This window comes from Camellia sinensis, chromosome 6, assembly GCF_055761805.1.
Source record: "Camellia sinensis isolate YWXY chromosome 6, ASM5576180v1, whole genome shotgun sequence".
Taxonomy (NCBI): domain Eukaryota; kingdom Viridiplantae; phylum Streptophyta; class Magnoliopsida; order Ericales; family Theaceae; genus Camellia; species Camellia sinensis.
Window position 1 is genome coordinate 173,440,985 of NC_138966.1, and position 72,089 is coordinate 173,513,073.

Below are 72,089 nucleotides of genomic sequence, written 5' to 3' on the forward strand. Positions count from 1 at the left end.
GTTGGTTCGGTTCGGTCGGTTTGGGCAGATCGGTATATCCGCTGCTCACCCTTTACTACACATTCATTTATGCATTCTCATCTCACCTATACTAATTTTATGAACATGTTATTTCTTGGTTGTCTAATATTCTGTCCCGTGAAGGATATGTTGTTCTACTAATGAATTAGTTAAATGTACGAATGTATTTCTTATAGTGCTTTAAATTGTTACATGCTAAGAAGTGGTATGTTTCATAAATCTAATTAAACATTACTTTTTAATGCATACTAAAAGTGATAAGATTCATGTAGCCGATCTCATTTGATGGGACTTAAGGCTAGGCTTGGTTTGGTTTGGCATACTAAAAGTGTTATTTTTAAAAGTAAAATTGGTATATTTTATAAAGACTAATAAAATAGTTAATAAGTAACTAAATACATTTGGGAATGTTGTTTTTTATTTATTTTTAAAGAGACTTATAAATTCAAAACTACTAATAATATATAAATTTATAGTGATAAAATCGAAATGGTATGTCGGAATATACCGGTACGTCCTGTACTGATGGCAAAAACAGGTACGTTTGTCGGGATGAGATTGATAACTATGCTTATAACACTAGTTCCCTTCTATGTTTTGATTCGACTGCTGTTAGTAATTTGATATGAGGCTTTACATGGTAACAAGCTAGAATGAGGACTCTCTTCAAGGCAAATCTCAATGATGTGATAGAAAAATAATTATTTCTGAGCATTTATTTTTAGATTTTAAATGAACTTTTGTAGAAAATTTCAATTTACAGACTTCATTTGGATATCATCAGGGTGTATGCCGTATTCTTTTTGCAACATGTCTTCCTAGTCATACACGAGAATCTAAATATCTTTCTAATAATTCTATTTAGGTAGGTCACATAGTTTCCTGGACCCATTTGTTCATCTGTAAAGTATGCGTGATAGTGCTGCTATTGTTCAACATCTCTCTTTTGGTTAAGGTTCAAGGCATTTGGTTTGTTAAATTGGGTGTTTGGATAGGCAAATAATTCAATGGAAATTTTGGATAAATCTACTTTTTTGGGGGTCATTTTTTATTTCCTCTTTATGATTACTTGTAACTGTAGCAAATTGAGCAATTCAAAAATGGATTCCAAGGTAGAAATTGAACTAGTATTTGAAGTTTTGTTGACTTTCTATTAGTGGGGGTACGAAGGTCTTATTGCACGTGAAGGCATGTTGAACTTGGTATACTTATGCTTTGTTCTATTGGATATGTGGTTCATTATTATGCTTATCTCACAAGGAAGAGTAGGTATGTTATCTTTCCCTAAATAATAGTTCACATTCCTTTTTCTTGAATGTCATAAGACTATCATCTAGTGTTAAGGCAATGAGTAGTTTTCTCTATATTTCCTGCCATACACTTTGTTTAATGTTAAATACAAATTTCTCACCTTTTGAATAATCAACAATATTTAATGGCATTATGGCACTTCTCGAAACTATTTGCATTTCTGAAGTTGATCATTTTATGCACGCGTGTGTGCATTGGCTGTCTCCTACATTCCATTTGATGGTTGCTGTGATTTATGCATGGTGTTAATGTTGGTCAGGCTGTTGGTTGTCTCACCTTGTGACATATGTTTTTATCTATGTGATATGTTTCTATTCACTAGCTGCTTATTCTTTGCCTCTGTTGCTGAATAGGATGATTACCTAGATGTATGAACTTTGTAACTAGGCCAAGAAGGAGGGTTGAGTGAGGTGCTTAGCATAGTGCTGATTGGAGTTTCAAGAATAATCCAACTTGAAGGAGCCATGAAAGGTCCAGGGGATCAGTAAAGGTTTGTTAAGTGGAAGTTCTTGAAAATTGGAGTCTTTTTAAATCCCTTTCTTGATTAATCGATGTTTGGCATCCCCTTCTTTTTACCACCACAATGGTTTGTGTATGGCTTTTCTTTTCCCCTGTTTTCTGGACCATTGATCTGGCCTCTTTAAAGATGTGCTCCCTCAAGTCGCTGTTCTTTACATTTTGGTTCTAGAGAAGTTAATTATACTACTTTGCCAAGCTGAGCTGTGATTTTACTGTGATCAGAATTTAGTCCATCTCAGTAAACTTCATATAGAAGTGAATTAGCTATGAAAGTTCTGCAGCCTGACTCCTGAGTACTATGATGACTGTGTTATGTTTATTTCTGTGGTTCTTAAGATATGGTGAGATAGTTTTGTTTGTCTATTTGGAGCAGTAAAAGCACCTTTCTATTGATAATTGTATTTTCTAGGCACATAATAGTGCTAATCTCTTATTGGATTGCAAGAATCTGTTACGATTGATCTTTCTATGGAATTTTGACTAACAGTGTTCTTTGGAAAGCTTAATTGAGTTTATTAATGTCAATGTTATTATGTGGTGAAACTATGATCTAGTTGCTTCTACAATATTTTGTTTAGATGTCTTTCTTTCCTTTTACATAGGAACAAAGCATACGAAGCAAGGTGAAATCAAAATGGAATGTATTAGCACTATTCATCTCTCATTAGAAATTAGTATTTAATGACATTCCATTCAGTGCAGCTATATTTTGACATTCGTGTAGATGTTGGCTAAGGATTCCTAGTTCTCAACATTGCCATTTGCAGATGGGAATGGGACAATCCTTTGTTGGCAGCTGTTGCAACCCAGTCATTGCCAACCAAGTTTTACTTTTCCTGTATGCTGCTATGGCTTTATCTTCTATTTTCCGGTCTTTTCCATGTGTTGGATTAAGAGGGGAAACAAAATGATCGGAACTGAAAGAGCTTCCTCAGTTAAGTTGTTGCAGCAGTGATTTTTCCGGATGTAATCTCTTACCATGCTTCGGAAGGAAACTCTGCACCAACAAATCTCACCAGCTACCTATGAGGTTTTTGAGCTTGTTTGAATGACTTTATGAACTCTTTGTACTTCTAGTTTTGTATATATGAAATCCATCCTGTTTGGATGAAGTATGTACAGGAATTGAATCATCTGAATGCAATCTGGTTCTTCTAATGCTTGCTATTCGTCTTTTATTTGGATAAACTGAGGCAGGTTCGTAGTTGATCCAGAGGTGTCCTGTGGTTCTATTTTTTCATTTTGAATTTATGAGTCAATTGTGGAGAGGAGAAGATGGAGGGAGATTCAATTTTCTGATCCTATGTGGATTATGAGGCTGTTAATCCTGTTATTACATTAAGGTATATGAGACCAAGTAGAAAGGAGATTTTTTTTTTTTTTTGAGTGTGGTTAGTTAGTGCTAGACCTTGTCACTCTTTCTCTGTATTAGTGTCCAAAGTTCCTTGTTTGGATTTGAAACAGCCTAATACATATCTCAAGTTTCAGTCTTCTCCTTTGTCCTTACAATGGTGTTTCCTCTTCTTTTTTGCTGCTTCTAAAGAATAGTTTCTTGCTTGTTTGTTTATTCATGATGTTGATGTTCCTTTGAGGGTATTTTTTTTTTTAACAAAAAATAAATAAATAAATAAACCTGGGTGGTTCAAAAAATTAAAATCTTATTTATTAGTTGTTTTCAACTTATTTCCTCATTGAATTACTTGTGTTTTCAAAAAGATGCTTCAATCAGTTGAGAGTCTTGAGATAGACTTTGGGATATAGATATAAAGCCATGGGATTTCATGATTTAATCTGGTAAACACAAGACTACTTGAACTGTTATAAAAAAGATCAGTTATGATCTCTCTTGTTTGCAGTGATAGTTTCTTTCTGAAATATATAAAAATTTGGCACAATAAAATAAAAAAATAAAAAAGTTTGACAAATAGCAACACAAATAAAATTCTCTGAATTTTTTTTCACATTTTTCACAAAGGGTTGGTTTGAGAAATAGGTTGGCTTTTTGGCTTTTTGATTTTTTTGGCTATTTTAGCCTGCGCTAAAAAGTTTGGTTTGAGAAGGGTTTTTTGACTTTTTAGCTTTTTTTTGTGAGAGAAGAGTGTAATGATTATGGGTTGGATGTGATGTTTTGTTTTTTGTGGCTAAAATAGTTTATTTTGTCTTTTGTGACTAAAATAGCCAAAAAAAACTCAATCTAGCTCTTCCCAAATGGAGCCAAAATATGTTTATGTGAGTAGTTTTCTGAAAACTACTCCAAACAGGGCCAATTTCCAATCTGATTTGATAAAACAATAGGCTAAATCCCCATTCATCAAACCAAACCATTTTTGTTGTGTTGCATTGGCAAGCAGAGCATTCATGAAACAAATTTTCTCTTCCTGACGTAAACAAGAAACTCTTTTTAAATTTTACAAGGTGAACAAAAACTGGTAACCTATTTCAATTTTTCATAACAAAAGTTTAAGCTGTAATCCCTTAAACATACCCTATACTTACAATTAATGAAATTTAATGTTAGAAAAACTAAATACAAATTAAGAGGGATAAACTTTTTTGGCTGTTGAATCATTGTATCTTAAGGCTGCCATTGAACCGAATTAGTAGGGACAACCCAAAAAGGTGGTGGTTGAAATTTCTGCAAATCTTCAATTCCAGTAATCTGTTTGACACAATCATCTTTCAAGTTGAAGATTCCCATATCATGACCCCCATACTCGTAATGCTCATCCATTCGATCCCAAGAGTCATCTGTGAAGTATATTGAATTCTCCTCATACTCAGAAAAGTTTTGAGTTGACAGTGATATAGACTGATTTCCACCTAAAAATAACATCCGATCACGCAACGATCCCATTTTCTCCCATTTTTTCTTTTTGAAATCCAATTTGTAAACATGAAAAAACTTTGTCATGTATGGATAAATCAACCCATCATCAAAATCAGCCTCGCCAACAACTTCACCGTCATACCCAACAAACTCACCAATATACCTTATAACAAGCAAGAGCTCACCTAGTGACTCCACCAAGTAAAATTGGCTAGAATAAAGATCATTCAGAGACTTCTCAAATTCAACCCTTTCTTCAGGAAAATAAGCTTCAATGTCCATAATTTTTCTAGGGATAGAACAATTAAAATCCCAAGCTTCAACAGAACCTACATCGGCTAATGCATATACATAATCTCTGCAGCATATGATATCACAGTAGGTCTCATGTGAACCAGCGAGTTCAAACCAATTAGAATCTCCACACTTAGAATAAGCAAGCTTTGATTGGAAATTAAAGCCATAGATAGCCACAATGCCATAGTTATTGTCACTGACAATTGGGTCTTTCCAGAGAACAGCTTTGGTAATGAAAGAAAGCATGTGATGAAAATAGGGTCGAACACTAACATCCAAGAAGGGATTGAAGATACGGGGTGTATTGTTTTCATCCAAAAACAGCAACCACCCTTGTGATGATCCAACACATCGACTCTGGCTCAAAGCTTTCGGCATATTGTTGAGCTCGATGAACGTTTTGTCAGCAAGATTGAAGAAGCAACGGCTGTGATCAAGGCCATCTTGGTCATCATCATCAACATAGCCTTGAGGAAGCAGGAGATATGGAGGTTGAAGGTTTGAAGAGTAGAGTGGTAATGAAGAAGATGAGATATGGGTTTTGGCAATCGATCGCCAAGAAGTACAAACAGCTCTGAAACGAAGCATGTCAATGAAACACAATCGATCTAGGATCAAATCCAACATATCACTGTGAAGATTAGGCCAATTGGGTCGTGAAATTTCTCTTCTGGTTTTCTTGGAATGCTTGGCCATTGACAACAAAATTGAAATTGACAAGCTTCAAAGATGGCTTGAATTGAAGGCTTACCAACATATATATATATATATATATATAAGGTTATGAAAGCGTGTGTATGGGAATCCAAGTTCATAATGGAATAGGAAACTAAGACTGAATTCCAATTAGGAAACATGAAGCTTCAGGAATCAGGTAGTTACTTTACCCTACAACTTGTACATGCAACAAACTAGTACACTTTTATGCGATCTCTTCTACCCTCATTTTTATATTTATTATTATTATTATTTCAATTTTAAGACTTTTTATTTTATTCTTTTCAACTGTCAGAATATTTAATCTTGCCCAAAAAAAAAAAAATCAATAAAGGGGAGGAGAGGAAAATGAGAAGTTAATTATGTCCTTGGTGAACCGAGACTATCCATCGATTAATTTTTTCTTTAGGGTTTTGTTAAAGAAAAAATTGTTATGCAAATTAATAAATTTTAGAATTTTTTTCTTACTATTGCAATAATAAATTTTTTGGTTTTTTTTTTTTTACTAAAATTATTTTTTTAATGGACTTTTAAAATTTTAATCTAATTTTTTTTTTTATTTATGAGTAGTTAAGAAGTGAAAGAGCATTCATGAAAAAAAAAATTACTGTCCTAATGAGTTTGTTGTTAAAAATTGTAACAAGTTACAAATTTTTATCGAAATTTGATTTGGACAATTGTGGAAGGCAAGAAATTTTAGACATTTACCCAAAATCTCGGAAAAAATCTTTTGAAATCTTCTCTATACCAAATGGGGCAAAAAATCTGGTTTTTTTCCAACAAAAGATTTTTTTCCAAGAAAAGATCTGTTTGCCCCATTTGTATGGGTTTGCCTGCAGCATTGCCAGTTTTTCCGAGCAATATCTATACTATTACGTGAGGTTACAAATTGTTACATGAAATTGTTTTCAAAAAATAAAAATTATGTGTCAATTTACATCAATTCAGATATAGACTTTATATAATAGTATAGATATTGTTTGCCGCCGCAAGTGTAAAAAATTTGAGGTGAAAGTCATAATAGTAGATACTTTTTATGTTTTATTTAAATAAAGGGCAAATTACATATACACCCCTCGAGATTTGGCTAAATTACAGATACCCCCTGAGGTTTCGGAAATTACATCCCGCCCCCTGAGGTTTGTATTTTCATAACAATTTGCCCCCTGAGGTTTATATTTCATAACAAATTACCCCCTAATTTCTTATGCAAATATAGCATTCAGGGGGGAATTCGTAATTTCTCAAACCTCAGGGGGGCATCTGTAATTTAGCCAAACCTCGAGGGGTGTATATGTAATTTGCCCTTAAATTAAATTATTATATAAAATTTATAAAATGGTAATGCATTTTTTTCAAATCTTATTATTAGTGTAATTTACAATTTTTTTATTTTTTATTTTTGTTTTGGTCTAGGTGGAGATTTGATGCGATGCTAATTGGTTGCACCCACATCCAAAGTGGGTGTATAGAGTGATATCGTGGGTGCATTTAGCCGCACCCCTCTTATCTCTCCACTCGCTCGTGTGTTTGCTGCTAAAACCATCCAACAAAATCAGTAATCCCCTCCTCAGTCCCCTCTCTCTCTCTCTCTGTAGTTTGGATGATACTCATTGAATTTTCGAGGTCTGGAAACAAGATAAATTCTGGGTACATCATCAATTTTAGCTCAATATGATAGTTCTTTGTATGCTTTTCTATTTCTGATGATAGTTTCTTGCATAAATATTCTCACTTTTATTGCTTGCAAGTACTCTTTTGATTCTCAACAGGCACTCCCTTTCCATTTCTTGATTTTCAAATTGGACTGAATACCCAGTAAGATGGCTTTGTCATTCTTTAGAGGGATTCAATCTCGCCCTTTTTTGCTTTACCCATCTGGATTTTTTCCAAGAAAACATGCTCTATTTTATTGCACAATGAAAAGCACACAAACCCAAATTGCAACACATGAAAAGCAAGAACCCCAATTGAAAGTTTCAACACAATCCAAAAGACTGGATAAAATTTCAAAAGATTTTGAGGCAGTCATTGGTATAGAGACTCATGTACAGCTCTCTACTATCACCAAGGCCTTTTGTAGTTGCGCTTACAATTATGGGTCTCAACCAAACACCACTGTTTGCCCCATTTGTATGGGTTTGCCTGGAGCATTGCCAGTTTTGAATTCGAAGGTTATCGAGTTCGCGGTTAAACTGGGTCTTGCACTTAATTGTAAATTGTCTTTGAATTCAAAGTTTGATAGGAAACAATACTTTTACCCGGACCTTCCCAAAGGCTACCAAATATCTCAGTTTGATGTCCCAATTGCAACTGGGGGTTTCATTGATTTGGATCTTCCAGTTGAGTATGGAGGTGGGCATAGGAGGTTTGGCATTACTAGGGTTCATATGGAAGAGGATGCCGGAAAGCTACTTCACACTGGAAATGGGAGTTACTCCGAGGTAATTACCTCTCCTTTACTTTCATGTCATTTTAATTGTTCAATGCTCTCTTCTTGATCCTGAACATATACCATGGATAAGTTTGTCTTTAATGTATTGTTTTCTTCTTGTCATTAGTTAATGGTGTTGGGATGCTTCATGATTTCATTGTGTGTTCAATTACCAGGAATTTGGTTTATGGGTTTATTTGATGTTAGCTAAGAAACGCTGACATGGACTTGCCAGCATGATAGTTTTCAAGAATGGATGACACAACACATTGGGGACACTTGCAAAATATATGGTTCTTATATTATATCATATATATGAATATTGCATTCACGGTTAATAAAAATATATAGCATAACACAAAATTTGAAAGGTAAAGGAGTATGGATTAATAGGTATAATTCTAAGCTGTTTTCCTTTTATCATTAGATCTTAAGTTATTTTGTTTAAACTTATGATATGTTTCATATGTGACTAAGTGATGGACTCGTGTATCCCCGAAGTGCCCGTCCAACTCCAATTTTTTTTTTAAAAAAAATAATAATAACATGTTTGGACATGTGTTTGGTGAGTGTTAGAAGTGTCGGTGTACAGTAAGTGTTGAACATGGGCACACCACCTTTTTAGAAGTGGGTGTGTTTCTTGGGATGATAGAGAATACTAGGTTTGCAGTTGATGGGTTTGATTTCAATATGAACTTCCATGACTATTATTTTTGTATTCATTTATTGGTAACTTGTTTTACCTCTTCTCCTGGAACTGTCAGTTGGTTTTGGTAGACAATTGTAATGAAATTTGTAGGGTTTGTTGAATCTGTGGGTTCCTCTGTGCAGGTTGATTTGAATAGGGCTGGGGTACCTTTGCTTGAGATTGTTTCGGAACCTGATATGAGAACTGGTATTGAAGCTGCAGAGTATGCAGCAGAATTGCAGAGGTTGGTTCGGTTTTTAGGAGTGAGCAATGGCAATATGCAAGAAGGTTCACTTCGTTGTGATGTCAATGTCTCCGTCCGACCCATTGGGCAATTAGAGTTTGGTACTAAGGTAACTGGGTGCTAGTTCCTCAACTTTTTCCCATTGAACTTTAAGATGATATCAACCCTTTCTTTTAGGTTGGAACTTAAACAACAGTAAATTATTGCCCCTCAACTTTCTTACTTTATGCAAGTCACTCTTAGTTTCTGTTCTTGTTGTCAGTTTGTCAAAATGGGGTTGAGCATGGTTTGATGGAAATACTAAATAGAGCAGTTTTTAAATAGTCACTGGCTACTAGGTATACTACTCAAACTGTAAATTAAATCATAAAAAAAAGAAGTAAGGGCCATAAGACAGTATTTGAAATTATATTTGAGTGGAGGTGAAGCAGTAAAATGTCAATGCAAAGAAAAATATGCTCTCATCTTCAAATAGTCATACAAATTTTTTGAGCCACTGAAAGACAATAGAATGAACCTTTGCACGTCTATGAAAAGACCAAGTATAAGCTTTGTGGCTAGTAGAAGTTAAGAGAATTTTACTGCAACTCTAAGAAGGAAAGCTCCCGATAAGGAATTTCAAAAGAAAGACTGTAATCTCTTTTATGTTCATGCTTGTTTCAAGTCTTGGAATCAAACATTGATGTTACTCTTCCAGTCTTCCATATTGATTATTGATCAACTACTAATGCAATCATGTACTTGTTACCAGAATGATAGACTAGAATAAGATAATGCAATTGAAAATTTTGCATCATCGTAGGGAGATACCTAAATGGTTTTTATCAAAATGGGTTAAATATCTCTACTGAGTCTTTGAGTCGTCTCTTGAGTACTATGCTGAATTTACTATGCCATTCTAGTTCTTTCCGATGAGCTCAATCTCTTACTATTAACCTTGATTCCTTTCTTGTTATCATGTGTGTGTGTGTGTGTGTCTGATTTGTGTGTGAGTTTACCGTTTCTAGCAGTTCTTTATTTCATCCCACTTTGCATCAACAGGTTGAGGTCAAGAACTTGAACTCTTTTTCAGCAATAAGTAGGGCCATTGATTTTGAGATCTCGAGGCAGGTGCTTCTCCACAATGAAGGCGAGAGCAATCAGATTGTACAGGAGACTCGTCTTTGGGATGAGGGTGCTCAGGTTACTGCTAGATCTTACTTTTATGCTAGTATTACAAAGTAATGAGGCCTTAACTACATTTCTCCTTGGCTACTTATATGCTTCATTAACCTTTTCATATTGTTAGAAAACAGTTACAATGAGAAAGAAGGAAGGACTAGCTGATTATCGTTATTTTCCTGAGCCTGACCTTCCAGAAGTTCTTCTTGGTAATGAGTACATCGATGGAATTCGTGATTCTTTACCCGAGCTTCCAGAAATGAAGCGTCGGAGGTATGAGCAAATGGGTCTAAGCATGCAAGATGTTATTTTCCTTGCCAATGACATAAATGTAAGTGGTGGTATGCATACCTGTTTCTTGTGTTGGTACTGACTCTATATTGTGACTATTGGTATCTGAGTTTCTAGCTTTTATTTGAGTGCTCAAGATTAAAAAAAGGCTTGAATTAACTATCAATTTATGCATCGCCTCTGCTTCTGACTAGCCTTTTCTTTTGTAGCTTTGTAGCATTGCTTAACACAAGTTCACAATTGGATGATCTAAGGTGGTTCTTGCCCTTTCATTGAATGAATGTCTCAGGTTGCAGATTTTTTTGATGCAACTATTGCCAAGGGCGCTGATGTAAAGCTTGCAGCCAATTGGATAATGGGGGATATTGCTGCCTATATGAAAAATGAAAAGTTGTCTGTAAATGATATTAAACTTACCCCACAAGAGCTGGCTGAGCTGATAGCCTCAATAAAAGGTGGTACAATTAGTGGAAAGATTGGTAAAGAGGTTTGTATATGTACCCGGTAGTAATGTTTTGCATATAGTTTGTTTTTTATTTCATCATCCAAACACAATTTTCTTTAGCTTAAAGTCTCTAGTGCCCTTGTGGGGACTGGAATGGTACCATATAGTAATGTTCGTTGGTAGTACTAGTTCTCAAGTGCCCTTGTGGGGACTGGAATGGTAGTGTGAACTGTTGCATTAATTTTCTTGAGAAATACTTTCAGACAGTTCTGCATGAATTATATTTTTTTTGAGCATATATAATTGGTATTCTGTTTATTTCATTTATTCGTGAACTTTTCCTACATAAAATTTTGCAGATACTGTTTGAGTTGATGGCCAAAGGTGGAACTGTCAAGGGATTGATCACAGAAAAGGATTTGGTTCAGGTAAGCTCTATTAGAAATTTCTAGATCAATGCTTAAATTCATGACATAAAATGCCCTAGAATGTTAGATCCAGCAGTCTAATCTTATTTGAAATACCTGGGAAATTATTCAATACTCCCGGAGCACCACGTGTCCATATTCCAAACCAATCACCAATTAATTAGCCCCATGTTGTCCCCCCATCTCCAACATAAATCGTGGGCCCTTGTGTCTCTCCACCAATCAAAACATTATGGAGCACCACGTGTCCATACTCCGGGAGTACTGAATAATCACCCGAAATACCTTTCCTTCGATTATTGAGGTGGATCCTCGCCAACTCATCTACCCAGTGGGGTCAATGTAAATAACCTAGGGTTAGTTACACTTCACCCCTCCAGGGCTGGCCCTGAGATTTGTGGGGCCTAAGGCGGACTATGAAAATGGGGCTCTTCTAATATATTTTTTTTAATAAAAAATTTATGATTAAAATGATAAGTATTCACAAATTTTTTATTTAAGTATACTTGCACATATAATTATTAAAATTATAAATTAAAATTTACTTTCATATATTAAGTGAACAATGTTGTATATTGTATGTATGGTTTGGGTTGGGCCCAAACACTTTATTTGTTTTTTTTTTGTTTTTTTATATATTTTCATTTTAATAAATATGGGCCAAACCACATAAATATGGACTAAACCAAACATGGGCCCAATAAAACATTTTGGGCCCTTTAAATTGATCCTAAAACAAAACAAAAAAAAAAGGTTGGGCCTATAACAATTTATTAAATTTGGGGGCCCTTTTTTTGGGCCAAAATTATGGGGCCTAAGGCACAAGCCTTATTGGCCTTAGGCCAGGGCCAGCCCTGCACCCCTCCTCAACTATAACTGAACATCACCTTCCCCTCAACTATCAAAATTGCTTCATTGCTGCATTGTTGGATTTATAAATGTTCAAGTATGTCACAGAATATGTGTGACTACATATTCAAGAAGCTTTAAGATTCTCATCATAACTTCTGGTCCTGTGGTATTTGTTGACTTTTTTTGAAGTGTGTTTAAGTAACTTTCTGTGGAATTGTTATGTCATTAGAGCTGTTTAGCACTTGCAGCTACAGGGTTTTTTTGCAAGTCTGAGGAGTCAAGCCTGAGTTCTTGGGCTAAAAAGTAATGAAGCTTGAAACTTAAAGTTTTGTTTGGATTGTAGGGTTGGTGCATGAGGCAAAATGAGCTCGTTTAACTATTAGACCCGAGTTATGCACAAGCAATTTCGTTCACTTAGTGACCTAGTTCATTTAACAGTTACAGACATAGGATACTTGTAAAAAAGTTATAAATGAAGGATTATCTTGTTGTCCCCAGATGCCGCTTTAACAAAAGCCTTGTGCACTAGGTTGCTCTTTATTTTATATTTTATAAGATATAAATTCAGTACGTGACAGGCTCATTTATCCATACAAACAACCCTAGGTAATCAGGATTAGATGCTTGGTGACACTTCTTGTTTTATGATTTCAGATAGTAGACCCAGTTGAAATTCAGAAAATGGTGGATAAAGTGATTGCAGAGAATCCAAAGCAGCTGGAACAGTATCGTGGCGGAAAAACTAAGTTACAAGGTTACTTTGCTGGCCAGGTATGAAACTGTGCAAAGTTTGACACGCATTTGGTTCCCTGGTGATAGTCTTTAGACTCTTTTGGCTATTTGAACTTGATGATTCTTAACATTATAACAAACTACTCAGGTAATGAAACTATCGAAAGGTAAGGCAAACCCGGGGCTTCTGAACAAGATCCTTTTGGAGAAATTGAATGCCAAGAGCTGATAATGTTATAGGTGGGTCACTTCTAACTGTTTCTGTTTTTCTAAATTCTGAATCTTCTTTTCATCATTTCACCGTAACATTTTGTTTTTGCCTTTTGGCTTCCAGCCTGACTAGAGATATTTTGCTTCACCAACTGCAAACTACTGCTATCAGTGATTTGGTTCTGAAGATTTGGTGTTCATCAACCTTACCTTCTTCATGAATTGAGTTAGAACAAGTCCAAATTGGATGGTCCATATGAGATTGCCCTTGTAAACTTATTTGTCAAACAGGAAAACCTATAGTTTTTCTTCTTCTATACACGGGGAATAAACTCTCCGCTGACTGGTATGTGTTCATTAACTTGACATTTTTCCCTCGTGTAAACCGTATTTGTTACAAATCCGATGTTAGCTGTTGACTGGATCGTAATTTTCTTGTGACCTCTTCTTGATGATATGGGGCTAAATTCAACAATTAGCTGTTCACAATGAACAATTCTTTTCTTCTGGAGATAGCAATAATGTGAATTTCCATGTTTTTATGGATGACTTTGGCTTTTATTTATTTATTTATTTTTGTGGCTAGTATTGATTTGATGAATATTATTGTTCAGTTTGGACAAAACAATAACCACACCAGAGATTCAAGGCAAAGCACAAAGATTGGACGAGACTAGTTTTGTCTGGTATCATTTTTGTTTTCTTTGTTTTTGGTTTTTGGAAACAAAAAACAATGAAAATTTTTAACACAATCATTGTTTTGTGTGAAAACATTTTCCCGGTATTTCTTAAAAAGTGAGTTGTTTTAAGAATTGTTTTTTCAATGACAATTTTCAGAAACAGTAAGCCAAACAAGTTTTATGTTGCTTTTTCTCGAAAAACCAAAGCAAAATATACCAAGCAATTGGGATAAAATGTTTTTTAAGCAATATGATGCATTATTTTCTCTTTTCCTTATTTTATTATTTATAAATATATATTCCGAATTGTTGTACTCTAAAAACAGCATATCTAGGATGGCATTGACCTGGTCATCTTATTGTCCTCCCAAAAATTATACGTAGCCGCAAATTTAGCACAAAAACACAACAATCAAAACTTGTGAATCACAACCCTTTTTGATAAACACACAACAAAAAGACAAGCCTCTTTTCCTATTCATTTCCACCCTTCCAATTCTACTTCCATCTCCATAACCAACAAAAGGGTGGTGTTAACGGGCAGCGGCAGCGGGGGCAGCGGCAGCGGTGGCAGCTGCACTAGCAGCACCTTGATGGTAGGAACAACAGCAAGATGGCACCGGCACGTAAGGTGATGGTGGTAGCGGACCCTACCCGTGAATCGGCTGCTGCGTTGCAATATGCACTCTCTCATGTAGTGGTTGAGCACGATACAATAATTCTTCTCCATGTTGGAAACCCTAATTCATGGAAAAATTCATTTTTATTTTTTAAACGTCCGTCACCTTCCACCTCTGCCGCTGCCTCTTCAACCACCACCTTAGGTAGTGGTGGAGAAATGGATTTTCTTGAAGCAATGAAGCATGCTTGTGAAATTTCACAACCAAAGCTCCATGTGATTGTGGAGAAGGTGGCAATGGACGGCAAAGAAAAGGCGGCGGTAGTTCTTCATTGGAGCATTGTGTACTCAGTTGATCTCCTTGTTTTAGGGCAAAGGCGGAGCCTATCAAATGTAATATTAGGGTAAGTTTTAGCAAAAAAATTTCTATTCATGCATATTTTTTGATCCACTGAAACAATGATGGGTTATATGAGGAATTTAAAAAAAAAAATTTCATATTGAAATTCCATCAATAGTGCCTATGTCTAACATTAGGGTGAAACAATATAAAACTTGTTTAGGCAATCCATATTTCACTACTAGTGCAATAAGAAAAGGTTTCATATACCTGAAGAAATTTCTTGAGAAAAATGAATTAAAAGAAAGAAAAATAAAAAAACAAATATTTTACTTTTTCTTTAATCATCCAATTTACAAGAAGATTTATGTGCAATACAATTTCAACCTTCAAATGATGCATAATTGTATACTTTTTATTTATTTTTTTTATTTTTTGTGAGAAGAGATTTGACGAAAAATATTTCCTACAAGAAAACAATTAGAGTGGACCCACATTTTCTTGCAACATCGAATACATGCTGCAAATGAAAATGAATTTTATTTTGCCTTTGCTTTTGCTTTTCTTTCCTGTTTATTGAACATAATTATAAAAAAAAATATTCATATATGAAAACTTTTCATAAAATATTTTCTCCCATGAATATGTATGTAAGAGTATGTTTGGATGGATGAATTTCAAATTAAGAAATTCCAAGTTAAATTTTATAAAAGTATTGGAGAAATAGTTATGATAGGCTGATAGTAAAGCTAAAGAAGAAGGTAAGTCAATTTAAAAAAGATGTATAAAGTAGGACTCTTATAGTTTTTTTTATTTTTTTATTTTTAATAAACACTTATCCTTAGTATGATTTCAAATATAATTACTTTTATATATTTATTTCAAGAAAAAATTTAAAACATATAAACCGATCACATAACTAGACACTACCCTCTCACATGAAGTGGGTCCCACACCTATGTGAAAACGTTGTGTCCAATTCTGTAGTTAATTTTCTGCACAAATAATACAGTTAATTCAAATCCATCATAATTGAAATCTATAACTAAACTATCAAATTTAAATTTACCCTTTTTCATTGATCGATTAATGCCAAATCTATGTACTTCAAATCCATAAATACAAACGGAACCCAAATATAAACTAAGGTCTCGTTTGGGAACATGCTTTTTTAATAACTTTTTGACTTTTTAGCTAAAATGTGATGTAAAAAAAATTAGTATATTTGAGATTACTTTTTGACTTTTTACGAAAAGATGTGCAAAAAGTAGAGAGAAAAGAGAATCTTTGACTTTTTGGTATAAGTTGTTAGTTTTTTGATTTTTTTAGTAACTTTTTGACTTTTTTGGCTAAACTGGTTGCTTCCCAAACGAGGCCTAATTATCTAGCATTATTTTTCTAATTCTAATTCTATTTGTATATGTATATATATATATATATACATGTATATTTGAACAGGCATAGGAGGAATGGGGCTTTGAGAGGACTAGACACAGCAGAGTATTTGATTGAGCACAGCAAGTGCACCTGTGTTGCAGTTCAGAAGAAGGGCCAAAATGCAGGCTATCTCCTCAATACAAAAACCCAGAAAAACTTTTGGCTCTTGGCATAACAAAGCATGCATATCAATTCAATCAGAAAAAGAAGTCTGTTTGCACAGGAAAAAAGTACACCGAAAATGTACAGACCTCTGACACATGGGCCCTACCAATCTGTGAGAGGTCAGTGCACTTTCAGTTTTTTCTCCGGTGACCACTCAATCATGTGTTCTATCAGAGAATCACCTGCACCTCATCGGAGTTACCTCTTTTGCCATCGTCTGCTTACTACATTCAGATTTCGGGTTCATGATTCAATTTTTGTTGTGACAGAAGAACTAGATCAATTTGACTTGCTGTTGTCTTTACTACAAACTTTTTTAAACTGATACTTCTTTAGAGGGAAAAAAAATGAAAAAATGCTCTTACATGTTTGGTACATGAGGATTGTAAATATTTGGACAAAGGGAATAATGTGGGATGAATTATACCAAGCATAAACTGACCTCATTAACTCCATGAACTAAAACAAAAAATTTCTATTCATTTTCCTTTTGTTTGGGGAGTTTGGGAGGGCACCATGTACGTGGCTTCTCTCCCATTTATGGAGAGGTCGGTTTTGGTGACTCAAACCTACCCTACCAAGATACTAACGACAAGCCTTTATTGTTAGCCAAGTCGCACTTAGTGGGAGCCTCCCCTTTTTTCCTTTTTGTTTGGGGATTGAAACAAAAGGGAATGGAAAAAAAAAAAAAAAACTATATAGACAGAAATAGAACATGATATAAAATGAGTTCTAGGGAACTAACTAGGACTATTTCAGTTGGTCAACACTCCTACTGCAAGTACACCACCTTGACATGTAAGTACAATCTTGACATGCGCACATTGTGGTTCTGACCAACGAGGCAGCTCAAAAGTTGATGCATGGAGCTGACCTTGTCTCCCACTCAATTTTTTTTTTTAACTAGACCACATATCAATTAATAACTAACTTATATAAATAGCAACAAAAAGCTTAAAGATGCCATTAATCAACAACAAAACACCCTCTTTTTTCGATTGGGTGATTTAGAAAGGAATATTGCAGTGTAGCAACTACGATGAAGACCAAAAATTGCTGCAGCCACTGCAAGTTCAATGTCAGACCTCCTCATGTTATATTCCCTAATTTACAATGTCAATTCATAATCTAAATACTACATTGGTGAGATATTTCACACTGTAGCTTTGTACCATGTACATAATGGTTATCAAGAAATGTGGATTCATCTATGCAAGGGAACACTTTCTAAAGAGAGATTAGAAGTGCCAAAATTTCGATGCTTACCATCTGCCAAATTGGAGAGTTGGAAACCTTGATTAGGAAGCTGGTTGATGAGAAGAGTTTCCAGTTGGCATGCCATGCTCTTGCCAGATACCAAGAAATAAAGGAATGAAGCATTGTGCATTCCCTCCTTCGAACGATGAGCACGAATTCGGCCCTCAAGATCATCGGTCTGGTAGAAGTATAGCAACCAAGTTAAGCACATCAGACGAAAAATATTAAAATACCAGCAATAACATCAGCAAATACTTGCAAGAAGATCTATATTATTTACTTGCTAGATTCGCAACTTAACAATAATGTTCGGATCTTGGATTTGTGTAATTTTATTTCCCTTGCATTTTTGTTTTCCTGGATAAATCCCAGATCCGAACATAGCCATAAAGAAATCAATAATATTCAAAGATGAGTACCTCTCCAACATATAACTTTTTGTCAGGTCTAAGCATGATATAAACACTTGAAGCACCTATTGTCGATGGAGGAGGCTGTTCCCTAGCAGCAATAGCAACACAATTTACTTCCGCAAGATCTGGTGTATTTTTCTTCTTGTAGAGCTCAATTAACTTTTTCTGACAAATAACAGTGACTGCACTCTCGACTTCCTTCCGCAAAATCTCCATTCGGTTAGTTGACTCAACCTTGTGGTAGATTGCTCTTTTACCGATACTGCTAACTTGATCATAGCCTTCATTGTACCCATTGACATTTATATCCGAAGTAAACTGTTCTAGTTTTGTGTCGTTCCTTTCCAAAAGCACATCTTTTGCGTAAACCGAAAAATATAGCTCTTCCGCTCTTCGGATAATTGTTTCAGGAATTCCTTCCCTTTGAGCTGTTTCAAATGCAAGGCTTTCTTTGCAGATCCCATCTATCAGCTTCCATGTTGGTTTTGTTAACCCATCAACATATTCTGTTGCCATTGCTTTATACGCAGTGTTCTTTGTAGTTAATGGTAAATTAAAAATTCCATGCAAATGGGTAGATATAATACCAAGACAACCAATTCCTTCAAGAGTTTCTGCAATGCTACCAGCAATACATGTCCCCTTCGCTGTTTCTGTTCCTCTGCATATTTCATCTATGAGAACGAGACTCCTTGAAGTGGCTCCAGTTATTATAGAACGAATCTCTGACATTTCAATCTGAGACATAAATATGCAGTTAGTTACTATTTTCCGTCGTGTTGCATGGATGTGCAAATATCGAATATAGTACAAATGACATTGGTAGAAATGAGAGACAGAAGTAGAATCAGTTTGACAACCAAAGACCAAAAATCTGAATGATATTAATCAACCTCAACCCCAACTTCTTGAACCCTTCACAATGCTACCACATTAATCGCAAAACCAAGCTCTAGGCTCTGTTTGAAGAAACTCTTAAGAGTTTATCAAACCACCATTACATTTGAACAGTATCCTAGAGGCCCTAATCATTGCCATATTCATAATGAAGCACCAACCCAATTCAGTGATTTTTCGAAGTAGTGATGATTTTGATTATAACATTTGGATCCAAATAAGCAATCACCAGAATAGGAATGATATCAGTATAAAGCAGCCCAACAACAACCAATTATCATTGTTGACACTGTACCATGGAAAACATCATTTTTCCCATCTCCCAGTGCAAGTCGGACATTTCCCCCAAAAAGTAAAGGAATAAGTAAAAAAATTAACAATTAAATCTGCAATATAGGACACATAATGCACCTGAAATGAACTTTTCCCATCAGCGGGGCTATCATAAGATTTCATGTGCAGCATAATGGAGTCAAAATAAGGAATCAAAGCCGATTCTGCAGGCACCATTAATCCACATATTCCAAGTAATGCAGCTGCACAAATTGATCGAAGCAAGCTTGATTTGCCACCACCGTTTGGCCCTGTCAGCAGAAACAATGATTGCATATCAACTGTATTTTGCACTGCACTGCCTTGCACCACATCCAACCAATATGGTGATAAACCAGTTATCTTCATCCCATCAGCTACATCTGGAGATTCTATATCCTGCATCAAAGATGTTAATATATGAGACTCCATACATGTATCATAGATGGAATGATTGTTAATGATCCAAAGATGACCCAGGCTCCTACAGAAGAACCATGCAGACATTATGACATCTATAACTATTAAGCATCACATCTCTTAATAGCTAAAACCAAAAAGAATGCACAATTTGCAAATGTGTCAACTATCTACTGAGTAAATGCATCCACAAGTTAAGATTTCCATATCAACAAGATTACATTGAAAAAATCAATTGCATAGAAGAATGCCGAAAGTAATAGTAGCTTCAACCAGTATATAAATCAAGATTTAGTGAAGAATTGTGAATCATAGTTTTTTGGCAAATTAGATATGAAATGTTAAAATTGTAACAAAATGAATCAACTAATACAAGCAATATGCCCAGGTGTATTGTGTAGTAGATGCAGAAAAGCCACATTAAATTGTTTCTACTCATAATTTTTCAGCAAAGCCAAACTCATCCAAGTTGACATCTCATGGCCTAAGCTGGCTCTTGAAGTATGGAGCTTAAATCCTATAAAGTCTTAGCATCTAAAGAAGACAAGTCAAAACAATGGATAGAGACAACAATATAGCTTTGTTCCCAGTTTTATTTCAACCATCAATTACCCAAATAAGGTTCTCAGTTTTTATGTTTTCCATCAGTTGCTCAATTAACGGGCCACCGCTTCATGCAGCGGTAAAAGCTAGTCACAAAAATTATTTAGAATGTATGGATCAATTGGATCCATAAAGCTACCATAACTAATGGGGGATTAATTTAAGGCACGGCTAATGTACCATTTCAAATAGATAATTTTCAGCACAGGATGAATCATGTGATAATAACCGATAATTTGGGTAGATGAATACTACCTTCAACCGATGGAATGGTGCAAGAGTAGGAAAAACCCATTTTCTTCTTCTCCCTTCACTGTAAAATATATATAAAGTCAAGATTACAATCAAGAAGGAAGCAGTAAATATTCAAATGTGATAACACATGTCCAGTAAATTTTGCAACATGGATAACTCAAAGTAGTAGTGGTGGTGGTGAAGAAGTCTAAAAGAAAGGACACTGCAGACTAAATGCCTCCATATAGTTTCAATGGTTTGTAATAATCATTGTGATTAACAAATTCAGTTCTATGCAGAAGTTTCCACATTTAGTTGTGGATGTCCCAGGTCAAAGGGCCCAAGTAGTAGTGGTGGTGGTGAAGAAGTCAAAAAGAAAGGATACTTCTTCTTTTTACATAACGTTCCACGCATGGTAAAAAAAACTATGGAAACATTACAGACAAGGTAATAAAATCATTTTGAATAATAAACAATGTTTCAATTCCAAAACAGAAATTTAAAGAAGAAACCACATAAAATGAAACTCAAAAAATTTGACCATCCCACCTCACATGAGCAAATAATGCCTTTGCAATGACAAGCAACATGGATGCGAAGACAAGGATATTAATTTTAGCTTGTAACTCGGCAGAAAGTGCCCTCAACAATTCTAAGACCCTTGCTTTAGCCTTGGCACCTGCTTCATGATACCTGAAACGGAAACCAGAATATTCAATTGTTCTGAGAACAAAAGGAAGTAAATAATTGTGACGGACCAATGAGAAACACTTCCATAACTAAGTACAGAAAACACACCTGGTTAGTGCATCCTCTACCTTCAAAGTGGTAAACCATTCCTCTCCAACCTTTCGACCCTTTGAATCTACAGCATGTCTAAGCTGTTTAATTTGTTCTTCTCCTGGAGTACCAGCCCATACAGATGGAGTGAACCGTTTTCCCTTGAACCAAACAGCTTCATGCTCTCGAGCATATAATATTTCTCCCTTTGATCCTCCAAATGGAGCTGTGGAAGCTTTTATTCTTGAAATAATAGGGAGGAAATCTTCAGTAACCTAAAATAATGTCAAAACAATAGATTTTTATGTATAGATTATTTTAAGGTACATGATATGAGATCAGATCAGATCACAAAGTTGTTAAAATGGATAGTGCAAAAGCAAAATAAGATTACAAACATATCATATCTATACAATTATCCTTAACAAGGAATTTTTTTATGTTTGTTTTCTCACAAGATTCCAACATCCTCTGGCCTTATCATCAGTTTTGTGTTGGTACATGGGAAACGAGTTCCCAAAGTGGAAGGGAGAGACCCCCATATGGGGGAGAAATCTTGCCTGCAGTAAGACTCAAACCCTTGACCACTTAATGAGGTGCAAGGACTCTGACCAATTGTTCTTATCATCAGCTTTTTGAAATAATAAAAGTGCTAGTAATAGACCCTCCTTGCTAGCATCATCAAACTGTGTTAGTAATTCTCCAAAGATCAAGACTCAAACATTAATTGAGTACGAACTTAAGAGAATATTAGTGGTCATGATAGGGAGGAAGTGAACAAGCATTGTTAGAATTTCCCATCTTTACCTTCACCTACTCCACTACACACTCCACTTCACCTACCTCCACTTCACCACACACTCCACTTCACCTAACCCACTATCACCTCCACTACATCTTTACCTTCACCTACTCCACTACACACTCCACTTCACCTACCTCCACTTCACCACACACTCCACTTCACCTAACCCACTATCACCTCCACTACACCTACTACCACATTTTCTTCTATATATAGATTGTATAGGAATTGTAATTAATCAATCTTGTAATACATCAAAGCATCAATCAATAATAATACATCAGTTATTTTTACATGGTATCAGAGCAAGGTTAAGAACCTATTCATTCAGCTTCACCGGCGGGCGGCAGCCTCGCCTTGGCCGTCCGCCGGACCTCTACACATACCAGACTATAACTTCATCTTCCTCTCTCTTACCTCTCTCTTACCTCTCGGCTCTCATCAGTGCCCCTATGACATCCAAGAATTTCTTCCTATCAGGAGCGAGTTTCATGGCAACCGTAAAACTTGAGCTGGCTAGCCAGCCATGCCATTTCGTCAGTGTCTTTCCGTAAGAATCACTGCAAGCTTGTGACATAGTCCAGTCCTGATGCTCCAGTAAGTTGCGGAACAATTCCACAAGAAAGTCCATGGCCCTTGTTAACCAAAGAAGACCATTGGTGCAGCTCGATGAAGCTTTTGCTGTCTTTGCTTCAATCTCTGCTTGGACCATGCTGTACAAGTGATTGAATTCTGATGGGTTGGACAAATACTTGTTTCAGCATCATCAGGAGCAGCAATACATCTCTCCCGCCGATGGAGTTGTTCTGGTGCAGGTCATCAACAACCTCCTTCATTGGTGGAAGGTCTACCTTGCTACGACGTAGACTACTTTGGATCTAAGCCTTTTCTGTACAATTTCAACTCTCATCAGTCTCTCAGCCATCTACAGATCCACATCCGCAACTAAACCTCCACCACCAACTTTCGTATGCATTCCAGGCTTTCTAGAGAAAATTAAGTTCCCTCTCGGTTGCTGAACAATTTCCATACACCTCACGTGGTGAACAATTTCCCAACACACCATTCACACACACACTGTTTAGAGAGAGAGCCCACTTAACTTTCTTTTTCTTTTTGTTTTATTATTTTACTCTATCTTTTGAAAACCCACTTAACTTTCTTTTTCTTTTTTTTTATTATTTTACTTCCTCTTTTTGACATGCAACCGAAACACCATTGATTTGCACTTGTCTCTCCTCTCTCTCTCTCTCACTTTACACTCACACCCACGTTACACTTTACTTTTATTTTAATATCTATATATTTTTTTAAACCAAAAAAAAAAAAAAAAAAAAAAAAAAAGAAAAAAAAGAATAATCTCTATATCTACCATTATTCGTGAGCATCATTTTCTTTCCCTTTCTCTTCTTTTTATTTTTTTATTTGTTTTATATTCCACCTCTCAAAATGTTTTTCCTATCACCCATCCGGCGCACATGGTTCTGCGTTCCAAACAAAAAAAAAAAACACAAAAAAAAAAAAAAAAAAACAAACAGACGAAGATGACCTGTACACCAAACTCCTTTTATTCATGTCGGGGCTCACCCCGTTCACCATTTTACATCAAAAAAAAAAATAAATAAATAAAAAAAAAAAAAAAAACACCAACACAAACAAAACAACACACCCACAGTGGGATTTTTCTTCTCTACTCTACTGCAGGTCTCTTCTTCTTGCCTCCGTCCTGAGCCGCCCTTGACGGTGCTGCCTCCGTGTTTTCCACGCCGCCGAGCCCGTTCACTCCCCCATACTCCTCCACTGGCGCATATGGAGGCCCTCCAAATCGGAACATCACGGTGGCCTTCCGCTTCAGCTCCTTGTTTTCTGCCCTTAGCACGCTTATCTCTGCTCGCGCATCCTTATACATGCGTTGGAGCAGAGCCAGCTGGGCATTTAAATGCTGAACCTCATTTGTCCTACTCTGCAGCCGGTTCGACAAATTTGTGACCGCCGTCATGGTTTCCACACATGACTTCAAGGTGTATTGATTGGCCTCCACATCTGACTGCACTGCCATTCTTTGCTCCACCGACCGCATCGGAAAGTTCAACGGAGCAAACTCCGGGGCGCTTGGTTGAGTTTCCAGTGCCACCGCACCAGTTCTCTCTCTCGTTGACTCGTTGAGGTCGGGAAAGAGGGTGAGCAGCCCGCGGGAAGACGAAGCCATTTTTCTGGGCAACAGAGTGTTACAGAGTATTACAGAATATCTCTCTCAGAAATCTCTCTCAGACAACAGAGTGTTACAGACTATCTCTCTCAGCAAAATGAAGAAGAGTTTTTTTTTTCAGAGGTTTTTCGCAGCTTTTCTCTGCCTCAGCCTCAGCATCAACCTTGGTTAAATAGCCAAGGCAGCCACGCGCATCGCGCGCCTCTTGCCACCAGCCGACAAACGGGCACGCAAGCCAAGGCGCCCACGTGTCTCGCCATCATGTCCGGCACACCTTTTGATGAATTGGGCACGCCTTTTGATGGCACGCCTTTTTATGGATTGGGCACGCCTTTTGATGGCACGCCTTTTGAAAAATTGAGCGCACCTTTTGAGGATGCGATTTTTTATGGGTCCGACAAGACTCTGTAAACTGTCCCGACATTGATTCCGGTTAGCTCCTTTATGGGTCCGACAAGACTCTGTAAACTGTCCCGACATTGATTCCGGTTAGCTCCTTTATGGGTCCGACAAGACTCTGTAAACTGTCCCGACATAGATTCCGGTTAGTTTCTACAACGGTCCGACATGACCCCATAAACTGTCTTCTACAAACGGTCCGACATGACCCCATAAACTGTCTTCTACAACGGTCCGACATGACCCCATAAACTGTCTTCTACATCGGTCTGACACCACCATACAGTGTCCTCTACAACGTTATGACACCCCATACAGTGTCTTCACCAACGGTCTGACACGACCATACAGTGTCTCCTATCCTTTTTTATTTTTATGTATTTTCTTGTTTTGTTACTCTCTCCAAACTCAAGTTGGTTAGTTTCTCTCCTCCTTGAGTTTGCGGGGGGCTGTTAGAATTTCCCATCTTTACCTTCACCTACTCCACTACACACTCCACTTCACCTACCTCCACTTCACCACACACTCCACTTCACCTAACCCACTATCACCTCCACTACATCTTTACCTTCACCTACTCCACTACACACTCCACTTCACCTACCTCCACTTCACCACACACTCCACTTCACCTAACCCACTATCACCTCCACTACACCTACTACCACATTTTCTTCTATATATAGATTGTATAGGAATTGTAATTAATCAATCTTGTAATACATCAAAGCATCAATCAATAATAATACATCAGTTATTTTTACAAGCATCAGCTTGAGGATGCATGAAGATTTGTAGTATATTGCAAATGTACTTCATAGAGGACATGAAAGGTGCATTTACCAAGAATAGGTTCCCTTCACATTTATTTATTTATTGTTTATTTCAAATATAAGACAATGTTATACATAGTTGAGCCCTTTTTTTTTTGGGATAAATAATCAAACTTAATTAGAAAAGCAAGACGATGCAAAGAATTCAAAGAATAGAAAACCCACAAAGGGCCCAAACAAAGCTGACTAATCAAATCCTCCACAAAATCTACAAAAGCCATAATAGCTTAAGCTAAGTTGAGAGGGTAATTTTGGTCTAGCATGGTAAGTTTCTTGAATGCAAGTCTTTCCATGTACATCTGTTTCCCTTTATATTATTTGACTCTATGCAATATGTTCTGTCTGCATGTTTGTCAGTGCACCCTAATATGTCTATTTATATCTACGTATGAAAGAAGAGTTTGCTCGTGAGGGATAGTGTGAGACCTTGATATGCATTTCATAATTGCTTAAGCTTTTGGACAAGTAGTGTCTAACAACAACAATAACTTGGGGGCAATAATTTTTAAGATCAAAACCAGAATACATGAACTGATAGAGAAACAGAAGAAAAGATAGAGAAGAGAAAAGAGAAGAAAATAATAAAGAGAAAATACAAAACCACCTTTTATACAGTTATTTGCATAAAAAGTTACCAACATATAATCATTATAGTACAGCAACATCATATATGTATGATAAGCAAGCCGAAGTCCTGGAGACTTACAGCTAATGATAACGCTTCAGCTGCCTTTTCCACTTCTGCAAATGCTTCCTCCAGATGGATCCTTTTGACACGACCTTTAAACGATGACTCCATGTCCTCAAAAAAGTCACTTGGGATGATAGGGTAGGAACTTGTCTTTTGATCACTTTCACCATCTAAAGAAATCATTTCACCAATTCTACATGAAACCCATTCACATTCACTCACCTACAAGGAACAAAGCAAGAAATGGAGATTAAATCTGACAAGAAAGATTTACAAAGAGATGTTAGTAGTAGCTACTTTAAATCATTCTAAATTAAGATTTTGACAGAAGTAAAAATTAAATGAGAGTTCCTACATTTTATAGTCACAACCCTGAATGGGATGTTACGTACCAAGTTCCATAGCCCATAAACTTTTTTAATCTTACAATAACTCAAATCAGCAGAAACATTAAAATAAAATAGAATCAAGAGCACTGAAGGATATGAACGACAAGGTCAAGATCTACATAGAAGCAAGAACAAATATGCCCAAACATTAATTTTTGATGCCAGGATGAACCTTAGCAGATTTTTGAATATTCCATGACACCACCTAAAAGATGATTTCAAATTTTGAGATATTGACGAACGAACCAAACAAATTTTTTGAATGAGAAAAATAACAACATACTTGAGAAATTCTCTCAAGACCAGAGGGAACATGAGATGGCTAAATTGTATTTCAAGGTGCCTTATTATCATTCATTACTTTGACATTTGAAAGTCTAAAATTTTGAGTAACATTTGTAACTTTATGCAATTAGAATTTGCAACCATTTCACTATAAAGTCAAGTAAAAAACATCTTATTCAAAGAAACCAAGTTGATCACAAATCCTTTTCCAACAATTACCCCATCTTGGACCTATCCCTAAGCTCTACAAATGAAAATAGATTGGAAATTATTTTCATGTAAGAAGAGAGTTGCTTCAACTCATCCTGGTTTGCTGAAAGACAAGAAACTAGAAAGATGAAAGCTAGCCCAATAGTCACAGTTGCCAATCGGAGACTCATGTCACACACATATTTAACGTAAAAAATAAACTCCATGTTGAAAGCATTTCAGAATAGTTAAGATATGAGTTTACACTAGAGTTTACTTAAAAAATTAATGTTGTAAACCATTAACAAGACTCTAGAACTTGTTTAAATGGAAAAAGAGCGTTGTGTCATATACAAAAGTTGCTTTTGCAATTTTTCTTGTGGCCCATTTTCTAATTATTGAAACAGTTGTCAACGGTGGCCAAAATTAGCACAGATGATATTTAGACCAAGAATGAAAAAGATTTAGGCTCCGTTTGTTTCGTCGTAAAATATTTTACTTCTTAAAAATATATTTTTTACGTAAAACTTTTTGTGAGAAAATCTGTTACTTCTATCATTTTTCGGTGTTTGGCATGTAAAATATTTTTTTTATACTAATTCAACTCGTACGACCTACACACACAGAACAACCATACCAACATGAATGTGAAGTAACGGTGGACTCATAAAATGACTAACATAAATTAAATTTGTAAGTCATTTTTCTTCATTTGGTGGAAAATATTTTACATGTAAAATGTTTTCCATGAGTTACGTGCAACCAAACACAAAAAAATTAGGAAAATATTTTTGGAAAGAATATTTTTGGTTCAAACAAACAGAGCCTTATAAAGGCTACATAATACTTACTAATTTCTCAAAGTCAATTTTCAACCCAGTTGCCACCCAAGTAGGGTCCATTAATAATTTCAGAATTTCCCTGAGCTCAGAGTTCCTATGCATCTGCAATATTTCATCAAGCACACTTTTGATTTTGCAAAACTCGATATGATTAGCCTCCCTCAACTCAAGTAGCTTTACAAGCTGCAGAAAAACAAGGAATCAGGGTTTCAACAGTAAACAGTATGAAACTATGCATAAAACTTCCATTCTGCAAATAAAAATCCCTTGTTAGTTAAAAAATACAATTTTACCCTAATGAAATGAATGACATATTAAAGAAATATGAAATTTAGCCCTATAACTACTAGTCCATTCATGAGATATATCAAGGTTTTCATTTTTAATAATGTTGGTGATTCTGGTTTAAATCTTCTACTGCATTCATGTTTGATTTTCATTACTGTAAGGCCATAAAATATCTCTGTATCTATATATTACATGTGTATATCTATATATTACTATAAGGCCATACATGATGGAACAAAATCAGTTCCTAAATTAGCATGCTAGTGTTACTTTACTGGAGCCATCAACGAGAAAATTGGAATACAACCTTTGCTGAAGAAACACAAGTAAACTCAGGAATTGAGCATTTTACATTGCTCATAAGTCTGCATATTGCTGCCAAAAAAAAAGCAACATAGTACAAATTATTAAGTATAAATGCAAATATGAAAACATATTTCAAAATGTAACTACTATGAATAGAAAGATCATGAGATGTTTATTAATCATTGGCTTTCTCTTAATTCTACCAGAACGACTCAAAAACAGAAGACATGCACTTTGATTACCAAGACTGCTATAGAATCAATATAGACTACACATAAAGACCTAAGAATGTAACATAGCTAAACATACAACCCATGAACCTCTATGTCTATATTATTTAAAAATTATTGAACTATTATTTAAAAATCATACTTGAATTAGACCAAATTACACACAAAATAAACATAAGACTTAAATTAAACTAAAACATAATTACACAAGGTCCAATATAGGCCCCATGCGAATGCTCCTAGGCTAATCGATGTTTTCTTCAAATTTACTTGTAGCTATGGATTTATCACATAAATTGTTTCTGTTGGTGGAGATGGATTGGGTGGCTCCGGCTTCTTGTGTTTAGATAGACATCCCCACTTTTCGATAGTGAAAAGCTTTTGAAAGCTCTTGAATAGGCCTTATAAAGGTTATTAAACATGCAAGAAAATGATTCTTTTTAAGGCCTAGGAGTGAATTCAACTTTAGACAAGTCTGGCAAAGTAAATCATCTACTATGAAGCATGGGTACTTCAACAAACATGTCGTACCCATACCGGGTACTGGTACTTTGCATGGGTTATGCCTTACTTTTCAACTTTACCTACACACCTATGTCGGTCTCAAGTACAGTACTAAGAGAAGAAAAATGACTTCAAATGACAGATCAACCTATGAAAGACGTGATAAGGTGTATATTACCACTCGCCTTGGATAGTAGATGCAATTGCATAAGCAGGAGGATTCAAAAGAAGATCCCGAATATACCTGAGAACCAGAGTCAACAAAATTAAGAAAGTCAAGATCACCACCTCCTCCAAAACAGTGCCCATGTTTTTAGGAAAGCATCATCGTGTTCTTTTTGCTTCCCGAGTCAATAACGTGAGTTGAGTCCTTTTATGTTAATTTATTAGGATGTTTGGTTGGGATCCCAGTTGTGTCAATTCAAAATTAGGATTTCAATTGGTGAACATAACATTAATCAATAATAATAAACAAAACAAAAAAATAGCAATGGTAACTGATAACATTCCTTTAGTTATTCAAAGAAAGGAAAAGAAAAAGAAAACATAACAAATTCTCACTTACAGTACAGGAAGACCAGTACAATTAGATGGAAGCAACATCTTTAACAAACAGGGTATTCCTTCAGTTGGTATAGCACCTGAAATTAAGCAACACGCATAATAATGTCGCTCAGTATGAGATGACTCAGACAGTGCAAAACAAGAAATGTAAATAGGATCAAGCTAACCGATTTGTGTTGCCGTTCCTAAGTGCAAGGGACGGGGCCTGTTTTCTGAAGCAACAGTTACATTCCTAAATGTGACTTCATCCTCAAGACCATAGAGCTCCTTTACCTAAAATTATGAAACAAATAAATAACATATAACATGTTAATTAAAAAAAAAAAAGCATAGGACAAGTCAAGAACAGGGAGAAAGTCATATTTGCCTATTAAACCTTGAACAACAGCTCATTGACAGGATTGCCCTCAAACCATTCAAAGTGTCTGGCACTACACTCTCCCCACAATAACCCTCCTTCACCAAACTCTCCCCAGCGACAAGTCCCTGCAAAGAAGCTTCCAATATCGTGAAGAATCATCAAATGCATTGGTAACAAGGGGAAAAGAAGCTTCACCAAACCGTTTCATCTTATTTAGTTCCAAGAAGAAACAGTTTTTTCGTGGTTTCCCGATGAGACCTTTAGTAACCCATTTCTGACTCCAGTAGCAATGAGATTGTAAGAGAGAACTATATTCATAAGGCAACATTGTGGACCTCTATTACACTCAAGTAAACAATAGTACAGAAACTTAGGAATGCTTATGGAGCAGGAATGCCCATAAGTTTAAAAATAAAGAACAATGTAGGATTTTGCAAATGAAGATTTGACGCTAGTTCGTATGAAATAGAGTGTCACCTAAAAAACCATTGATGATAGTTCAGTTAATTTCAACAAAGAAGTTGGAAGTTCTCAGAATATAGAAGACCTTGCAAACCTGAGGAATTGTGTTTCAAAGAAGCATGCAGAAACAAATGATGGTACCGACAAGTACGAAGCTTGGTAACCAAGGCTTCTTCAGTCAGTCCATCATCTGTAGAATATGTCTTCATAGTCTCTAGCACTGATACTATGCAATACCCCTTTGCAGAGCGAGATAATCCTAGACAACAGACAAAGATTATCAAAATAGACCATTAAGATTATACATAAGCATAAAAACTAAAACAAACTACTGAGACTAGTTTGTAATAGCAGAAAATTCACTAAAAGAATTTGATGTAGAAGGATGTAACTTATTCATACCAACAACAGGCATCGGCTCTGGAAAGTCAAGATCGTGATCAACCCCAACAAGTCCAAATACATAAGGACTACCTGGATGTGCATGCCTGTATACATAAAAATGAGTCAGAGCAAGATGCTGAGAAGCACAGATACAGACACAGATATGTTGTTACCAAGTCTAGTTAGTAGTTACAAACATGGGACAACGATACGATATGATACAAAACTATGAAGCATGGACGCTACTAAGAAGGTGTTATGCCTGTCAGACACATGTCCAAATATGTTCTGTTAGTTTTAAAAAAAAAAAAAAAAAAATTGGCCCTGACACACCTTGGACACTTAAGGGGCACACATGTCAATTGCTTAGACGCAAATGAATAAGACTACCAAGATTGAAACAGAGTTAGTGGCACAAGGCCTCACAAGCTCAATGCGATCTTTCCACCATCCACTGATTCTATCTGCTGTAATGGTATTTGAATGTAATATTTGTATATATGACATATAATAAATATATAAAACTACATTTTACAGGTATGGTATGACCAACATGCATTGTCCTACATTTTTAAAAATTGCCGTGTCAACTTGTCTATTTCATATCAGCATCAATGTTTGTGCTTCTCAGCCTGAAACACAACTAAAGTTCAATTCATTGCTTAATTTGAGCTAAATTCTTTAAGAAAAAAACGAATCAAAGTTAAATTCACATCCTCAATGTTAATGAATCTGGACATGTTTCAGGTATCCTTCTCTTTGCTTTCTTCATGTCACTACAGCTAGCTTTTACAAATATTTTTTTCCGTTTAGTGTTCCAACAACTTAGTTATTAAAAAAAAAAAATTCTATTTACAGAAGAGCCCAAATGGATTGAAACTACTGAGATATCAGCATGTCATTACCCAGATATAAAACGGCCCTTACGAGAGCGAGCTTGAGTTGGACCCTGAACTTCCTCCACTATGCACTACAAACACCAAAAGACAACCAATTCAACAAATTACTCAAGACTAATATATGTCAACATTCCAGAATGAACAGCAGATCGGGTGATGAAAAGTTAAGTAACATATAGTCCTCAAGCGACAATACTAGAGGACCTATGACATGAAGAAACAAAGAAAGGACACAACTACAGAGCATGAAAAAACTAGAGAATTTCTTAAGTGAATCTAAAAATAACTGCAGTATACACAATAACCATGGAACCTCATAAGTGAAGTGTAATGGGAGATGAGGGGAGTATGAATAATTGACTAACACATTGCATAACAAGGTACTTATGGTTGAGTGTCTTCAGGAATTACTATCCGTTGGGTGATGCAAAGATCAGTCTCGAGGTACTCTTTTGATAAGCAAATTAGTTCACTAAAAAGCAACAAAACATAGCACAACTTATTTACATTCCAATTGTACAAATAGAGGCTCTTATATAAAAAATATTAAAACATATGCTTCAACTTACGAAAAGGGAGCCCTGCTCCTTCAAAAGAAGCATCCACACTCACTCTTTTCAAATGCACCACATAAGACAAAGTGGCACCACATCCTAAGCTATAAAAAAGTTCCTCCGAGTAAAACCCCCACTCCCGCCAACACATCATAGACTGATCTTGGTATAACCCAAGCAACACCAAACACAGAACATAAGAAACTTCAAAGCTCCAGTAACATATATTTAACCACCACCTTATTGTTCTTGTAAATAAAACACCAATTTGTCCTAATTTTCTTTTTTCTCCACAAATTATCTGTACTCAAAATGACTTCATACACTGCTGTCAAGGCAAAGAACACCACCATCATAAGGGTTTCTGTAAAAATAAATGTATAGAGAAATAGAGAGAATAAATTATGTATTGATTGATTTGTTGATTTGTTGTATTACAATGATTCATGATTCCTATATATAGAAGAGGGTGGGTGTGTAGTAGGTAAGGAGTAGGTGAAGTGGAGGTGGTAGTGGTGTAGTGGGTTAGGTTTAGTGGAGTAGGTGAGGTGGTAGTGGTGTAGTGGGTTAGGTTTAGTGGAGTAGGTTTAAGTGGGTGAAGTAGGTGGAGAGTAGGTGGATTTTAACAACCCCCCGCAAACTCAAGGGGGATAGGAACTAACCAACTTGAGTTTGGAGAGAATAACAAAAACAAGAAAATACATAAAAATAAAAAAGGATAGGAGACACTGTATGGTCGTGTCAGACCGTTGGTGAAGACACTGAAAGGTGGTGTCATAACGTTGTAGAGGACACTGTATGGGGGTGTCATAACTTTGTAGAGGACACTGTATGGGGGTGTCATAACGTTGTAGAGGACACTGTATGGTGGTGGCAGACCGATGTAGAAGACAGTTTATGGGGTCATGTCGGACCGTTGTAGAAGACAGTTTATGAGGTCATGTCGGACCGTTGTAGCAGACAATGTTGTGACAGTTGTTGTGACAGTTTACAGAGTCTTGCTGGACCCTTGTAGAAACTAACCGGAATCAATGTCGGGACAGTTTACAGAGTCTTGTCGGACCCATAAAGGAGCTAACCGGAATCAATGTCGGGACAGTTTACAGAGTCTTGTCGGACCCATAAAGGAGCTAACCGGAATTAATGTCGGGACAGTTTACAGAGTCTTGTCGGACCCATAAAGGAGCTAACCGGAATCAATGTCGAGACAGTTTACAGAGTCTTGTCGGACCCATGAAGGAGCTAACCGGAATCAATGTCGGGACAGTTTACAGAGTCTTGTCGGACCCCTAAAAAGTCGCACCCTCAAAAGGTGTGCCCAATCTTTCAAAAGGCGTGCCATCAAAAGGCGTGCCCAATCCATAAAAAGACGTGCCATCAAAAGTTGCGCCCTCAAAAGGCGCGCCCACTTCATCAAAAGTCGTGCCCGACAGAAAGCGTCGAGCCATCAAAAGGTGAGCCGGAGACGCGGCGAGGCACGTGAGCGACAGAGTGGCGTGTCGGCCGCGTCGTCAGTGTCAATATAAACCAATGCGGAGGCTGTGCTTGAGGCAGAAGCGAAGACAAAAAAACCTGGGAAAAAACTTCTGAAAAACTCTTCATTTTCTGAGAGAGATATTCGTTTTTCTGAGAGATTGCCTCTAAGAGCTGCAAATCTTGAAACACTCCCCTTCCGAACATTATCAGTCTGAAATTGCTATTTCGCTGAAACACTTAGCAACCCAAAAAACATGGCCTCTTCTTCCCGTTCAGCTACCCAGAATATGGCCTCTTCATCCCGTGGTCTACTCACTCTCTTTCCCGACCTCAACGAGTCAACAAGAGAGATAACTGGTGCGGAGGCCCGTGAACCTCAACCAAACACTTCTGGTTTTGCTCCGTTGAACTTTCCGATGCGGTCGGTGGAGCAAAGAATGGCAGTGCAGTTGGATGTGGAGGCCAATCAGTATACATTGAAGTCATGTGTGGAAACCATGACTGCGGTCACAAACTTGTCGCACCGGCTGCAGAGCAGGACAAATGAGGTGCAACAGTTAAACTCCCAGCTGGCTCTGCTCCAACGCATGTATAAGGATGCGCGAGCAGAGATAAGTGTGCTAAAGACAGAAAACAAGGAGCTGAAGCGGAAGGCCACCGTGATGTTCCGATTTGGAGGGCCACCATATGCTGTAGTGGAGGAGCAGGGAGGAGGCAACTTGCTTGGTGGTTTAGGAAGCACGGAGGCAACACCGTCAAGGGCCGCACAGGACGGAGGCAAGAAGAAGAGACCAGCGGCAGAGTAGATAAGAAAAAATCCCGCCTGTGGATGTGGTTGTTTTGTTGTGGTTTTGTTTGTTTGTTTGTTTGTTTGTTTTTTTTTTTTTTTTTTTTTTTTTTTTTGGTGTAGAATGGTGAGCGGGGTGAATCCCTGATATGAATAAAACAAGTGTGTGTTGCAAACTCAAATGGGAGGTGTGGTAGAAAAATCAACCGGAATGAATGTAGTTTTTTTTTTTTTTTTTTTTTTTTGGTGAAAAATAATAATAAGAAAAAAATAAAAATAAAATGAAGTGTTGGAAGCCAGTGGAATCAATGAAGGCTAGTATAATATATTTGAGTGGGGAAAAGAATGATGGGTATGTTGTGGGACTCCTTAAGAAATGGTAATTTGCAAATAGCCTGTCAAGCAAAACGTTTTCCATCCATGTCCAACTCAAAATCATCAGGATAGAAGTCCAAAATAGGTGATGATGAATCTGTCATCAATTTCCTGTAAAAGAAAGGAAGTGCATGTGCTCTCGCAGCAGGCAATACACCCATTAACTGATCAAATGGCTTAAAGGGCTTCCCAAGGGTGAAGTAAATTTCCAACTGATCAAGACCATAAAAATCTGAAGCAAATGGGGCGTAATGGTAAGGATAGAACCTTAGTTCAGGGTTGATCTTTCGTTTGTCATCGATTAGAAGATTGGATGGCTCTTCTTTGATGCAGAGATTGTAGAGGTCAGTCTTCTCTCCTCCTTCAACTAGAGCATTGGAGTACTCCGGGTACTTGGCTAGGACATATTGTTCAACATATTGCATTTCAGTTGGTGTGATTGGGCCTGACCATCTTAGGTCAAGACCATGGAGTGTCGATATGGCTTCTGCTATTATGTGGGCAGGAATCACTGTATGTGCTTCCTTGAAAACCATGCTGCTTGGTCTGCCATTTTGGGTTGGTGACTTGGGATTGGAAGCAAACAAGGACTTTCGCATATCACCTTCCACTGTGGCCTTAGATCCTCTATGCAGTTTGATCTGTTTATTGAAAGTGTTGTTGAAGAATCTGCCATTGAAGAAGAAATGAAGGAAATTTGGGTTTGTCCGGCGGGCGGCCAAGGCGAGGTTGCCGCCCGCCGGTGAAGCGGAATTACTAAATTGTTTAACCTTGCTCTGATACCATGTAAAAATAAATGTATAGAGAAATAGAGAGAATAAATTATGTATTGATTGATTTGTTGATTTGTTGTATTACAATGATTCATGATTCCTATATATAGAAGAGGGTGGGTGTGTAGTAGGTAAGGAGTAGGTGAAGTGGAGGTGGTAGTGGTGTAGTGGGTTAGGTTTAGTGGAGTAGGTGAGGTGGTAGTGGTGTAGTGGGTTAGGTTTAGTGGAGTAGGTTTAAGTGGGTGAAGTAGGTGGAGAGTAGGTGGATTTTAACAGTTTCACTACTCACAGAAAGCACCTTATGAAATAATTAAATATATTGTGCTAGCAGCCATCCACCTGATGTCATCTTCCACCTCCCCCAAATGAATCCACCGCATCTATGTTCCCATCCCAAAAGGCTCCCTGAACATAAGAAACCACATGGGACCTTCCTTACCTCCCCAGTCATCCATACTCTATAGAATGCACATATTTTCTATCAACAACCTATCTGTGCAAATTATTCCTCTCCAAGCAATGAAGTGGTGCACATACAAATGTGTGTGATCCTGACCCTTTTAAGGAGATATAGAAATTTTGTGTGTGCATCCGTGTGTGTGTGTGTTTGAGAGAGAGACCATGTAATGGATGGCAACCTAGGGCTTCTCCCTCATGCCATTATATTTATATTTATACTAATAATGCTGAAAAATAAAAAAATAAAAAAATACCCATGAGGGATAATATAACATAGCGTAGCAACATGGTAAGGATTTAGAAAGTGTCATTAATGCCAAATGAAATATGTTATTAATTTGGATTTAGTCAGGTTTAGGTAATTACCCAAGCTAAACATCCAACTTTATACGTACATGAAATACTATTTTACAGCAACATAAAAGAATATTACTCACAACTGAATACCCATTACGCGTGAGATCATCCAAAGTTTGTCGTAGATTCTGCATAAGAAGCATTTAAACAATCAACAATAAAGCATCTGCTATCAAAGAGAAAGTTCAGGAAAAAATATAATTATGTACATAAAACATTGTATCTACACACATATTTCTGTAGAGCGATTGCAGAGGGAATGAGGATCAAAATTTCGTTTCAGCATATTGTTTTGGTTAGTTTGGAAACAATATCTGAATTTTTTTTACACTAGCTGATAGTTACCTATATCACAACCCTCCTTTATTTGGGCTTGGGACCAGCTGTATAAAGTTAAAATACTAAGCACATACAGGTAAAGCTCACCAATTCTATTTTAATAATTAGCTTAAAACACAGTTCTTAAACAATAAAAAATTTATTTTAGTTTAGCGAGTCATGGTTTATATGACCTTGTGAAAAGTGTCGGGCTCAAGGAGAGAGGACAAAGTGCATGGTAGTGCACCACAATCCCAATTAAAATGGTGAAAAACAATATTGCCCATGACAGTCAACTATAAAACCTAGTCAAAGTCAAAGTCAAAGTCAAAAACTTTACCAAGAAGAGCGAAAATGAATTCCCGCTCATGAAACAGCCACTTCATGAATTGACCATAACAATTTGTGAATTTACTACAAATTTGTCTCAAATTCACAAATTGGAGAAACAGAGTGCCCTCCATGGCCACATTTGCCAAGGTTTTTTGCAGATGTCATGTTTCCCACACCTTGCAACACACTCAATCTGGAGGAGATATTAAATTGATTTCTCAGCCACCAACTGTGGCCAAAGAACATTTCCCAAATGCATAATTAAATAATGCATCTCCATGCCATGAGTGCAAATGTCAAAGAAGGTTTTAGTCTTTAACGAGGGAAAACACACAACATATTCCATTACATAACATAACATACCACGACAGGGCAGCCAGCTCTTGGAATACTGTCTGAACGCAACCCACCAAAAGGATTCAAACCAGCATATTCCACTAAAATACAAGCATCAATCCCAATAGCTTCATAAAAATCCCCAACCTGGAAAAGAAAAGACAAATAACTTGCGGCCCCCATTGTTTATCAACCTAAGGTGAAGATCAAAAGTATAACAGAAACCACAGAAACCAAAGGCATGAGAACTTTCAATGAGGGAAATCAGAATAAAGAGATATGTAAAGCAAGGATAGGAGTAATGGAAATGAAAATGACATACCCTGCAGAGCAAAACTTCACGAGGAAATTTTGACTTGAACTGCAAAATCTCCCAGTTAAGTGTTCCTTCTTTTAGACTACATCAAACAAAGAATAAACATGCATAAATTTAAATTTAAAAAGAAAAATAATCTCAAGAAGTGACTTTTGTGCATTCATGCATGTCTGGCTGCACAAAGAAAGGAGACAGACAAGTTTTGTGCATTCAATCCCGTAGAAATGTTTTGTTATATGATTGAATTGATTAGAGAACGGATTTTTAACATTTCTCATTGGTCACATTGAATGTATTGGTTGATTGCCTGCTAAAGAGATAAGCAAAGAATCTATCTAAAAACCAAAGTAAAGAAATTGTTTATATCAGAAAGTATCCCCACACCCAAGCACCAATTAGGGCAAGAAAACCCAAAGAGACTGCCAAATTCTTCCCATAAAGACTTTCTCAAACTTGGACTAATGGAACCATATACGCCCAATAACCACCACTCCAACCCATCAAGATTTGCAAATCTCACCGGCACTATAAATTCTCCTAATACTTCTCAAAGATGGCATGACAGCGTCATCAAACACTTCCGACACATGAACACACATCCAAAACATGTCTTGTTATTTTTATAAATAAAAGAAAAAAAAGACTTGGACATGCTTTGGACCCTTGGAGGACACACGTGCCCATCTTTTAGACACAAGAGAAACACATTACAAGTTTAAATAAAATAACTTGAGATTTACTGATAAAAGAAAACAATGTAGATTTAAACCTATCAATCTGTCCTTATTTAATCGTTAGAAATATTTACTGAATTTGATTAACCAAATGGCCACTAAAAGAGTTAAGCAGAGAAGAAGAATTCATGTAGCCGACCCTATTTGATGGGACTTAAGGCTTAATTTAATTTGGTTTGGTTTGGTTTGGTTTGGTTATGATACATTAAATATTTAAAACTACATTTTGTGTGACCCCCACGTGTATTGTTTTAAATCTCGGCATTAGCGTGTTTGTGTCATGTCTGTGCTATGTTACATGTCTACGTCCATACTTTTTATTACAACACAATTTAGCCCCCAAATACTCGTAATTAATATCCTGTCAAACTTTTGAATTTTTTTTTTTTTTTTTGAAGAATTACAATATCAAGACTATTTCAAAATGAGCAAAAGTGTTAATGTCAAAGACACCAAGTTACATGGACATATAAATAAAAACCATACACAAAGGAAAATTGAATATCATGATGATTTAGTTATGTAACTCTATTGTAAGGTTTTAGAAATTGATCATTGTGATGAATTAGATGCATCCCCCTATATGGCCACCTCTACTACAAAGATCCCAGTCATTAAATGATTTAAATCCATGAGGGAAAAGAGGCATTGCATTTTATACATTTGCACCAGATCAAATAGAAGTAGTATACCTAAAGAGCACATATAGTGAATAATATTTGTAGAGATTATACAAACCATTTAAGACTATTTTCTCCATTATTTTTGAAGTAAAATGATGCAAATACAAAATTTAAATAAAAAAATAAAAATAAAAATAAAAAAACACAGAAAACACCTCTTTCGAAGGAATCAAAACAGAGTTCACTGCTAACCTTAACATGATTACGAGCTCACCTTCCATTTTTCAAGTTAACATCCAACCCTAGTAAATTAGTGTACATGAGCCTTTTAATTAGTTGCATAGAAGAAGGCTTTCTGCACAACTGCATCCTCTGCAGCAAGAAACATCAATATATATACGAGTATACAAAAAGAATGTCAGTCATAGTCTAGAATTCCAATTATCAGCTCATGGAAAACTCAACAAGATTCAGTCATCTAGTGCACCTCCTTCCACCACAGAATATGAAAATGATCCTTATCATCAAGGACATTGTTCAATTCTCTAAGTTTCCTGGTCGCTTTTGCGGTCCCTTTAAAAAGTTTCCGTTCTTTCAAGCAACGAATCCGTTCACACTGTCTCATACTGCAATGAATAAACATAAAATAAAATCGAATCCTAAGTCTGCTAAATGATAATCAGATATCAAATATGACAAGAAGTTATGGGGAACATAATCAAAAAAATTCTTTTATCCAAAATCTAACCCTTCATATCTTATAAAGAATGAATTTAAAAAGGAGGTGAAATACTGATATTGCAACATTTCATTATTTGTAGAAGATATAGTAGCTCTAATGATGCAATTGAGATTTTTAAGAAATCTTTAATTTTAAAATTTTATTATTTTTTGGAATTAGTATTTTGATTTGGTATGTTTGGTTCAATATGAAATAGCCTAAAATTAATAAGTTTTCAAAATTGTGTTGATTTAGTTTTCCTATTTTATGCTTTTTTTATTATACCAGAATTAGGTTTAGTTTATTATAAACAACAATGTAAGCCTTAGGTCTCAACAACTTTTGATGATTAACAAAAATTTGAGTTATTTACTCTTTCTCCAACTTTAGATATCGAATCAACGATTGTTGATGCCTTTATTTACGACAAGGAAGCATGTTTGTGTCAAGGTTGTTAAGATCGCGATCTGGATCGTAGGATTGTACAATCCCACGATCCAATAGATACCATTCGATCCTACTCATATTTTGGATCAGGCCCACGTCAGGATCGTAACAGGATCGCGATTCCATGCGATCCTATTTAATTGGGTTTTTTTGGCTACCTTCAAGTCAGCCAGACCTTTATCGGGATAAAAGAAGGAAAAAAGAGGAACCTCTGAGCTGCAATTGGGGCAAGACAAATTGGGGAAAGAGAAATTGGACATCAAACTTCAGATTTTGTGTAACAACCAACCAGGTATGCTCTTCAAATCTTTCTTCTCTATTTTTTTTTTTTTTTTTGGCTTTTTTTCTTTCTTCTTTGCAGCTCTTCTTTTTCTTCACTTGCTCTTCTTCTTCGATCTTCTCTGTAGTTCGAATCACCATTCTTCTTCTTCTTCTTCTTCTTCTTCTTCTTCTTCTATGTGTTCGATTCTTGCTCTTCTTCACCATTTTTTCTTCACCTGACTTCTTCATCGATGTAGTTCGACTTCTTTTTCTTCCCTTGTTATTCTGTTTCTGTTTGTATATTATATACTATATATAATATATGTATATATATATTTTTTTTGTGTGAATGAAAACCAAAACTTCAATTGAAACATTCTTGGTTTTTTTTTTTTTTTTTCTTCTTTATGTTTCTTCATCTTTCCTACTTTTTTCTTCTTCATTTTCTTGGTTCTTCTTTGCTGCTACTATTCTTCTTTAGTTCTTTTTTCCTGAACTTTGCTAGGAAAAAAAAAAAATCGTATTTATACCAATTTTTCCCTCTTTTGCCTATACTTATTTGTCACAATTTGCAATACACAGCTAACATCACAACACAATGTCAGCCTCTGGTTCAAGAAGCGAGAGGAAGAGAAAAAATGTTGCCGGCCACAGATCTGATCCCGATTGGGAACATGGCATTAAAGTAGATGCTGTTTCTAAAAAGGTAAAATGCAAGTATTGTAATGTTACTCGTTCTGGAGGAATATTTAGATTAAAACACCATTTGGTATGAACTCATCAAAATGTTGAACCATGTCCCCAAGTTCCTGAAGATGTTAGAGAAAAATTTATGAGTCTTTTAAGAACTCAAACATTAGAGTCTCAAAATAAGAGAAGGAGGATGCTTGATATTGGTGATGATGATTCTAAAGAAGAAAAAGTGGAACCATTGCATCATAGCCATCAAAACAAATAAAAACATTATGGGGCTATGGATAAATTTGTGGTGAAGAAATCTCAGCACCAAAATCAAAAAACTATCAATCAAATGTTTAAGAAAGAAGAGAGAGATGATGTTTGTCAAATAATTGCCCAATTTTTTACACTAGTGTAATTCCTTTTCATTGTGTCAACAACCCTATATTTCCACTTATGGTTAAGAAAATTAGAGCTAATCAAAAAGGCCCTGTGCCACCATCTTACCATTAAATTAGAGTGACTTTTTTTGAAAAAAAGAAATGCATGAGACATTGCAAGTACTAGACGAGTTTAAGGAATAATGGAAAAAGACCGTGTGTACAATTATGTCCAATGGATGGTCGGATAGAAAGAGAAAGTCAATTTGTAATTTTCTTGTCAATAGCCCTAATGGAACTATCTTTCTATCATCATTGGATACATCTAACATTTCAAAAACTAGTGAAAAGGTTTTTGAGATGTTGAATGAGGTTGTTGAGAGGTTGGAGGGGAACATGTCGTGCAAGTGGTGACAAACAATGCTTCTAATTACAAGTTAACGGGAGAAATGTTAATAAGTTGACAGACAATGCTTCTGATTATAAGTTGGCCACAGGTAATCCTTCTTATCCATTAACATTTCTCTCACCAACTTATAATTAGAAGCATTATCTGTCATCACTTGCACGACGTGTTCCACTCCAACCTTCTCAACAACCTCATCAACATCTAAAAAACCTTTTCACTGGTTTTTGAAATGTCAAATGTATCCAATGATGATAGAAAGATAGTTCTATTAGGGCTATTGACAAGAAAATTACAAACTGACCTTCTCTTTCTATCCGACCATCCATCGGACATAATTGTACACCCGATCTTTTTCCAATGTTCTTTGAACTCGTGTACTTGCAATGTCTCATGCACTTCTTTTTTTTTAAAAAAGTCACCCTAATTTAATGGTAAGATGGTTGCACAATGCCTTTTCCATAATCTCTAATTTTCTTAACCATTAGTAGAAATATAGGGTTGTTGACACAATTAAAAGGAATTGCACTAGTGTAAAAAAACCAGACAATTGTTTGACAAACATCATCTCTCTCTTCTTTCTTAAACATTTGATTGATAGTTTTTTGATTTTGATGCCAAGACTTTTTCACCACAAATTTATCTATACCCCCCATAATGTTTTCATTTGTTTTGATGGCCAGCATGCAATGATTCCACTTTTTCTTCTTCAGAATCATCATCACCAATATCAAGCATCCTCCTTTTCTTATTTTGAGACTCTAATGTTTGAGTTCTTAAAAGACTCATAAATTTTTCTCTAACATCTTCAGGAACTTGGGGAGATGGTTCAACATTTTGACGAGTGCATGTCAAATGGTGTTTTAATCTAAATATTCCTCCAGAACGAGTAACATTACAATACTTGCATTTTACCTTTTTGGAAACCGCATCTACTTCAATACCATATTCCCAACCGGGATTAGATTTGTGGCCAGCAGCGTTTTTTCTCTTCCTCCCTCTTCCTGAACCAAACGCTAAGGGTGTGTTTGGTAACGTTTACGTTTTCAGTTTATATTTACCAAATTTTTATAAACTGGTTTTTGTTTATTTTTAGAAAAACATAAACTACAAACGCATTTGGTAATTGACAAAATGTTTAAAAAAAATTTAAAATATAAAAAAGAGTGAGAAATAGCAAGTGCTGGCAAGTGGCGACGGAAGACGGTGGTGAAAAGTGGTGACGGTGGGTGGTGGGTAGCTGGTGGTGGCGGGTGGTGGTGGGTGGGTGGGTGACGATGACGGGTGGTGGGTGGTAGCGAGTGGGTGGGGGTAGTGGTGGCGGTAGCGGTTGGTGGGTGGTGGTAGCAGGTGGGTAGTGGATGGCGGGTGGTGATGGTAGGTGGGTGGGTGACAGTGGCGGGTGGTGGGTGGTAGCGAGTGGGTGGTGGTAGTGGTGGTGATGGCGGGTGGTGGGTAGTGGTGGCAGGTGGGTGGCGGATAGTGGGTGGTGGTAAGTGGTGGTGGGTGGGTGGGAGACGGTGGCGGATGGTAGGTGGTAGCGAGTGGGTGGCGGGTGGTAGGTGGTCGCGAGTGGGTGGTGGTGGTAGGTGGGTAGCGGTGGCAGGTGGGTGGCGGGTAATAGTGGTGGTGGTGGGTTAGTGACAGGTGGGTGGCAGGTTGTGGATGGTGGTGGCAGGTGGGTGGTGAGTAGTGGTGGGAAGTAGGTGGCGGGCGATGGATGGTAGTGGCGGGTGGTGGGTGGTGGCGGGTGGATGGCAGGTGGGTGGTGAGTGGTGGTGGTGGTGGTGGTGGCGGCGGCGAGGGATGGGTGGTGGTAGCGAGTGGATGGTGGCAGGTAGGTGGTGAGTGGTAGTGGTAGGTGGTGGTGGGGAGTGGGTGGTGGTGACGGAAGATGGCGGTGGAAAATGGTGGTGAGTGGTGGCTAGTGTTGGGTGGCAAAAAAAAAAAAACTGAAAACTCAAAATGAAAACACATTTTTTGTGTTTTCGTTTTTTGGCCAAATTTATAAACTGAGACCACTGATTTATAAATAAAAAATTTTACCAAACAAGTTTTTATTTGAGTTTTTAAAATTTTTGTAAATATAAACTGAAAACTGAAAACGTAAGTGTTACCAAACGGCACCTAACATTGTGTTGTGGCGTTAGTTGTGTGCTGCAAATTGTGACAAGTAAGTTTAGGCAAAAGAGGGAAAATTGGTATAAAAAGAATTTTTTTCCAACAAAGTTCAGGAAAAAAGAACCAAAGAAGAACAGCAGCAGCAGTAACAGTAGCAGTAGCAAAGAAGAATCAAGAAAAATGAAGAAGAAAAAAGAAGTAGAAAAAATGAAGAAACAGAAAGGGAAAAAAAGAGAGAAGAGTTTCAATCGAAGTTCTGGTTTTCATTCACACACAAATATATATATATATATTATACATAGTTGTCAAATCGAGATTCGTATCGTGAATCGAAATGGTCTTGTACCAAATCGCGAATCAAATCGAATCGAATCGTGAATCGTAAAGATTTAGTCGCTTACTTAAAAACATATATTTATATATTTAGATGTTAAATATATCTTATGAATATGAAATATTTACACTTAAATCAATGAAAATGTTATTTTGAATGATAATCACATAGTTTAATAGGTAAGAAGTCAACAAAGGTTCCTATGTAGATCACCATCTTACTTTTTTTTTTCTTTTTAGATATTTCTTATCAATCATTCTTAATAAAGATAATAACCAAATAGACAAATTATCAACATCCAAAGTAACAATAACCAACAACGGTATTAATAATTAGACAATAAGCATACATATTTTTCTAAGTAACAGTGAGCAAATAATAAGAAAAAATTATTTAGAATCTTTTATTTTAAAGCCTAAAACATTTTCAAAGGTATAACTGACTTTACACATGTAATATTCAATTTAATAAAATGGTAATAGATAATTCATAATGTAACTTTAATCTTAAACATCTTTAAAAGATATTTTATGATTTTTTAAAAAGAATAAAAAAAAAGGGAAGAAATGTTAAAAATATGTTGGGTCTGATTAAATCTGATTGGATCCTATTAAAAACTCCATGATCACTAAAATAATAACAAATCATGTATATATGTTGGTTATTTTGGTATTAAACGCTATTAGAAGTTGTATTATGTCATTTTTACTAAAAAGATGGAGAAAGAAAGAATCGAAAATATGTTGGACACAATAATTTAAAAAATTGCATGAATCATAAAAAGTAAATCGAATTGTGAATCGATTGTGAATCGTGTGATTCATTAGAGATTTACTTCCAAAATAGATTCACCTATAGATTCGTATCAATTTTGCAAAAAATTCAAATCGAATCGTGAATTGAATCACGAATCGCAAGTCGAATTGCGAATTGTAGGATTCTAATAACAGAGATTATATATTATATAATATATGATATACAAATAGAAATAGAACAACAAGGGAAGAAAAAGAAGTCGAACTACATCGAAGAAGTCAGATTAAGAAGAAGAAGAAGAATAGTGATTCGAACTACAGAGAAGAATCGAAGAAGAAGAAGAAGAGCAAGCAAAAAAAAAGAAGAGCAGCGAAGAAGAAGACCAACAACGAAGAAGAAAGAAAAAAGCCACAAAAAAAAAGAAAGAGAAGGAAGATTCGAAGAGCATACCTGGTTGGTTGTTACACAATCTGAAGTTTGATGTCCGATTTCTCTGTCCCCAATTTGTCTTGCCCTAATCGTAGCTCAGAGGTTCCTCTTTTATCCTTCTTTTATCCCGATAAAGGTCTGTTTGGCTTGAAGGCAGCCAAAAAAACCCAATTAAATAGGATCGCATGGAATAGCGATCTTGTTACAATCCTACCACGATCCTGACATGGGCCTAATCCAAAATACAAGTCAGATTGAATGGTATTTATTGGATCGTAGGATTGTACGATCCTACAATCCAGATCGCGATCCTAACAATCTTGATTACAAGTTTCCTTGCATCAGTTGGTATCAGAGCTTGCACTCAAATCCTGACCATGGCACATAGTCATGACGAGGAGCACGTGGTGGTTGGACTACTGCTAATTAATCTGAAGATGAGGTTTTTAAATGAAGAGTCTGATAACATATTCACAAACACAGGTCCATCTTTATTGCAACCATAAATTGTTTGGGATTTACCTCCTATATATGATGAGTATCCAGAGGATGAGACTGAAGCAGTTGAAGAGGAAAGACGGTCTTTTCAAACCATGGCGAGTCTTGAAGGAAATTCCATAACTGGTACTACCAAGGGGACAGTCATTTCAAACCATGGTGAGTCTTGAAGGAAATTTCAAAATTGGTACTACCAAGGGGTTTGGAAATTCATGCTTTCGAGGTTAATGAGTTTAATTCAACATTACAGGGACAATAAATCCACGAAATGAAGTAACACAATGCACCATCATGCATTTAAGGAAATTGGTTAATTTTCTGACAATTTTACCCGCAAACATGCCTGGTTGGCATTCATGACGGATAATACTATCGAATTTCCTTTGTATGTTTCTAAAGAAACCCATTGCATTAGATGACACAACAATGCATAAATTGTAGGTGACATTTGTTTTCTTGTTTTTCTTAATTTATTTGGTAAAAGAACTATACAAGAAAACATTGAGCATGATTAAATGTTAAAAGTACTTAAATCGCATATTAACAATCAACTCCCAGTTCACTGAACCCTTATGTTCAAATATAAAAAACCCAAATTTGCAGCGGAATCAGAGATGTATTAAGCTTTCTACCACTGTATTGCAAAAGTTAGCATAACAGAGTAAGAGAAACAGAGCGACCCACCATATTTATGAAGATAAAGACTCGTTCTTTATATCAAATCAAAACCCATAAAAAGTGAGTATAGAATATAGTATTTCACTACTGTTCGTGCCTGTATAGGCATTACTATATACATATATATATATATATATATATAGAGAGAGAGAGAGAGAGAGAGAGATTACAGTAAGGGAGGAGAGGAGGTAAAAGCACGGCGATGAAGAGGGGAACGGAGGAGGAGGGAGAGAGAGCGCCAGCGAGGAGCCGAAACAACGATGGTTTTGGCTGTTAACCAGTACATGGTTTGTGGGTATTGTGATGTATTCGATTTTGGGAAGGAAAAATAGGAGCAGAGAGATGAATCGAATTTAGGGATTTCTAGGTTAAGTGGTGGGTTTGTTTGTTCCCGCCAGAAAGCAAAAATAGAAAGATGTTTTTAGAAAGCACTTTCTGATTATTATTACATTTTATACTCTGCTTTTTTTAGGACCAGCAATACTAAGTATTATAAAGATTCTTTCATCAAAATTATCATGAAAATTTTGTGATTTTTAAATTACATTTATAATAAAGTATCATATACTAATTAAGGTAATCTAAAGATCACAAATTTTTCATGATCATTTTCATAAAAAAAATTTCATCAACCCTAACATTTCCTTTGTTAGGACGCCACACAAAACGACAGCAACTGTATTGTTTTCCACATGTGATGTGAGTGACCATCGTCTGTCTAATGATACATGTCCAGAGCTTAAACTTTAATGAGGTAGAAGAGCGAGAAAATAGAGAGATAAAGAGAAGGGTAATGAATTCCATCTTCATATAAATACTCCTTATATTGTCAGAGTTGCATTAAAATTCTTAAATTATAACTCTCAAATATTAATGCCGTCTGTCTTCAACAATCCCCTCTAATAACAGTGAGAGCGGATTTGGTAATTTTCATATTTTAATTTATTTTTTATTTTTTATTGAAAAATGTATAATGAAAATAATGTAATAAATTAATTTGACTCTTTAACGTACCAACAGTGTCTGAATATTTAAATTCCAAATATCAAAAAAAGAAATTTATAGAAAAATATAATTTATTAAATAATATTACAGATTAATGGAGAATTTTTTATAAATACAACAGAGGTGAGATATTGCACCATAATTATATAGTTGGGAGTTTATATTTACACCCTATAAATCTCTCACTATGGTTAACTTATATATTATTGACAGTTGTTTTTTTATTTAAAAAATATTGCACATATTGATTAAAAAAAAAAACAATGATAGAGATCTCTTTTTTTTGAAACCTCCATAACTTCCTTTGGATTTCAACCATTAATGATGTGTTCCCCACACATACATGAATGAGTCCCACACATACAAGATCCAAAGGATTGTGAGGGTCCCAAAAAAAAAGGGGGTCCCAAGCATTTTAAAAAAGAAAAAAAAAATCCATTAATATAATTAACACTCCCTTGCAAAGCCAATAAATCTCAATTAGTGTATTTGGTTTCAATTTTCTGAATTCAGTTTTTTAAAAATTAAGTTTTTTGTTTTTAATTAATATTTTTAAAATTTTAATCATTTTTTTTTACTTTTTTAGATGCACCTTACTTAGATGTATCTAAAAAGTAAAATATTTGTTAAAAAATTAATAAATACACAAAAAAATGAAAAATATATTGAAATTTTGTTTTTTTTTATTTTTGGTATTTAATGAATTTTTTAATGATTTTTTCACGAAAATTATACTTTTTAAGTGTATTTATATTAGATGTGTCTAAAAATTTTAAAAATTACTTAAAATATTAAAAAAAATTACTAAAAATAAAAAAATACACAAAATAAGAAAGTAAAATTTTCTAAAAAAATATTTTCAAAAAACTAGAAAAACATAGTGAATATTGTAACACAACATGTTACTCGTCCCTCCCTCATAATTTTCCTTCTACCTCGTTTTCATTCCTTTTTACCAACTTCGACAAACCACACCTCTCCCTTGTTGTCTCTTAACATCTCCAGTCCATCACTTACTCCCGACACATCTCCCATCACTTCGCCCGCCACCCTTACGCTGTGTTTGGTTGGAGGATTTGAGGAGAGATTTGGAAAGGGAAAGGGAAAAATTATGTGAAATGTGAATAAAATATACCTACATTTCACCTAGTTTCACACACCTTTTCCCTTTCCCTTTCTAAATCCCTCTCCAAATCCCCCAACCAAAAACAGCATTAATGCCTTTTACACCCTCTTCTACCATTTTTTGTCATCCTTAATACCTCCCTTACCCTTCTTCGACTTCTCTCATCTTCCCCTTCTACTTCTCATCTCAATTGCCCAACCTTGGACCCTAGTCAGCCACCCCCATCCTACCATTGTCAAATCTTCCCCTTCCCCTACAATCACCTAAAGAATGAGAGAGAGATTCAATTATTAACAATATTATAATTAAAGATAATTGTATGTGAGCAAATATAAGACAATTTTATATGTACATATTGTTGAACAATTTTCACTGTATTTAAATAGATTAAATCCTGTTGTGTACAAAACAACAACAAGAATAAAAAGAAAATGAGAGAATTTGTTCGATTACAAAAATCAAACTCGAAATAAAAATAAAAAATAAAAACAGATTTTATTTTGTTACAAAAACAAAATTAAAATCTGATTAAAAATAAAAATAAAAACAACACTGAAAATAAATTAAATAACTTACTTGATTTAATTTCTTCGAATTATTTTCTGATCAAGTCCAGTGTTTGACACTGTGTTCTTAAGACAGATTCGTTCTCTCCACGGTGCTTTCAGAATTTGGACATCTATCTCCCAAGATGAAATAATCTACCACAAACAATAGCAGCACTACAAATTGTTTGCCTTACGAACACACTAAGTGTTTACACTCTTTCTTTCAGAAATAAAATGCAACAAAATGAAGAATAGAATAAGCAGAGGTGAAATACGAAATTTCTGAATGAATAACATCAAATGAGGGTGGTCTTATTTATAGATGTAAAGGTGGCTCTTGGTTTTAAATTGAACAGGTATGATACCTGTTGGTTTTGAATTCAAACAGATAGCAAAAAACGGGAAGGGCCCTGTTTGGGTGTGCACTAATTCCAAACTAGTTTATTTCTCTTTGAAAACGGGAATGGCCCTGTTTGGATGTACAGAAAATCCAAATCAGTTTAATTTGAATTCTGGATTTTATTTTACCAAAAATAAAATTAAATCCAAATGTTTTTTGCCCAAAAAGATTAGTATTGGGCCGAACAAGCCCAACCCAACCACACACCCGCGCCCAAGCCGGCCCAACGGCGGCGCGCGTGTGGTGATTTTTGGGTCCAAATGGGTCAAGCCCATTTTCCCATAACCTCTCCATCTAAAACACTTGGGTACCCCTTGGGGCACACCCCAAGTACCAAACCCATGCCTTATAAACCCTTTCAAAACTTCCCACCAAATCAATGTGGGACAAGCCATTTTACAACTTTAAGGAATTTCTACCAAAACTCCATTTCTATGGAGCACACTTTGGCTTCAATTTCCCATTCACTCGGTAATGGTTTTGAGCAACCAAATATACCACGTGAATCACAACGCGGCATTGTAGACGTCCCCGAACGCTCCCGGGAGGATGAAGTCCCGTTCTGTTCATTTGGGGGTCACTACAGCTCAGGACTCTCAAATTGTCACGGTTCTAAGTCTGAACCAAAGAGTCCAAATCCGGCACATTGTTTTAAGAAAACAGATTTTTGAAAGAAGTGCCAAACATGGACTGCTTTGCTAGATACAGAGTCGCCACCTAAATATTTTATTTTGGGAAATTTAGGAAACCCTGACTCGGTGCCAAAAGGCCACGTGTCCGTCATCACCAAAGTTGCCTCGGCTCGGGAACTTGGGTACGATTGGGGAAGGTCACTTCGTGAGCACCCCCGCTCGCCCGGTCATAGACCGGCCTCTACTAACCATGATATCAATTTTTGAAAACATTGCGAGTTCTTATTCCGGTTTATTAGCCTAGGTTACTATGTGATGCGCACAGCATATAAATATAGACCGGGTCGCCTGAATTGGAACGAAACATTTCATGTTTGTTTTTGAAAATGGTTTGCTACCCGTAGGTAGGCTTGAAACATTTGATGATTTATTCCAATTCAGATAACCCGACCTTCACCCACGGGCATTCAGGCAGATATATCAGATAAGCACATAGCCTCATGGTAAGCATGCTATCATGGCATTCACTCACACGCATGCAAGGATGCTAAAGCATAAAACTTACCGAGTACTCCAAGCCAAAAAACAGAAACTACATTAGAAATCATGCATGAATCCTAAGTATACAAAAATGCCTAATGCAACACATGCAAAATGCAACTATAGCAGGCTCGGCTATTCTAAGATGGCATATGGAATGTTACAACTAACATGTATTCAATTTGGAATTGAAAGTACAATACAATTAGTATGATGCGCCGAGCCCGGTGCATGCAAAACTGATGAATGAATGTGAACATGCCGTCATACTGTATGCTAATTGAAATATGCCCTAATCTAACCATCATAAGCGGATAAATAAAAGGGAGAAAGACGTGGGGTTGGAAGACATACATCACACTCACGCACACTTATTACAACATTGCCCTCGCGCAGAGGGTCCGAATAAATAATACAGTCCCGAATAAAAGAATATTACAGTCCAAATATTACAGAATTCTAATTAATTAATGAATTAACTAAGAAAGCAAATAAAACTGGCGTGCAAGCCAGGGACCGCCTTGCTTCTGATGGATGATGCATGTCCGAATTGTCTTGCGCGGAAATCCACCGGAATGCCCCAATTAGCCTCTGTTTACACCTGTTCTTGAAATGCGTGCCAAGCCCCAAAGGGTTGCTGATTCTTCATTTTGCTGCAACAGAGAGCAGGAAAGGGGCATAGCAATGTATTTGCACAGATATATGCATGTCTCGATCCTCGTGCCACCAATCACGCATACCGAGGCATGATGGCCGAGGAGTCGAAATGCACAACTCAATATAGAATGAATGCACGTATAAACACAACAAGAACCTAACTCCATCATGGATGATCCGGAGTGTCGGTGACTAGGGAATTGAGACACATTCCGTCACTCGGAGTACGGAATGTACCTCGTTTCCCGTGCCCGGGCTAACTCCTATTCCGGACACGATACAATATGCATGATATGCATGAAATGCAACTAATATACAATCCTAACATACACAATGCTATGGAAATGAGATGCCTCGAAATGCGTGCATACGGGCACGCAAACCGAGAAAATGACAGAATGCAATCTAAGATACAACCTAGTATGCACTATGCTGTGAAAAAGAGATGCCTCGAAATACGTGCACACGGGCACGTAAACCGAGAAAATGACAGAATGCGATCTAAGATACAACCTAGTATGTACTATGCTGTAAAAAAGAGATGCCTCGAAATGCGTGCACACGGGCACGCAAATCGAGAAAATGACATACGCAATGTAAATGACATGGAAATGTGATATGAGCTTACACTAACATGAGAGAGCCTCAGCCACACTCACATAAGAGGCCGATGGATGAAAATAAAGTGCCTCGAAATGCGTGCACACGGGCACGCAAACCGAGGCAATGGCATACGCAATGCACATGACATGAAAACATGATATGGACTTACACCAACATGAGAGAGCCTCAGCCACACTCACATAAGAAGCCGGTTGATGAAAATGAAGTGCCTCGAAATGCGTGCACACAGGCACGCAAAACGAGGCGATGGCAGAATGCGATGTAATGACATGAAAATGTGATATGGACTTATACCAACATGAGAGAGCCTCAACCACACTCACATAGGATGCCGGCGGATAAAAAATGAAGTGCCTCGAAATGCGTGCATACGGGCACGCAAACCGAGGCGGTGACAGAATGTGATGAAATGACATGAAAATGTGATATGGGCTTATACCAACATGAGTGAGCCTCAGCCACACTCACATAGGATGCTGGCGGATAAAAATGAAGTGCCTCGAAATGCGTGCACACGGGCACGCAAACCGAGGCGGTGACAGAATGTGATGAAATGACATGAAAATGTGATATGGGCTTATACCAACATGAGTGAGCCTCAGCCACACTCACATAGGATGCCGGTAGATAAAAAAATGAAGTGCCTCGAAATGCGTGCACACGGGCACGCAAACCGAGGCGGTGACAGAATGTGATGAAATGACATGAAAATGTGATATGGGCTTATACCAACATGAGTGAGCCTCAGCCACACTCACATAGGATGCCGGCGGATAAAAATGAAGTGCCTCGAAATGCATGCACACGGGCACGCAAACCGAAGCGGTGACAGAATGCAATGTAATGACATGGAAGCATGATATGGGCTTATACCAACATGAGTGAGCCTCAGCCACACTCACATAGGATGTCGGCGGATAAAAATGAAGTGCCTCGAAATGCGTGCACACGGGCACGCAAACCGAGGCGGTGACAGAATGTGATAAAATGACATGAAAATGTGATATGGGCTTATACCAACATGAGTGAGCCTCAGCCACACTCACATAGGATGCCGGCGAATAAAAATGAAGTGCCTCGAAATGCGTGCACACGGGCACGCAAACCGAGGCGGTGACAGAATGCAATGTAATGACATGGAAGCATGATATGGGCTTATACCAACATGAGTGAGCCTCAGCCACACTCACATAGGATGCCGACGGATAAAAATGAAGTGCCTCGAAATGCGTGAACACGGGCACGCAAACCGAGGCGGTGACAGAATGCAATGTAATGACATGGAAGCATGATATGGGCTTATACCAACATGAGTGAGCCTCAGCCACACTCACATAGGATGCCGGCGGATAAAAATGAAGTGCCTCGAAATGCGTGCACACGGGCACGCAAACCGAGGCGGTGACAGAATGTGATGAAATGACATGAAAATGTGATATGGGCTTATACCAACATGAGTGAGCCTCAGCCACACTCACATAGGATGCCGACAGATAAAAAAATGAAGTGCCTCGAAATGCGTGCACACGGGCACGCAAACCGAGGCGGTGACAGAATGTGATGAAATGACATGAAAATGGATAGCAATCATTCTAATGGAATTTCAGCACTAAAATATGGGGGAAAACAGTCCCGAAATGAGGCGAAATGATACCAAATGCACGGAATTATCCCGAAATGCGAATTTAGGCACCCGAAATGGCCTATAGCTATGCCAAACATGCACAACATGGACATGCAATGCAAAGACAGAAGCTAGACAGTCCCAAAAAAGGCACTTTCACAGTTATAAACATGGCCAAACAGCAAGCATAGGTATGGCAAAAATAGCATGCAAGAATAGGGGCCAAGAGAGGGGTAATGAAGCAAGTGATACAAGCAAAACCCAAACTGAAAAATTTCCTTCTACAACATTGAAGAGGGACCAAAAATATGAATATTTACAGTATATGGAAGACCTCAAATCAGTATACAAACATGGTAGAAGTGTGATGCAAAATGAGGCTCAAAAGTGGCTATAACATGAGGTATGCAAAATAATCACCAAACAGCCAAAGACCCTTAATAAAACATGTAGAATGGGCCAAAATAGGACTATTTCCAGAACTGTAAAATGGCCAAAAACAAAAGCATGGTAGGCTAACTAAACATGCAAGAATGGGGAATAAAAGAGAGATATAACATGAAGTGACCTATGGAGGTCCCAAACCATGAAAGGACCTAAATGAAACATGAAGTATGGACCAAAATAAGCACTTTTTCAGAACTGTAAAATGGCCAAAAACAAAAGCATGGTAGGCTGCCATTGTATGCAAGAATGGGGAAGAAAAGAGGAGTATAAAGGTAGGTACAACATGGAAGTACCAAATGTTGTTGAGCCCTTCTTCAATGTTGAAGAGGGGCTCAAAATAAGCCTAATATCAGTTTATAACATGCTCAAAAACAGATTACTCATGGGCCAAAAATAGCATGCAAGATCATGACATATAAGAGGATCAATGAAGCAGGTGCATCATGGAGGGCTCAAACAGGGTTGAGCCCTTAATGAAAAGTGAAGATGAGCTCAAAAGAGGGCCCTTTTCAGTTAGGGCCAGAGCTTGAAACAAAAAGCATGTGGGGTTTACAAATGGATCAAGAAAAGGGGTCAAAAGAGGAGAAGTGTTACTCACCCTTGAAGACTAAGACTTTTATTGCTTCTTGGATCAATTTGCAGCTCCTTTGGCCTTTGAGAAGCCTTCCTTGTTGCTGGAAATGAGATGGTGGTGGTAGAGCTTGGTGGTGTAGAATAAATGGTGCTTAAGGACTTAAGGTTTTTCAAAGAAATGAGAGGTATAGAAATGGAGTTGTGTATGGAAGCTTGAAGGTGAAGTTTTCTAACCCCAACAAAGGATATATCTTGCTTGCTATATAGGCCAACAAGGGGGTGTAAAGGTGGGGGAAAAGGAGACAAACTTTCCCCCACAAAATATCCCCCGGATAAAGATCTTTTCTGGGGGATAAAGCTCCACAGCTGTAAAGTGCACAGTGCAAGGAATACGGCCGGCCAGTTACTTTTGCTGCAGGTGGCCGGCCGGCCACACCCCCTAGCCGGCCGGCTAGGGGTCAAAAGGGTCAATCAGATTTTCTGGCCGGCCACCAACTGATGGTGTCCTCCAATGTGTGTACAACACAACCATGTGGTTAAAAGTCCAAGAAAGTGGGCCCAAGGGGTTCAACATTAGCTCGGAAAGAGGGGGTCAAAAGGGTCAAGTAGAATTACTGGTCGGCCACCAATTTTTAGGGTCCTCCCATGTGTGTACATCACAAATATGTGGTTCAAAGTTTGAGAAAATGGGCCCAAGGGGTTCAACATTAGCCCGGAAGTGCGAAAAACGGGCGCCGGAGGGCGTCGAAGGATATATAACTGGTTGCTGCAACAATTGCTGGCCTCCCACCCATCAGTGACCTCCCCGGTGATAAAACAGAGGTACTTTCCAAAAATGAACGAAAACCGTTGCAAAACGAAAGCTCGGGGACCAAAACGCGCAGTTCGGGGTCCCGAAAATGGGCTGTTAAGCACCGAAAGTGGCGTTCGGCCACGAAGTGGGTTTCTCAGCCCCCAGTGTCCCTCAAAAGGGATTAAATAGGAAGTATGCCAAAAACCGGAGCAATAGGAGATGGTTAAGCGGTCCCGAACCGAGGCACACGGCCTGACGGCTCCGAAAACCGGGAACCGGACTCCGAAATGGGCAAAATGGCCTACGGCCACCGGATGTAGCCTACGGACATCGAGAGATGGTCTACGGGACCTCTCCCTTCCCTCAGGAAAAGAAACAAAGAAAACCGAGTCTGGTTCGCAAACCGAGGCAAGGTACAAAAGAGGGTTCGGAAGTCCGGAGGCAGGGCTCACGGCCGCGACTCTGAAACTTCTGAACAAGCACATTATGCAACATCACCAAGCGCTCAATCGGTGACGTCTGAGTCTTAAGGTCGGTCAAAAATGGGGTGTCTACAGGCATAGAACGCGTTACCACTTTGACCCGAGTAAATCGACACTCGGGGCCCACCTAAAAAATAGACCAAACTTGAGAAAAAATTCTGGTTCTACCCAGAATTTTTCTACCATTTCCAACAATCCCCCACATGAATGGAATTTGATGACAACAAAAATGCAACAATATGCAGACTTTAACGAAAGAGTATAAGTCGAAAATATCTTGCATCAGGATAGGTAGTTTTCGGCCTTGAACCTTCCCTAGTGATAACCTATCGGACTTACTGGCTAACCAATGGACGCGATGCCTTGAATTGTTCAGCCCTTTGTGTAAGCCAAGACAATAGATTTCACACAAAATATCTTCTAACACATCGTGGTTCTCACTGTTGTGTTCATTTTGGCCTTGAACGCGCCTGGTTTTCATAAGTGTTTCTAGAGAATTTAGCCTTTTAAAAGCAAAGCTTATCCTTATACCCCTACATACAACATATTTTGTAGATATCACTCTCACCATAGGAATGGGTAGGGAATTTTTAATCCCCTGGTGATTTCTGGTGAGCCATACATAACTTAGTTATTCCTTTGAACTTAGTTCTTGGGATCTCCGGTCATATAAGTAGGGTTACCATTATGACGACTCTTATGTAATAGGCTTTAATCCCATCCCATTCGATGAACTATACACTAGCTCTTTTGTCAAACCTTTTATTAACGGATCCGCAATATTCTCTTTAGATTTTATATAATCTATTGAGATTATTCCGTTTGACAACAATTGCCTTACAGTATTATGTCGACGACGAATATGTCGTGACTTACCATTATACATATGATTCTGTGCCCTGCCTATTGCAGATTGACTATCGCAATGAATGCAAATAGCTGGCACAGGTTTTGGCCACATTGGAATGTCTTCTAAGAAGTGACGAAGCCATTCTGCTTCTTCTTCTGCTTTGTCCAAAGCAATGAACTCGGATTCCATTGTGGATTGTGCGATGCATGTTTGTTTTGTGGATTTCCAAGAAACAGTAGCACCTCCTAGAGTAAAGACATATCCACTTGTGGATTTTGAATCTTTAGTATCCGATATCCAATTTGCATCACAATAACCTTCAAGTACTACTGGATATCGAGTAAAGTTCAAACCATGATCACGGGTGAATCTTAGATATCTAAGAACCCGAATGATCGTTTTCCAATGGTCTTCTCTGGGGTTACTAGTGTACCTACTCAATTTACTGATATCATAAGCTATATCAGGACGAGTACAATTCATTAGGTACATCAGGCTTCCAATGATTTGGGAGTATTTTAACTGAGACACTGCATCACCTTTATTTTTCGATAAATAAAGATTGACGTCTACAGGTGTTCTAGCTAAATTCATATCATCCTTGATAAATTTACCAAGAATTTTCTCAATATAATGTGATTGAGATAATGCATATCCGCCAGATGTTTTAGTAATTTTCATTCCTAATATAACATCTGCGACCCCCATATCTTTCATATCAAATCTTTTGTTAAGCATCTGCTTAGTTGATTTGATAATGTTTTGACTGCTTCCAATGATAAGCATGTCATCCACATAAAGACAAACTATGACATATCCTTGGTCAGTGTTTTTAACATAGACGCATTTGTCACATTCGTTTATCTTAAACCCATTAGTAAGCATTGTATGATCAAATTTTTCATGCCATTGCTTAGGTGCTTGTTTTAATCCATAAAGGGATTTTACAAGTCGACAAACTTTCTTTTCTTGTCCTGATACTACAAACCCTTCGGGTTGCTCCATATAGATCTCTTCATTTAGATCACCGTTTAAGAAAGCTGTCTTAACATCCATTTGATGTATTTCTAAATTAAACAATGCTGCTATAGAAATAAGCATGCGAATGGATGTTATTCTTGTCACAAGGGAATATGTGTCAAAATAGTCCGGACCTTCCTTTTGTCTATAACCTTTAACAACAAGTCTTGCTTTATACTTATCAATTGAACCATCTGCTTTCATTTTTCTCTTGAATATCCATTTATATCCAAGAGGTTTAGAACCTGGTGGAAGATCCACTAATTCCCAAGTATGATTTTGCATAATGGATTCAATTTCATTATTAACAGCCTCTTTCCACAAAGGTACTTCAGGACCTGTCATTGCTGCCTTAAAGCTTTGAGGTTCATTTTCTAACAAGTATGTCAGAAAATCTGAACCAAAGGATTTTGATGTTCTCGCTCTCTTACCTCGTCTTGGTTCATCATTAGTTAAATCCTGTTGGTCGAGACTATTACTAGTCTCTTGTGTTTGATTGTCATTAGTCTCTTGACTTTGTGTACAATCATAAGTTCTTTTCTGTGAACTTAATTTCTGTCCTTTCTTGTAAGGAAAGACATGTTCAAAAAACACAACATTCCTTGACTCTATAATAGTGCTCACATTTATATCAGGTATTTCTGATTTATAAGTCAGAAACCGATATGCACTACTATTCTGAGCATAACCAATAAACACACAGTCTACTGTTTTTGGTCCAATCTTAGTCTTTTTAGGAACAGGAACTTCAACTTTTGCCAAACACCCCCACACTTTTAAATATTTGTAGGAAGGCGGTCGACCTTTCCACAATTCATAAGGAGTGCTGTTGGTTTTCTTGTGGGGTATTCTATTAAGAACATAATTAGCAGACAATATTACTTCCCCCCACAAGTTCTGTGGTAAACCTGAACTTAGTAACATGGCATTCATCATTTCTTTGAGGGTTTTATTCTTCCTTTCAGCAATTCCATTTTACTGTGGAGAATAAGGGGCTGTAGTTTGGTGAATAATGCCATGTTGTGCACAAAATTCATTTAATGGTGCATCATATTCACCACCCCTATCACTTCTAACCATTTTAATGGTTTTACCAAGTTGATTTTCAACTTCTGTTTTGTAGAGTTTAAACATTTCTAAGGCTTCATCTTTACTTCTAAGTAAATAAACATAACAATATCTTGTGCAATCATCGATAAATGTTATGAAATACTTTTTGCCTCCTCTAGTTTGAATAAATTTTAAATCACATACATCAGTATGAATTAATTCTAGAGGTTCGGTTTTCTTTCAACCGATTTAAACGGAGCCTGAGTTAGTTTCGCTTCTACACAAATTTCACATTTATGATTAGGGTTAATTTCAAACTTTGGTATATGATCTAAACCAATTAATCTACGCAAAGCATCAAAATTCACATGTCCTAATCTACCATGCCATAAATTTGACTCAAGAATATAAACAAAAGATGTGTTATTCTTATTCATAGCAGTTTTTGGTACAACTGTCATTACATTCAACTTAAAGAGACTATTACTCATGTATCTCTTACCAACATACATACCATTCTTTGTTAATACAAATTTATCAGACTCAAAGACAAGCCTAAAACCATTTTTACTTAACAAAGAACCAGAAACTAAATTCTTCCGGATGTCAGGTACATGCAGTACGTTGTTGAGGGTCAGTTCTTTCCCTGATGTCATCTTCAAGATAACTTTTCCTTGTCCAGCCACAGTAGAAGTAGAAGAATTTCCCATGAAAAGTTGTTCACCATTTGCAGCCTCATTGTAGGTAGTGAACATCTTCTTGTCCGCACAAATGTGACGAGCTGCTCCAGTGTCAACCCACCACTCTTTGGGATTTCCAACCAAGTTAGCCTCAGACACCACAGCAGAGAGGTTGATGTCATTCACTCCGTCAGAGATGTAATCCAATTCTGTTACATTGGCCTGATTGGTGGTTTTCTTACTTGTACTTCCATGATCCTTCTTAGGGCGGCGGCAGTCAGAAGCTCGATGTCCAGTCTTGCCACAATTATAGCATTTTCCTTTGAACTTCTTGTTGCCATTGTTGTCGCCTTGTTTAGGACCATCTCCAGTAAACTTCCTCTTTTTGTTATGTGGTTTATGAACTTGTTCAACCACATTAGCCTTTGACTCAATGAGATTTTTCCCATTCCTCTTTTCAGCTTTTCGGTTATCTTCCTCAATTCTTAATCTTACAATCAACTCATCCATGGTCATCTCTTTGCGTTTATGTTTTAAACAATTTTTGAAATCTTTCCAAGCCGGTGGTAACTTTTCCACTAAAGCAGCGACTTGGAATGACTCGCTAAGAGACATACCTTCTGAATGAATATCATGCAAAATTATTTGAAAACTTTAAACTTGAGATATTATCGTTTGGGAGTCCACCATAACAAAATCCAGAAATTTACCGACGACAAATTTCTTCGTGCCGGCATCTTCTGTCTTGTATTTCTTCTTCAAAGAATCCCACAATTCTTTTGTTGTTTTCAGAGGACTGTATACATTATACAGCATATTGTCAAGGCCATTTAGGATGTAGTTTCTGCACTGGAAATCTGAATGTTTCCAAGCATCTACAGCGGCAACAACTTGCCGATCGCTTTCACCCTCTTTAAGTGCTAGAGCCTCTTCATGGAGAAACCGAGCCAAATTAAGAGTTGTAAGATAGAACAGCATCTTCTGCTGCCATCTCTTAAACTCGGTACCGTTAAATTTTTTCAATTTTTCTCCATGATTAATTGGTACATGAACATGGTTCTGGATAGGGACCGATGTAGGTGTAACAATAGGAGTACCACTGCCAGATGCAGTTTCAGTTATAGTAGCCATAATCTCTGATTACAAAAATCAGAAAAAATTAAAACACAAATTAATTTTCTAATTTTTAAAACCAGAAAATAAATTATAACAACAAAATAATTTTATTTTCCTTGTTACTAAAACTAGAAAAATAAAATATCACAATAATTTTCTGTAATACCAAATAATATTCTGCAATTGTTAATGACACCAGTATATTACTACTAGTTGTGAAAGAAAAGAGACAGTATATTACTACTATCTGTCAAATAGCATAAATCACTATTTGTTTTTCCAACCAGAATATTACTTTGAAAACACAGAAAATTAAATACAATGAAGATACCGAAAAAGGATTCTGTCTTAAGATTGTTGGACAATCTTCACTGTATTTAAATAGATTAAATTCTGTTGTGTACAAAACAATAACAAGAATAAAAAGAAAATGAGAGAATTTGTTTGATTACAAAAATCAAACTCGAAATAAAAATAAAAATAAAAACAGATTTTATTTTGTTACAAAAACAAAATTAAAATCTGATTAAAAAATAAAATAAAAACAACACTGAAAATAAATTAAATAACTTACTTGATTTAATTTCTTCGAATTATTTTCTGATCAAGTCCAGTGTTTGACACTGTGTCCTTAAGACAGATTCGTCCTCTCCACGGTGCTTTCAGAATTTGGACGTCTATCTCCCAGGATGAAATGATCTACCACAAACAATAGCAGCACTACAAATTGTTTGCCTTACGAACACACTAAGTGTTTACACTCTTTCTTTCAAAAATAAAATGCAACAAAATGAAGAATAGAATAAGCAGAGGTGAAATACGAAATTTTTGAATGAATAACATCAAATGAGGGTGGTCCTATTTATAGATGTAAAGGTGGCTCTTGGTTTTAAATTGAACAGGTATGATACCTGTTGACTTTGAATTCAAACAGATTTGAATATGTTAATAATTCAAACAGATAGCAAAAAACGGGAAGGGCCCTGTTTGGGTGTGCACTAATTCCAAACTAGTTTATTTCTGTTTGAAAACGGGAATGGCCCTGTTTGGATGTACAGAAAATCCAAATAAGTTTAATTTGAATTCTGGATTTTATTTTACCAAAAATAAAATTAAATTCAAATGTTTTTGGCCCAAAAAGATTAGTATTGGGCCGAACAAGCCCAACCCAACCACACACCCGCGCCCAAGCCGGCCCAGCCGGACGGACGGCGGCGCGCGCGTGGTGATTTTTGGGTCCAAATGGGTCAAGCCCATTTTGCCCATAACCTCTCCCTCTAAAACACTTGGGTACCCCTTGGGGCACACCCCAAGTACCAAACCCATGCCTTATAAACCCTTTCAAAACTTCCCACCAAATCAATGTGGGATAAGCCATTTTACAATCTTAAGGAATTTCCACCAAAACTCCATTTCCATGGAGCACACTTTGGCTTCAATTTCCCATTCACTCGGTAATGGTTTTGAGCAACCAAATATACCACGTGAATCACAACGCGGCATAGAACGCGTTACCACTTTGACCCAAGTAAATCGACACTCGGGGTCCACCTAAAAAATAGACCAAACTTGAGAAAAAATTCTGATTTTACCCAGAATTTTTCTACCATTTCCAACACATATAATCAAATTGAATCTATTTAAAGATGAATTGATGATTTTTAAATCGCATATTAATAAATTTGTTGGCTTTTATAATCATGTTAACTCAACTTAATTTGCTTAAGACTATTTTGGGAAGTGGGTTAAAAGTCACTTCCTAACTTTTAACTCACTTTCCTTTCTCACAAAAAAAATCAAAAAAAAAATAAAAAGTAATTTTTAACCATTCTCTCAAAACACTCTTTAACTTGTTAAATCATAATTGTTTGAGATTGTTTGAATTGACGCTACTTAATCGATTGATAACGTTTTGTCACCCATACCCTTGCCTTTTCAAATTTCAATGCGTTGTTTGTTAAATAAATAAATAATTCAATGAATTGTTTATTCTACAACAGTTTCTCCAAACGCCAGCAATAATGAAATGCTTTTCTAGAGGTACTACAATGATTACATCACACAAATCATAGAACCAGTAAAGTGAAAATTTTCCCATAAAATATGAAGGTATAAGTGAATTTATACTCTCATACAAGTAAAAACCGCAATCATATTTATACTAGCTCATAAATATTACTTATACTAGATCATAAATATTACTTATACTTTCATATTTTTGTAATTACTTTTACTTTTTCTTATTTATTTTCAATTCCTCTTTTATTTGCAAACTAAACTCCCACATTACATAATACGACATTCAGTGGCACCAATGGCTTCAATAGCATGCCATATCTGAAATCCTTCGTGGGCTTCCTTAATTTGTGTTGGCTGTATATTTTGTATAAGCCAATCGCAACTTGACATGCGGCTTGTAAAGGGTAATTTGGGAGGTTAATACAGGTTTTCAATCAGCAACAGACACATGACGGTTCATATTAATAGCAATAGATCTGTGTATCATTGGAGCAGTTAAGAGGTGCGAGATGAAGTGGCCTAACGGTTACCCATAATTCAAATTTAAATTCAAGAAGGTAGCCTAACTGCTAAAAAGGCATAGTGGAAACTAACTGGGTGAAGCCATGACCAGAGATCGTGAAAGTGCACCTCGACGGTTAGAAGGCCACTTCGACGGTTACCATCAAAGAGTATAAATAGTAGAGAAGGCTAAAGAAAAGGCACCTAGATTTAGATCCAGAAACCAGTTATTTACTTCATATTTTCTTTCCAGTTTCTACATTTCTAGTCTTTACATTTCCAGTTCTTCAATTCCTGTATTGTACTTCATTTCCTATAAGTAGTTTTAAGTAGTTTGTTACTGCGAACCCCTTCGAGACTGGGTCATTGTAAGTTTATTGTAAGTCTTTGTTTACTTAATGAAAATTTAGTTCATGAAACTGTTTTGTATTTGCTTTATTTCATAAGTTTCTCCTAAACAAAGCCACCAGTAAAGTCTTCTTTATTAAGACTGAAAGAAGTTCAACACAATCGTTTGATAATTTGTTGGCAATTAAATTTTCTATAAGGACTAATTGATCTTTGCTAGCACGCTTAAAATTACATAATTAACCTTCGAAAGTTAAAAAAGTCAACACATATTTTTGGCGCGCCCAGTGGGACCTAAATGGCTAGACGTCAGAGATAAGGAGAAAATGAACGCTTGGAAAAAGGTGTTGAAATGGAGATAGAGGCACCTAATCCAGAGGATAATGTAATGTCAGCACTTCAGAACATGCAGCACATGTCCAAAATATTGGACAGGGCCATGAAAATAGACCATCAACTGCTCCTACTACCCAACCAATGAATCCATGGGAAGGTTTGGTAGATGCTATGGGACAACAATTAATGTATATAATGAAAAGATAGGCAACATCCTTCATGGATCGAATGAACTCTTATCAACCAACTGTAATAAGGCAGGTTGAAGAAAACATAAATGCTCTTCAGTAAAGATTCGCTCGAGATAAACAGTCTATGCAAAATAATGGACAGAAAAATGGTCAGACTAGTAGTCAAAATCACGAGAGGTCATCACCTGCGCCTCAGTCATGGTATGAAGCTCCTTTGAGACCATTGGCAAACCAAAATGTACCATTACCTACCAACGAAACTATACAAATAGGTGGGTCTGGGCCAGCACAAGAGAATGGCATGAGAATGTTTTCTAATCCTATGTTTGAAACCATGCCTGGCACAAGGGTGTTCACCAATCCTATGTTCGAATTTACACCCGGGGGGTTGGAAGGATATCTGCGGTTAGGAGAGAAACAACACTTGTTCCTCCTCCTGCAGCACCTTTTGTAGGTCCTTTCGTAGGACAGGCCCCAAAAGGCCAACCACACCCTCAACAGTAACCAGTACAACAAGGACATCCAGTCCTAAATGTACCTTTATATGGACCAAGAAGCCCTCAAGCACATGGAGTTCCTTCAAACCCTGTGTTTGCCCCTCCAGTAGTGGTCTAACCAGCACAAAATATGGTTCATAGGGGCTAAATTGCTGATATTGTTAAGGAGATGTGTGGACCCATGGCTTGCGGGGTCCAAACTCCTGTGTACAGAAAACCTTACCCAGAATGGATGGACAGGGTGCATGAGTATCCAAGGGGGTTTAGAACACCAAATTTTACCTTCTTTTATGGAAATGAAAACCAGTCAACAGTGGAACACATTATCAGGATTACAGGCCAATGTGGTAAGTTCACCAATAATGACTATATGAAATTAAGACTTTTTCCAAACTCTCTAACTGGGGCAGCCTTTGTGTGGTAAATTAACCTTACACCTGGCTCTATCCAAACTTGGCAGCCAATGGAAGAAGTATTTCATGCCCAATTCTTCCAAACAGGACCTGAGGTTTCTATGGTAGACTTGGCAAGACTGAGCCAAAGGCTTGATGAGAAGGCTGCTTAGTTCATTGCCAGATTCAAAAGAGCACGAAACAAATGTAGGGTCATCCTACTTGAGATTGAATTTGTAAGATTGGCTCAAAATGGGTTGGAGTTTAGGTTTCGAAAGAAGTTTGACTCAACTGAGTTTCGAGTATGAAACTTTACTTGAAGAAGAACAAGATCGAAGTAATGCATCATATAAGACCTATTATATAGACCCTAACTTTGAAATCGATGCAACAGAGATCATAAGAAAATAACCTATGACTAATGAAGCACTGATTCAGAAGGACACTACAATTGACCAACAGTTAAAAAAAAAGACCTTTATAGCAAATATTCTTTTGACGTAACAAAAGTAGACGTAACAAAAGTAGATGACATATTTGATCATTTGCTTACAGGATATTTTCTAAAGTTACCTAAGGGAGTTAAGATCCCAACTTCTGAAGAACTTAAAGAAAAATTGTACTATAAATGGCATAATTTTTGATCCCATTAAACTAAAAATTGCATTGTTTTTTTAGACAAGATCCAAGAACAAATCTAAAAAGAAAGATTGAAATTTCCAACCAAGGCAGAAAAGGCCATGGGGATTGATACTAACCCATTTCCAGAAATTGGAGAGGCAACTACCAATATTGGCATGCCAGATTTCTAGAATCTTTCTCTGAAGGAATTGGAGGAAGTCAATGTGCAGATACATGTTGCTAGCCAGGCTGCCTTCAAGAAGGACACCAGAAGTTCACCAGCAAATGGACAAAGCTTTGCAAGCCAAAGGAATGGCTCTAATGAAGAAATGTTGGATGATGACTCCCTTGAAGCAGCTATCATACAAAGAATGTGTCCCAGTTCTAGGTTAAGTTATAAATGGTTGAAAAGGCTCCCAATTGATGAGAAACAGCACTATAAGGATGTGTAGAGACACCATAAGCCAACCAACACCTACAACAGAAGGCTATACCTAACTGGCCCTAGACAGCAGCTATCCTTGGTTAAACTACTAGCCAATAGAATGCAATCAAAGGGTAAGAGACCTCTGCATGAGATCAGATAACCCAATTACTATAGGATGGAAGGCAACTACCTTGAAAGAAGGCCTGAATTTGGCTCGAGATAGGGAATCAGGGCTAACGATTGGCCTCCAAAGTCTATTTCAAAGGTAGCTGCGAAAACAGAAGCAGCAAGTTCAAGGACTAGGGCAATTAGTTCATGGGTACTTGGGGTTCTAGATTGGTTTGTTATGCAGAACAAACCTAAAGGAATGCCTATCCAAAGAAATACTTTCGAAGACAAAGGAAGAATGGTCAAACCTCCATTGGTGGTTCCAAATAATTAGGTAATATTCAAACACCCAAAGATAAAGAAACCAGATATGGTTCCGTGATCTCCAGGTCTCAAAGGAGGAAGATTTAGTGAAAGTACACCCAATATCAAAGGGATCTGAAAGAGAGTAGAGAGAGTACTTCATTGGCCCAGTCAAAAAGCCAAACAGAAGAAAGAGAAAGTTCAAAGTTGGCTCCTCAAATCAAAAGGAGTGCCAGTAGGGAATAATTGGCCAAAGTTCATGCTGAACTAAGAGCCAAAGAGAGAACCAGTCTAGCAGGTCTCGAAAAGGCCTTAATGAAGAATAAGGATAAAACAGATGAAGAGGGTGGACCAAGCCAAGAGAAGGAATTGGCTGAAGATGAAATGTTTAAAGCCTTCATGGCTGAGCACTCCTTCATGGCTGAAAAGACAATAGGGGTAGACCACCAACAAACTGCTTCGAAGGAACCTATTAGCACTGAGGTGCCAAAATGCAGTATGGAGGATGCTTTCCAAGCATCAGACCAAGTTATGGAATGAGAGCAAACACAGCCAATGATACAATTTGGCTCATTCCCTTCAGTGCCAATTAATATGGTCTATATGCTGCCTCAAGAATTTCAAGCTAAGAAAAAGAACCAAAAGGGCCAGAAGGATGACCCCATTCCAGTTTCTAGTGATAACTTTCAGACCAGCATGATCCAAGATAAGTCTGAGGTGGCTAGACCTCTGGAAACTAATGAAGAGAGTGAAGAGGTGAGCATTAACCTCTCATATCCCTTTGAGTATCCTACAGTGTCCATGACTCAACATGTTAATCCCTTATACATTAAGGCTAATTTTGATGGGATACAAATGAGTAGAGTGTTAGTGGACAATGGAACAGTAGTGAACCTGCTTCCAAAGTCCTCTTTGAAGAAGTTAGAGAAAAGAAACCCTAGATTAATCCCAACAAGCACAACCATTGCTGGTTTTGTTGGGAATAAGTAGATGGCTCAAGGCATTTTGCCTATCAATTTGAGTGTAGAGACCAGACACTGTATGATAGTGTTTATTTTCATAGACAGCAATGCCAAATACAATGCTTTACTTGGTAGGGATTGGATCCGCACAAACAAATGTGTGCCTTCTTCTTTATATCAGAAGCTTATGATAGCACTTTGCAATGGGAAAACAGAGGAGATCAATGCAGATCCACAACCTTTTATTGCTTGTGCAGATTTTGCAGAGGCTAAGCTATACACTGATAGGGTAGTACCACTTAGTGTGCTAAAAAAGCCTGATGTAATAGCCGAAGTGACGATTGATGAGAAAGTAGCACACCTGAAGCATCTAGTACAGGAAAGTGCTTATGAGGAGTTCATCATCAAAGATGCCAATGATGCCTAGTTGTAGGCAAAAAGAACAAGACCAAGAAGCCAGACCATTGACTTTAATCAAAGTTTTAGCATTGGACATAAAAGCAATAGTCCAGAAGGTGTACAGAAAAAAGAAAGAAACCATAATGATTGGCTGTAGTCAGGAGCAATAAGTGGCTAGACCATTGGCTCTTGGTAAATACTGTGCATTGGATATTGAAATTAAAGTCCAGGAAATACATGAAGAAAAGGCTTTATGAACAGATTTTGTCTATGAAAAAGAGAGTAAAGATGTGGAACTAGAGAAGGTAAGAGCAAAATAAGGTGAAAGGGTTGCTTAAAAGGTAGAAGAAATCAAGGAAGGAGCATTAGTGAGTGCTCAAGTGCAAGATCCCTTGGAAGAAGTCAACCTAGGGGAAGGTTCAGTGCAACAGCCTACCTTCATCAGTGCTTGGTTGAATCCTGTAGATAGGAACCAGTTATTGGTTGTCTTGAAACAATATAAAGATTGTTTTGTTTGTCTTATAATGAGTTGTTTGAGTTGGACAGGTCACTAGTGGAACATAGGCTCCTAATGAAGCTTAATTTCAAGCCACACAAGCAAAAACCAAGACAGATGTCCTGAAGTGGTTTAAAAGGTGGAGGGGAAGATTGTTAGGCTCCTTAGAGCAAGTTTCATCAGAACAACCAGGTATGTTGAATAGTTGTCTAATATTGTTCTTGTGGTAAAAAATAATGGCAAAATGAGGGTATGTATTGATTTTAGAAATTTAAATTTAGCAACTCTAAAATATGAATACCCCATGCCTATAGTTGATCTATTGGTGGATAGTTCAACAGGACACAAGATTTTGTCTATGATGGATGGGCATTCTGGTTACAACCAGATTTGCATAGCAGAGGAGGATGTCCACAAGACAACTTTCAGGTGTCCTGGAAATATTGGCTCATTCGAATGGGTTAAAATGCCATTTGGATTGAAGAATGCTAGAGCAACATATCAGAGGGCAATGAACACTATCTTCCATGATCTCATTGGAGAATACTTAGAATGTTATATTGATGATATTGTTGTGAAATCTCAATCCATGAAGGAGCATCTGGTTCACTTGACAGCAGCCGTCGAAAAAATAAGGGAGTTCAAGCTAAAACTCAATCCTCTCAAATGTGCTTTTAGTGTATCAGCAGAAAACTTTTTGGGATATGTAGTATACAATAAGGGAATACAGATTGATTAAAACAAAGCCAAGGCCATCATTGAGGCCAAACATCCATCAAGTAAAAACGAATTGCAAAAATTCCTTGGTCAGGTTAATTTCCTTCGAAGGTTTATTTTTAACACTGTAGGGAAAACTAAAGTATTTCCTTCTTTATTAAAACTAAAAGATGGAGAAGAATTTGTGTGGATAGTTAAGCATCAAACTATTTTCGAAGGAATCAAAGCCTACTTGCCCAAGCCTCCAATGTTGAAGCCATCAAGGAGAGACAAACCCATAAAGCTATATATTGCTGTAGCTGAAGAATCATTGAGAGTTTTTCTAGCTCAAGACAATGAAGAAGGCAAAGAACAAGCAATCTATTACCTTAGTAGGTTTTTAAATTCTTGTGAATGTAAATATTGGATTGTAGAAAAGCTATGTTTAGCATTATACTTTGCAATAATGAAATTAAGATATTATCTTTTGCCTACTGTTGTTTTAGTAATTGTAACCACAGATTTAGTTAAATATATGCTATCCAGACCTATACTAAGAGGAAGGATTTGCAAATGGATTTTAGCCTTATCAGAGTTTCATCTAGAATATGTTCTCCAAAAGGCTGTAAAAGGACAAGTGCTGGCTAACTTTTTGACAGACTATCCATGTCAAACAAAAAGCCAAGAGATAATGGATCTTGGTTTGGTTAATGTTGAGTCATGACAAATGTGGTTCGATAGATCAAAAGTCAATGGTCTAGTAGGAATTGGTGTTGTGATTAAGTCACTACAGGGGGTAAAGACCACACATGGTTTCAGAATTGATAAAACTACTTGTTCCAACAACCAAGCTGAATATGAAACTCTAGTAATGGGATACTTATTGGATTACAGGCTTACGTAGTTGATATATTTGGAGATTCTCAATTGCTAATCAACCAAGTAAGAGGAATTTTTAAATGTCAAAGTGCAAGTATGCTACTATATTATGTTGCTACATTACATTTGCTTTTTCAGTTTCAAATAGTAAATGTGACTTATATCCCAAGATTCATGAATAACAAAGCCAATGATGTAGCTCCAAGGGCTTCGAATTTCAAAAGAAGGGGAGCTACTTAAATGAATATTAGTCAAACAACATATCAAACGTTAATACTATCTTTTGCTAAAAGAGGTATCACAGTAGAAGTTAACTAGAATAATTTGGAAGAACCTGATTGGAGATATCCAATCATCCAGTATTTAATTAACCCTTCTTCGAAGGCCAGCAGAAGGCTTAAATTGCAATCGATACAATTCATAGTGTATGGGAATGCTCTTTACAAAAAGGGAGCAGATGGGCTGTTATTGGAATGTCTAGGGCCAAAAGAGACACTGACTACAATGGCTAAGGTGTATGAAGGCATTTGTGGTGCCGATCAACCTGGTGTAAAGATGAGATGGTTTCTTTGAAGGCATTCTTATTATTGACCAATTATCCTTAAAGATTGTATAGAGCATGCAAGGGATGTTAGGCGTGTTAGAAGCATAGCATGATAAGACATGTACTAATAACTGATTTGCATGCGGTTGTGAAACCTTGGCCATTTAGAGGTTGGGCAATGAATATGATAGGGTAGATATATCCACCCTCTTTGAAGCAGCATTGTTTCATTCTAGTGGCCATAGACTACTTCACTAAATGGGTCGAAGCTAAACCTTATAAGGCTGTGGATCAAACTGAAGTTATCGGGTTTATCAAAGAATTAATCCATAGGTTTGGCATCCCACAAACCAAAACTGTTGATAATGGGACTGTGTTTGATGGAAAGATAGTAAAGTCATTCGCATCAGAATTTGGAATTAGTCTTGTTAATTCCACCTTTTATTATGCACAAGCAAATGGTCAAGCTGAATCATTTAACAAATCCTTAAAAAAGGAATATGAACAATTGCGGAAGACAATCCTAGGGATTGACATAACTTGTTGTTAGATGTGTTATGGGCTTATAGGATTTCTCTAAGGTCAAGTGCAGGAATCACTTCTTATGCCTTAGTATATGGACATGATGCAGTATTGCCTATGAAGATTAATATCAAGTCCTCGAGGGTAGAATACCAAGACCAGTTAACTACTGAGCAGTATCATCAGAGTATATTCTTGGAATTAGAAAATGTGGATGGGGCCAGAATTTTGGCATTAAATAATATCCTTTTCTAAAAGAAAAAGCAGCCAAGAGCTAAAATAAAAAAGTCAAGCACATTAGTTTTGATGAAGGTGATTTGGTGTGGAAAACAATACTTCTTATAGGAATTAAGAGCCATAAATTTGGCAAATGGTCACCTAATTAGGAGGGACCATACCAAATTCATAGAGTCCTACCTGGGGGAGCCTATCATCTGAAAAATCTAAATGGCTATGTGTATCCCAAGAAAATCAATGGCAGATATTTGAAGCCTTATTATCCAACTGTAATGATTCTGATCCATGATTAATGTATAATTCACGACTAAGAAGGCTTA

At 36.9% G+C, this 72,089-nt stretch overlaps 5 protein-coding genes across 19 annotated transcripts in view; 3 read left to right on the plus strand and 2 right to left on the minus strand.

The window, feature by feature from the left end:
- Window positions 1–3,009, plus strand: part of LOC114257780 (histone-lysine N-methyltransferase family member SUVH9) — a 13,080-nt gene extending 10,071 nt beyond the window's left edge. Inside the window, exons 2-3 of one of the 5 annotated variants that reach the window (XM_028197579.2) lie at window positions 1,686–1,822; window positions 2,619–3,009. The gene's annotated coding sequence lies outside the window, so the exon portion shown is untranslated. Of the gene's footprint in view, window positions 1–1,685; window positions 1,823–2,548 lie in introns of all 5 variants that reach the window. The other 4 variants (XM_028197576.2, XM_082875344.1, XM_028197577.2 and 1 more) reach the window with 4 other exon arrangements.
- Window positions 3,010–4,240: 1,231 nt separating this feature from the next.
- On the minus strand, window positions 4,241–5,801 carry LOC114257782 (F-box protein SKIP23-like). The gene has a single exon (XM_028197580.2). It carries the CDS (start codon window positions 5,669–5,671, stop codon window positions 4,427–4,429), a length of 1,245 nt encoding a protein of 414 aa, XP_028053381.2. The 5' UTR covers window positions 5,672–5,801; the 3' UTR covers window positions 4,241–4,426.
- Window positions 5,802–7,160: 1,359 nt separating this feature from the next.
- GATB (GLU-ADT subunit B) lies at window positions 7,161–13,723 on the plus strand. The gene is made up of 10 exons (XM_028197584.2): window positions 7,161–7,342; window positions 7,465–8,136; window positions 8,958–9,167; window positions 10,100–10,240; window positions 10,347–10,550; window positions 10,800–10,997; window positions 11,315–11,383; window positions 12,890–13,006; window positions 13,116–13,207; window positions 13,302–13,723. Exons 2-9 carry the CDS (start codon window positions 7,516–7,518, stop codon window positions 13,194–13,196), a joined length of 1,641 nt encoding a protein of 546 aa, XP_028053385.2. The 5' UTR covers window positions 7,161–7,342; window positions 7,465–7,515; the 3' UTR covers window positions 13,197–13,207; window positions 13,302–13,723.
- A 401-nt stretch (window positions 13,724–14,124) lies between these two features.
- Window positions 14,125–16,855, plus strand: LOC114257785 (uncharacterized). Its single transcript, XM_028197585.2, has 2 exons — window positions 14,125–14,880; window positions 16,275–16,855. The coding sequence occupies exons 1-2, from the start codon at window positions 14,471–14,473 to the stop codon at window positions 16,426–16,428; spliced, it is 564 nt and encodes a 187-aa protein (XP_028053386.2). The 5' UTR covers window positions 14,125–14,470; the 3' UTR covers window positions 16,429–16,855.
- A 529-nt stretch (window positions 16,856–17,384) lies between these two features.
- On the minus strand, window positions 17,385–47,577 carry MSH1 (MUTL protein homolog 1). Of its 11 annotated transcripts, none has more exons than XM_082875352.1 (23): window positions 47,295–47,577; window positions 46,471–46,575; window positions 39,903–40,041; window positions 39,668–39,787; window positions 38,065–38,140; window positions 37,770–37,889; window positions 36,836–36,883; window positions 31,981–32,045; window positions 31,094–31,179; window positions 30,777–30,950; window positions 30,245–30,354; window positions 30,036–30,141; window positions 29,870–29,945; window positions 29,490–29,548; window positions 28,572–28,639; window positions 27,986–28,159; window positions 26,287–26,493; window positions 21,353–21,609; window positions 21,104–21,247; window positions 20,576–20,633; window positions 19,397–19,696; window positions 18,095–18,826; window positions 17,385–17,853 (listed from the first exon to the last, which is right to left on the minus strand). In XM_082875352.1, the coding sequence occupies exons 4-23, from the start codon at window positions 39,694–39,696 to the stop codon at window positions 17,623–17,625; spliced, it is 3,120 nt and encodes a 1,039-aa protein (XP_082731478.1). In that variant the 5' UTR covers window positions 39,697–39,787; window positions 39,903–40,041; window positions 46,471–46,575; window positions 47,295–47,577; the 3' UTR covers window positions 17,385–17,622. The 11 variants fall into 11 exon arrangements, with proteins under 11 accessions (XP_082731478.1, XP_082731472.1, XP_082731471.1 ...); XM_082875346.1 differs by having other exon boundaries at window positions 30,786–30,950; window positions 39,690–39,787; window positions 47,295–47,569; XM_082875345.1 differs by having other exon boundaries at window positions 39,690–39,787; window positions 47,295–47,569.
- Between the last annotated feature and the right edge of the window lie 24,512 nt (window positions 47,578–72,089).

Excerpts from the sequence above, each read along its gene's own strand:
- LOC114257782 (XM_028197580.2), bottom strand. The coding sequence starts at position 5,671 with ATGGCCAAGCATTCCAAGAAAACCAGAAGAGAAATTTCACGACCCAAT.
- LOC114257785 (XM_028197585.2), top strand. The coding sequence starts at position 14,471 with ATGGCACCGGCACGTAAGGTGATGGTGGTAGCGGACCCTACCCGTGAA. Across the intron at positions 14,881-16,274 it reads CTATCAAATGTAATATTAGG|GCATAGGAGGAATGGGGCTT; the intron begins GTAAGTTTTAGC and ends ATATTTGAACAG.
- MSH1 (XM_082875345.1), bottom strand. The coding sequence starts at position 47,410 with ATGTACTGGTTAACAGCCAAAACCATCGTTGTTTCGGCTCCTCGCTGG. Across the intron at positions 40,042-46,470 it reads ATACTCATCATATATAGGAG|TATGAGACAGTGTGAACGGA; the intron begins GTAAATCCCAAA and ends TATTCATTGCAG. Across the intron at positions 29,549-29,869 it reads TGTACTGGTCTTCCTGTACT|GTATATTCGGGATCTTCTTT; the intron begins GTAAGTGAGAAT and ends TCTGGTTCTCAG.
- GATB (XM_028197584.2), top strand. The coding sequence starts at position 7,516 with ATGGCTTTGTCATTCTTTAGAGGGATTCAATCTCGCCCTTTTTTGCTT. Across the intron at positions 9,168-10,099 it reads AATTAGAGTTTGGTACTAAG|GTTGAGGTCAAGAACTTGAA; the intron begins GTAACTGGGTGC and ends TTGCATCAACAG. Across the intron at positions 10,551-10,799 it reads TCCTTGCCAATGACATAAAT|GTTGCAGATTTTTTTGATGC; the intron begins GTAAGTGGTGGT and ends TGAATGTCTCAG.